We start from the raw sequence: 62464 nt of genomic DNA on the forward strand, positions 1-62464 counted from the left end.
AACGAAACAATAACTTAACTTGAAAGAAAAGATGAAAAACACAGAAGGGTCATCAGTAAATGGTAAATCTGGATAGAATATGATGGAATTATTTGATTCTGTTCTGCACCATAGAGAGTTATGTTGTTGAACAATGAAGGCCATCTTCAAAGCTCTGAGCATTCTACAGATCAGCATTATTAGTCTGTCCTGGGGTAAGACAGAGACATAAGTGAACAAAGTCGAAGAGACGCTGTGCTTTCAATAGTTGCAGCTGCTTTTGTAAATTCCCTTTTCAAGCAAGAATACCCTCTCTGAAGAACTGGAAGACAGCACATCTAATAAAATCTACCTACCAGAAGCTGTAGTATAAACAGTTCAAGCCTCAAATAGTTTAAAACAGTTCAAGTGCAAAAATATTCTTCAGTGTAACAAATGGCGCAAAGTATGTTTAAATTCTAGCAAAGCATGATAACCAATGAAATGTTTTTCTTTTACATAGCAGACCAGTAAAAACTACCTGCAGATCAGTTACTAGAACTGGACCAAACTTTGTACCTTTTACTTCCTTCCCCTTAAAAATCTAATTTATAAATTATTTTTTTTTATTTCATGATATAATTATATACAGTACCGATTCTGATCAGATGGTGCTCCTGGTCAAACAAATATTGTAAAATGTAAGTTGCATGTACCTGATAAATTCTTTGCTGAATTGTGGGCAAAATAACTGAAATAATTCAATTAGTGTGATTTGCTAATTTGCATACGGTGGAAAATTTAAAGTTGAATGGACGTATATGTTGCAGCAAATACATTACACTACACAAGTCCAGGGAACCTTATTAAGAAAATAGAGTTATAATGCCCTACACATGAGTGCACTCTATAGTTAATGTTCCAGATGTTAGAAAATGTATGGGGGAACCCGGTTACCCCCATAAAAATTCAAGGACTTTTACGGGCTATCACTCTGAAAAAAGGAAAAGACGCCAGCGTTTTTTGGACTTAGAAATTTTTTCCACTAAAAAATATGATGTAAGTAACAGAAGATTGAGGAAGATCTATGCACTCCATTGCACTTTGCCTGGTCTGAGCTGGCGAAGGCAAGTCTGGCAAAAGAGGTAACGTTCAGTAAAATCCGCATCTTAGTGAATTTGTGGAGTAACGTCTGGCGAAAATTCGCCTAGCGATAGAGTGTGAATCACTGCTATCTCATTCGCTGGCGAGTGACGCCTGCACCCGTTAGTAAATCGGCAAAGTCCCTGAAAACGGTAACGCTGGCGAATCTTTACCAGCAATAGTAACTTCGCCCTTTAGTAAATCTGCCCCTTAGTCCCATGTCCCAAATGCTTGCATCTGAATAGACAGCGTAGTGCCTCTTACTTCCTCATCTGTGGGTGCAACATGCACCAGATGACAAGATGCACTGACATATGCAAGTTTGCAGTCTGAAGGCACCAACTCTGATCTGCCCCCAAAGGTTCTATGCATGCCCAGAAGCCTGGTCAGTATTTTATCTTAAACGCATTGGGGTATATTTATCAAAGAGTGAAGTTAATAGTGAAGTTCCGCCACTGCAGTGAAATTCCACCACTCTCATTCATTTCTATGGGATTTTTATAGGCGTATTTATCAAAGGGTGAACTTTCACTTCACCCATTGATAAATACGCCTTTCAAAATCCCATAGAAATGAATTGAGAGCTGCGGAATTTCACTCTAGTGGCGGAACTTCGCTCTTTGATTAATTTACCCCATTGTATCCTGGAACCCTAAATGTGCACCATGTATGAAATTTCAGACTAGATACCATTGAACCCTAAAGCTGTCTTGACTCTGTTGTCACTTCAAATGCTCCTAAAAAAAAGCACTGCATCTTTCTTTGGATCAACACCAGTAAAGAGGGTAAACAAGTGATCCCCAACCAGTGGCTCATGAGCAACATGTTGCTCACCAACCTTTTGGCTCTTGCTCCCAGTGATCTGAAATCAGGTGCTTATTTTTTAATTCCAGGCTTGGAGGCAAGTTTTGGTTGCATAAAAAGAAGGTGTACTGTCAAACAGAGCCTCCTGTAGGCTGCCAGTCCACATAGGGGCTACCAAATAGCTTATTTTGCACCCCAGGAACTTTTATCACGCTTGTGTTGCTCAACCAGCTCTTTTACAGTTGAAAATGGCTTGCAGGTATAAAAGGTTGGGGACACCTGGGTAAGCCATTAAATGTATGGCATCACTCTTTTATTCAATACATGTCTTGTGAGGCTTAATCATGTTATCATTTGCATAAATGTTTCCACTTGTCTGAGGGTGTAAGGAGAGAAAAAACCTGTATGCTTAATATAGCCACTCTCCTCTTCAAAGTACCTTATGGTTCATTAAAATGAAGAATGCCTTGTAAACTGGTAATGATACGAAAACAGCACACCGTGTTTAACAAAATTAAACATTGCCCAAAATTGTAAGCTAAAACAACAGAATATCTTACTCAGTCATGGATGAATCAAGTGACAAGAATCATGAAACCAAGATAATTATATGCAGTTAGCATTTTTGCTTCACACTGATAGCTACCATATGTCTTCTATAAGTACACATACATATGAAGGGAGGGTCATTGAGATAGGAGTCCAGTGCTCATTTCTGGTACAGAGAGCACCCAGAGCCTATTTATTGCTAACGTGATGACATGTTAGAAACACTGTTTTGCTGTCTTTTGAAAAGGTTGTGGGTAAACAAATGAAATTTCAAAACAAAAATGCAATCGCAAAAGAAACATGTTAACACATACCAGCTGTTTCGCTTAGGGGGATAAAAAAAACACACACTCAAGTATATAATTCAGGCCAAGAGTAACGAAACAGCCTAAACAGTTCTTGGCCTGGAAGATGAAGTCAGGAGTTAAATAGGAATTCATTTTAAAATACAAGTTCCTCTTATTTGAAATATTAGATTGTTCCTTATAGTCTCTCTTTCTGAAAAGCTCACTTGCAATTGTGACTTTTCAAAACACATATAGAAAGTTTCCTCTACTGCCAACAAGGAGTGGCACTGGCACTGAAGTAGTGCCAATTTTAACACTTAACACACAAGGGATTGTATTGACTTACCTGAAACCCTGGGCCGGTGCTCCTATCAGCAGAAAACTGCACTGGCCCGGGGTAATACCAGCGAGCACCAGTGAGCGATCCTCTTCCGGCTTCTTCTTTCTTCAAATTTCTTAGTTTTAAGTTTCTTTTTAGTTAAAGGACCAGTAACATAAAAAAAATTAAAAAAATTAGTTAGTATAGAACGAAATAAAAACACCAAGACAAATTAAAATTTGAAATAACAAAGCCTTTATTAAGAAATACCTTACAGAAACTCCGCTTCATGTCCTGTCTGCTCGATTTTTTCTTAGCTTCAAGATGTCCAACAGCAGGAGTAGCGCCGGCAGCAAAGGAGGAGGTAGTGAATCTACATTGTGCCTGTGGCCTGTATAGTCGCAAGAGGCTCCCACAAACACTACACATGCCTTTCGTGTGCCTACAACGCTAACGGGAGCTGCACCGGTTCGGCCTCAGCTCCTCCCCCTGCAGTGACTTCACACAGCGTAACAGAGAAACAATGCCCTTTGCCCTCACTCCAGGCTAGTGGCCTCCTGACCTCTGTCCCTATTGCAATAGCCTCTGTCCAGAAGAGTGCTGCGACCCCAGTAACTTACCGCTGTCCACCCGGGCAAGCCTCTGTCCAGATCCCTTGTGTCACTCTCAGTGGTGTAAGTGTCGATAGGAGCTCACCATCAGGTCCAGAGGGAAGGAGGCCGAGCTTCACTTGACATCCTTCAGAGAGGGGACGGGAGCTCCATCCTTTCTAGACGGGGTGCTGCTGCAGTGTTCGGGTGCCCCCGGGTAGCGCTAGTAAGTAGTTCAGCCCAGTAGTTCAGGCTTGTCCCCTTGTGCAGGCACGACTTTTCGTTCTACTGCGCATGCATGCGCACGCATGAAGAAAGAGGAAGACAGAAGAGGATCGCTCTGTGGTGCTCACTGGTATAACCCCGGGCCGGTTCAGTTTTCTGCTGATAGAAGCACCGGCCCGGGGTTTTAGATAAGTCAATACAATCACTTGGGGTTCCTAACATTTGGCACCCCCAAGTGCACAAAGACTTTCCTTCTCCTTTAAACTTTAGTAGCACATATATGTGTGTTTGTGTTTAAAATATTATTAATAACAGGTATAGCCATATTTTATCACCATCATGCTTCTATCTATAAGCATATTATAAAGGTAAGTAATATGATGTTGTGGAACTGCACACACCTTTCTCCCCCCTTCCCCCTACTGGAGAAAGGAGCCTGGTGAAAAATGTTAGACTTTTTGTCTAACATATTGGCACCCCCAATAAATCTGGGTTTCCTTATCATTTAAGGACACAACAATCCCAAACTAAAAGCCACAAAATCAAATGAGCTGATATTAAAGATGATGTTCCTGTTGACAGACATTAAACATAGCAATCACAAAGAAACATGCCAAGAAAATCTTAAAATAAACATACATACTGTACATTGTCAAAATATAAGTTTAATATAGAATCTGATTTTATTTAAAACATGTTCCTAAATGTCTGAATATTCAAGTCATCCATCAAACATGACCTCAAATTATCTACTTTGTGCACCTAAAATGTTCCAGCTTGGTGAAAAGTGTACTCTGGTAAAATTCATTTTTATATTAATGTGTCACATTGCATTTTTGTTTGTTTGTCCCTTATTTCTTGCAGCACTAAGTTTGGTGTTTTTCAGTCAAATTCTCCGAAACTGCTGTACACATTGATTATCCTATTGACCAATGACCATGTTGACAGTTTGGTCAACATTAAACTGCGCTGCCTGAAGTAAAGCCCTGCCTTAGATTAATTCGGAAGTACTCTTCTTTTACCTATGAGCAACATTCAACACAAGCAATAAAAAAGTTCCTGGAGGGTGCCAAGTAAGTGCAGTGATTTGGCTATTTGGTACCTTCTATGTGAACCTGAGGCCCACAAGAGGCTCTTCTATGCAGTACACCTGGTTTTGTGCAAACCAAAACTTTCAAACCATGAATTAAAAAAAGCTTTGAGGCCACTGGAAGCAACATTAAAGGATAAGTAAACCTTTAAAATAAGTGAATGTACAATTGACGAGAGTGCAATATTAAGAACTTTTGCAATGTACATTCATTATTTATTTTTCCTTAATTCCAAGATATTAAGGGATACTTGTACTGTTAATATGAATGAATTGTGTTACAACAGCGCCACTTGCTGGTCCGTTTCCCACCAGTCTGACCACCAAGTAGTCAAGGAAGTTGTCAGGAGAAATAAAGAGACTGCTCTGATGTTCTTCTGCTTAGGAAAAAAATCAAAAACCTTTCTCAAATCTTTCCTAAGCAGAAGAACATCAGAGCAGCCTCTTTCTTTCTCCTGACAACTTCCTTGACTACTTGGTGGTCAGACTGGTGGGCAACTGACCAGCAGGTGGCGCTGTTGTAACTAAATTCATTCATATTTAACAGTATATGTATCCCTTAATTTCTTGGAATAAAAACAAAATAAATAATGGATGTACATTACAGAAGTGCTTGGAATAGCACCCTCGTCAATTTTACACTCACTAATTTTAAAGGTTTACTTATCCTTTAAAGGAAAACTATACCCCCCAAACAACGTAGGTCTCTATAAAAAGATATTGCATAAAACAGCTCATATGTAAAATACTGCTTCTTGTAAATAAACCATTTTCATAATAATAGACTTTTCTAATAGTATGTGCCATTGGGTAATTATAAATAGAAAATTGCCATTTTAAAAAATAAAGGCCGCCCCCTGGGATCATAGGATTCACTGTACTCACAAGCATACCAACAAACCATACATGTTAGGTCACATGAGCCAATTAACAGACAGAGTTGTGTCTTTTGCTTCCACACTTCTTCCTGTTCCTGTTAGAGTTGTAGTATTTCTGGTCAGGTGATCTCTGAGGCAGCACAGAGACCATCAAGAAATGGTGGCTCAAGGCAAGAGATGTAAAAGGGCAATATTTACTTAAATATATATTCCAGTTTGGTAAGATTCTTTAATATGCCACTTAATATGATATGAACTATCTGTTGCTTAAGTGTTCATTTTGGGGGTATAGTTTTCCTTTAAAGGGTTTGGTGAGCAACATGGTTTGGGATCACTGGGTTGGTTAATTGCAGATACATAAAATGCCAGACAAAGATGATTTTGCAAGTTGTGTTGTAGTACCAAATTAACAGGAATAAAACTGCTGACCCAGTTTTACCCCCATTAATTATCCCAGATTAATAACTACTGTGGCTTGCACCTCAGTTATCGGGAACTGTATAATGTAGCTATAGCAGTGAATCATTAAGCCTTATCTTTTGTGTTTTTATATCCATAGATCTGAATGCACCCAAGCCTTAAGGGCAGAGACACACGCTGCTATTTCGGGAGATTAGTCGCCCAGCAACAAATCACTTTTCCTCGGGCAACTAATCTCCCCGAACTGCCTTCCCACTGGCGAAACTTCAGGAGACTTCGGAAAATGAAGCGTTTCGAGTGCCATCCTGGCTACGATTTACATTATAGCTGGTGGGAAGGCAGTTCTGGGAGATCAGTTGCCCGAAGAAGAAGTGATTTGTCGCTGGGCGACTAATCTCCCAGAGTGAGTGTCTCTGTCCTAAATAAAAAGGCATCCAGTGTTGTCCTTGCTATGAAGATATTGGATCTCTAAGTGAATACACAGCAGTTTTTATGACACAAAATAAAAATAAATTAACTTGTGTATTCATCTAAAGCATGGAAGGCAGTTCGGGGAGATTAGTCGCCCGTAGAAGAAGCGATTTGTCACTGGGCGACTAATCTCCCAAAGTGAGTGTCCTAAATAAAAAGGCATCCAGTTTTGTCCTTGCTATGAAGATATTGGATCTCAAAGTGACTACACAGCAGTTTTTATGATATAAAACAAAAATAAATTAACTTATGTATTCATCTAAAGCATAGCCCAAGACAAGACGTTGGCTTCCTAAGCCTTGAAACAGTCCTGGTAAAAGGAAATTATGGGGGAAATTTTCTAAAGGGCGAAGTGGCTAACGCTGGCAAAAATTCGTCAGCATGACGTAATTTCAGCACTTCGACGATTTACTAACCGTCACTGGTGTAATTTCGCTTGCAAAGGAGATAGACTCTGGCGCAACTTCGCACTCTAACGCCAGGCAAATTTTCGCTCTGGTGAAAGAGTGTTACTACGCAAATTCACAGCGTTTTTGATTTTACTGACCGTTATGTCTATCGCCAGACTTGCCTTCGCCACCTCAGACCAGGCAAAGTGCAATGAAGTATATAGGACTTATTTGAAATTTTGTTGAAAATTTTTCAACCCAAAAAATGCTGGCGTCTTTTCATTTTTACATGATGATGGCCTGCAAAAGTGCATATATTTTTTTTAGGGTACCCGGCTTCCCTCCTACATTTCCTTCCATATGGCACATAAACTATACAGTGGGCTCATGTGTAGGGCATTGTAACAACTCTATTTTATTTTATTAAGGTTCGCTGGCCTTGTGTAGTGTAATGTATTTGCTGTATTTGCTGAAACATATACGTCCATTGTACTTTAACTGCACGCCATATTCAAATTAGCCAACGCTAGCGTAACTTCGAACTACTGATCGTATTATCGCTAGCGCAACTTTGCAAGCGTTTGGTACCCTGTGCACAACTTCGGATCTTTGTGAATTAGCGTTGTCCAGACGAATTTAAACCTGGCGAAGTGTTGCGATGTGCGCAAAGCCAGCGCTGGCGGATTTTCGGAGGTAAGTAAATTTGCCCCATTGTGTTTACCTTTTAACATTGCTCTAACTCATGTAAAATAGCTTAAGTTCTCTGTTTTGTCACCAGTTTTGACTACATTATTTTGTATCGGCTCAAATTCATATTCTTTTGATGGCTGGTTTTGTTCTAAACACAAACGACACAATGATTTGAATCTTATATTGCTTTCCATTGCAAATGGGAGAGTACAGAACAGATTTTTTGTTTCTTTGTTTAGGTTGTTTCATTTCATTCAGTAGGAAATAGATGTAGAGGATTAGTCTTGTGCTTAATTAGATAAGGCACTTTAAAATAACCAACAGACAGCAAAAACATTGAAAAATATTATTTTTGTATTATGTTACTTACTTTATACAGCACAATGCAAATTATCTAGACAAAAATACAACTTACTTTTTTTTTTTTTTTGCATTTCCCTTCAACATTGACATCAATCAAGATTGCCAATGCCAAAAGGTTGTCAAAACATCAACAATTAGCAGTGGGCTCCTTAGCTTTCAGCCTTTGATTAGACTCTTGTGCCGTCCTCCATTCATCAACGCAGAAGGATTAGATACTATTAGGGTTTTACAAAAGAATAAAAAAGATACTGTTTTCACCTGACTCAAATAGGATTTGGCTTCATTATGGCTTCTACTGAATATTCTGCTGTTTGATGCTTTGTTTGGCAAGTTTGCCGATCCTAATGGGGACTTTAATCTGATGTTTAACTATAGATTTTTTCTGTCCATCAATCCACAATGGCCTTGAATAAAAGTGGTCAGTGACCCATGATGATTTCCAGCTGCACTGGACTGACCAGCTTTTTAGCTAAGCTGCCTGTGAGTGCTGACAGTTCTGTTAAGTAATGAGTACTTTGGTTTATCAATGTCTATCTTAGAGCAGCGAGGTAAATGTCAAAATAAACAAACATAACACTGATAATGAGTATTAAGGAATGCTAATAAGTTCCGGTAGACTGAGGATACAGAAATAAATACTAAATGGGAAAATATATCCTCTTTACGAAAAGTGGTTCCTATATTCCTACGTATATCCATTCAAAGATACCACTTGCTAAACGTATGATTATTTGTCAAATTCAACAAAGATTATTGCAAATACAGTTCTTGGTGCCTGGTTGAACTAGAGTCAATATTTAGCACCTTGTATTCTTTTCCAACACTTGTAGCTCGAATTAGAATTGAGGGAAAAGTACTAACTTCCCTATACATATACGGTATCACACACACAAATGTTTTACCTACCCATCTGTTTTTGGACTGTAGGAAGAAGCTGATAACCCTTGCAGACGATAGCCAAAGAAAAAAATAGTCTAAGCTAAAGTTTGGTTATTGCCATTGAACCAAGTTCAATGCAATAACCAATATAATCAATTCATAAGCAATATAGTCTGTGAATGACTGTAACTAAATCTGATGCCAAACCTTGTTTAAGCAGGCAACATATATTGGCTAAGCCATTCCTACTGGGACTAAACCTTAATTACTTTATTTCCAAGGCCCAAAGCCGAGTTTATGCTATTGCTTTAGTTCTGATTCCAGGCAGGGTCGGACTGGCCTGGCAGGACACTGGGAAAAAACTTGGTGGGCCCCAGCCGGGCCAGACCCCCTCTCCCGATCTCCTGGCTCAATATGCTCGGCGTGCAGTATGGGCTCCGGAGGGGGGGCCTCCCAGTCCGACCCTGATTCCAGGGACGGGTCATGATGCACCTGCAATGATAAAAGGATGGCTATGGAGAAGGTGTGATCTTCTCTTCCAAAAATACTATTTGCACTGGGTTGTGCCATTTATTGCCCAGATGCACAGAACTTAAATAGAGAGATATGATTTATTTAGTTGCTACCAGTTCCAGCTGATTAGGGAGCTTGAACAGAGCATGATAAGAGTGGAATCACACAGGGCCGGCCTTAGGCCTATTGGACCAATTGGGCCCAATAGGGCCCCGCACCTCTGGGGGCCCCGCACCACAGGGCAGCACAGATAATATTTCCCTCAGCACATGATGCTGCCTGGCCTGCCCCCAACTTTGTTAGTCCAGCCCATCCCCAAATCCATAGGTCCAGCCCACCCCCAACTCTGATAAGCCAGCCTATCCCCCAACTCCATAGGTCTAGCCTGCCCCCAACTCTCATAGGCCCAGCTTTCCTCCAACCTTGATAGGCCCTGCCTGCCCCCAATCCAACCAAGCCTGCTCCCAAGCTGAATCGGCCCAGGCTGCCCCAAACTAATTGGCCCAGTCCACTCTCCTATTTCCTCCCTCTCTCTCTTACCCTGTGTGCCCCTATTTCATCCCTCTCACTCTCTTACCTTGTCTGCCCCTTTCCTTTCTATGTTGTGCCTGTATGCCCTTATTTTCCTAAATACTTGGTGTGTCAGTAGCCAGCAACACTTTGTCTAGGGGCCCCGCCAACATGGTCCCAATTGGGCCCCACATTTGATAGGATCAGCCCTGGAATCACACAAAGCAAAAGATCAGAGGTTACAGAGATCAACATAATCTTATTCTGGTTGAAGTTTGGGACAAATTGCAGAATCCAGGAATAAAGGCCCCATACACGGGCCAATAAAAGCTGCTGACAGACCGAGTCGGCAGCTCATTGGCCTGTGTGTGGGGCCATCTGACGGGCTTTCCCGATCAATATCATCTCAATCTACAGCATACGGCATTATAGCAGCTCTGAGTCATACTGTATGAATCAAATCAAAATGAATAGGATTTACTTTCAATGCCATATGCTGTAGATTTTATTTCTTATAAAAGGATAAAGAGAGCATAAAGCATGATCTCAAACAGGCAATATTTTAAATATTTCAATTTCTCCAATCTGTTCCAATCAGTCTTTTGCTTTCAGTGGCTTCCAACAAATGCCATGGGGCATGCGCCAGTTTCCAGCTCAGCTTTTACAACACCCCACTTTTCTATTACCTATTCCTTTAGGATTCATTATTATTGTTTCAAATGTAGCAACTTTGAGAGGTTATGTTTTTCATCCTAAATGACGTCTGAATAAATTTTTTTCGATGTGGCAGAAATCCTTATTTTCGTTTTACATGAGCTCACTTTTGCTTGCCTTTTATTCTGCTCATAAAATTCACTTGAGGTTTACTTGATTTCATGATTGTAAACATGAGCTTGTAATTGCATCATCCAACAGGGTTTGACACATGTTGTTAGAGAGCCGTTTTTCTGAAGTGACTCATCAAAAAGCAGCCTTTAAACTTTAAAAGGGCCCTGGGCAAAAGGCTCACCGAGACCCCCATCTTTCTTACAGCCTCCTTTGCAGTGTTTGTGTTGGACAAAAGCAACTGAACTGAAATGACACAAGCTCTAAATTCAAAAAATGTGACAGTTAGACCTGGGGTTTGCATGGTCAATAACAACTATGACAATTATTACTATGCCATATTTCAGTTGTTTCTTGTAACTGGACATAACCAGGCAATCTGTGTTAGAAGGCTCCAGCAGTTGGAAGGCAGAGACAGTAAGAAAGAAGAGATTAGTTATCACTGCATGGGATACCATGTGTCCAACAAACCATTTTTGCACTTTATTTCTATTGGACATATTTAAAGGGCACCTGTTGGGCAAAAATGTTATCCCCATCCAAATATTCAGACTAATAGAGCTGAGGGTAGGTTGGGGGTAACAGTAGTTTTCTTTTTTTATAAATGAACCATCAGCACCAAATGGCAGCTCCTACTGCGAGCGCCCATGTCAGTCAGATCGCATGCACAAGTGCGCTTCTGATGTCACACGCATATGCATAATGAGCAAGTCACAGCACTCGTTCATTATGTGCATGCGTGTGTTATACTGGGAGCTCCCTCCAGGTGTGGCTGGCCTAGCGCAGGAAGGGGGCATTTTTTTAAAACTACTGTTACCCCACCAGAGTGTGGGCTCTATTAGCCCACACCTTTGGTTGGAGATAACATTTTTGCAACAGGTGCCCTTTAAATTACTGTTTCACTGCACATGCAAAACATTAACAACTAGCAATATAAAATCTGTAGAAGTTGATGTTTTATAAAAAAAATTCAGGGATATAATGGAGTTGGTAAATCCTAATCCCATGCAATATGAAAATGTACATTTGCACTGATATGACATAACCCCTAATATGTTATATCATCCTGCGATACCTACTGAAGCAGCTGTAGAATATTCTGTCCAACTTATTCATGCAATCGGATAATTAACTTTAAATCCCCCCTATTAGTGGACTGCAACCATATAAAACCATGGACTCCTAAAAAAATCACAAAATATTGCCACTGTGTGTTGCTGCATTATATGATAGGCTGCCTAAAGAATACAGGTCAAACATTTAAAGGAGAACTAAAGCTTAACTAAAGAAGTAGGGTAGAAATGTTGTACATTATGTTTTGTGCTTCTGTACCAACCCAAGGCAACCACAGCCCTTTTGTCACCAAAGATGCCCCACTAGCTCCCGATCTTCTTTTCTGTGGATTCATTGCACATGCTCTGTGCTGATGTCACATATTGAGCTTAGGGACTGATGGACAATATACTTAATATATATAATATAACTGTCACAGTATAAGGGTGAGATTAGTAAATAATTATTGGTACGTTGCAGCTCCGAAGACTCAACTGATCAATTAAATCAAATCAAGCAAATCAAATTATTGGTACATGGCAAATCAGCACAATCAGCTTTTGAGTTTAATAACCAACATATATGACAGACAAACCTCATTTACTGTTTGATGATTTGCAACGACCCCTAAGCTTAGCTTCTCAACAGCTGCTCAGAGCCCATTGAGCATGAGCAATGTCACTGACACTCCTAACAAATCCAAGATGGGAAACTCCTGTGACAACTTTGAAGGCCTGAATCATTACTACTATACAGAGGCGGATCCTTTAGGTTGGTTCAACAAATTCAATATACAGTATAAAATATAGCATTTCTAGCAATATTAATTTTTAGGGTTTATTTGTCCTTTAAATAATGCGCTACCCTTAAAAAAAACTACAGGATGAAGTGACATTCTCAAACCCTGTTTGGTTAAATGAATAGAGACAGGACTTCTTTTTCATATTTCTAAAACAATGACTTAAGACAAAAGGGTTCATTTACGACCACAACTGCAGTTGGAGTCATGCAAAAACAGACCCATTTGTTGCTTCAAATGAAGCCATTCATGGGCCTTATTTAAGTTACTTGCATCCAAGGATGCTCCTTGCGCTTCCACCAGTGCATTAGTTCCAACTCCTGTTATAAATAACTTGCAGGTATAACTGGAACCTTGGAGCTACATCAATAGGCACTACAGACTTGTGCCTAAAGAATCAGCTGTCTACCTGGGAAAATAGAGTTTAGTATTCAGGTGGAAGTAACTGCCTGAGACGTGCACCCCAGCTGGGTGTTTGAAAATTTGTTAAACATTGATTCCTGGACTTTGACACTTCCTGAACTTGACCTTGCTACCTTTCTGCCTGCCTATTGACCTCTGCTTGGATTTGACTTCGCTATTGTTCCTGAACCCTTATCTGTACCGTGAACTTGGACTTTTCCCCTAAGCTTCCTCCTTGGTCCGGACTACTCCCACTGGGAGCAGATAGGCCCCCTGACAGCATGCACATAATGTCACTTGATATATGCAAACTAGAAGCAGTGTTGGACTGAGACACCAGGGGCCCACCAAAAAACCTTAGACCAGGAGCCCACCAAAAGTTTTTAAACAAGGGGCCCACCCTCAGTACTATTTTCTTCCTCTCCTCACTCAACCTCTATTCTCCTAGTCTATTTTCTTTATATACTATAATTTTTTTTTGCTCAAGAAGGTTTTTATTGAAAAGCAAGTAAACAGATACAATACACGGGTAAACATTCCATGTTCTTACATACATAGACACAGGTTATCACGTCAGGTGAATTACAACGAGGATAGAATTGTGATATACAAGAAAAGCTACACACTAGGTAGTAACTCCCTCCTGTGCCCTGATCCAGGAGCCCCAAATTATTTCATATTTAAAAGATTGCCATTTTTTCTACATATAATTTGTTCTGTATTATGTAAATCTTGAACAGATTTATACCATTGTTCAAATGTCGGAGGGTCAGAGCTTTTCCAACGGCAGGTAATACCCTTTCTGGCTAGGAATAAGACTCTTTGTAGGTATAGCTGCTTATCAGAAGGGATATCATGGGTAGACATTATCCCTAGAAGGCACACCTTAGGATCTTTGGGTACGGGGAGTCCAATCTGCTGGGACAGAGTGTTCAATATTGTGGACCAGTAGTGAACCAGGTGGGTACAGTCCCACATCGTATGCAAGAAAGTGCCTTGGTGTAGGTTGCAACGGTTGCAGAGAGGGGATATGGTCGGATTGATTATATGCAATCTAGTTTTAGTATAGTACGCCCTATGCAATATGTAGAGTTGTATTAACCTGTACTTGAGGGAGACTAGTGAGGGTACCTTTAGGGCCTGGGCCCATTGGGCGTCAGTAAGATAAACCAGGTCATGGTCCCATTTATCCTGTGCTTTGATTATATAATGTTCTGCCCTATGTTTTTGCGTAACCTTGTAGAGTTTGGACACTAGCCCTTTGTGGGTAGTAGCTGCTACAGCTTTGGCCAGTGGGGAACTGTCAACTTGGATAGGCTTGGTTTTATTATGCTTGGTCAGTGCTGAACAGATGGCTCTGTATGCCAGCCACTGTGAATTAGGAAGGAGGTGTTCGGCTTTCAAAGTCCTAAAAGGGACTGGGCTGCCCTCATCCCATATCTTGCCTATAGCAGTCAGACCCCCAGTTTCCCAAACCTTGTGGAGCACAACCTGGCGCATCGTTGGAAAAGACGGATTATTCGTAATTTTGGTGTGGGGATGCATGGAACAAAATTCAATCTGCCGATGTGCTATGGTCCAGACTTTCCTTTGCAGTGTGAGTAAGGGATGTATTTGTGAGTGTCCCCTTGGCGAACCACTGGCTAGTAAGCCCTGGAAGGGCGTCTCGTATTGTGGGGTAACAGTGGACCATAGATGCAGGAGGCTCTCATCTGCTATGTGGGGTTGCATTTGCCTGCAGTGGGCTAACTGGGCTGAGATATAATACTGGAACATGTCTGGAAGTGCTATTCCTCCTGCCTGTTGTGGGAGTCTTAAGATTTCAAAGGAGAGTCTGCTACGGCCGGTCCCCCATATAAAGTTTCTAAGAGTATTATTGAGAGCTGTAAAGAATCTTTTGTCAATCCAGATCGGGGAATGCCAGAAGGGATATTGAATTTTTGGGGTAACTAGCATTTTAATCAATTGTATGCGGCCCATTGGTCCTAGTTGGAGCTTGGCCCATAGATCAGTCTTGGTTTTTGCCCAGGTGAGCATAGGTTCCACATTGTGTAAGTAGTAGTGTTCCACCGGTAGGGCAACCTGTATCCCTAAGTAAGTAAACTTGTTCACCAACTGCAGTGGGCAGTGCGTAAGGTTTTCAGAGTCTGTCAGTGGGTCTAGTAGGAGTAGCACCGATTTTGTGGGGCTAACACATAGTCCTGACAGAGCACCAAATTGAGCCGTAAGATTGGTCAAGGTAGTAAGTGAGGGGCCCCTGTCCCCCAGGTATATCAGTGTATCATCTGCATACAGTTGGATTTTTTCCACCTTATGCCCCACTCTAAGGCCAACTATATCCGGGTGAGTTCCCACTGCCTGGGCGAATGGCTCAATTGCCAGGGCAAACAGCAGGGGGGACAGGGGACATCCCTGTCGAGTACCACGCCCCAGGTTGAAGGGGGCAGAGGAGCTTGCATTTACCCTAAGAAAAGCATTGGGTTGAGCATACAATAATTTAACATACATAGTAAACAGTGTACCAAAGCCCATTGTGGACATTACCTCCCAGAGGTATGTCCACTCCACAGTGTCGAAGGCCTTGGCGATATCCAGTGCAGCCACCGCCCTCGTTTTGCTGTTAGGATGTGACAGGGATAGATTAAGGTACAGTCTCCTGAGATTAATAACATACTATAATTAATTATTCAATCTATTTAGCGACTTTGTTCTCATAGAAATAGGGAATGGCCATGAAATAGGTCAAAAGTTTAGCAGCATGAGGGGCCACTGACACCTGGGCCCACCAGGAGTTTTCCTGGTATTCCGGTGACACTGACTAGAAGAACCAAGAATGAACAGTTGTGGGAATTTGGCACAAAGACTGTAGTTCAGATAAATCCCAGAATGTCCAGACAGTACTCAAATGTTGGAGGGTGCAGGAGTTGTATAGCAACACTAACTAACTGCCAGTTTGGAAAACTTCTTTTAAAGTGGACCTGTCACCCAGACACAAAAATCTGTATAATAAAAGTCCTTTTCAAATTAAACATGACATCCAATTTCTGTTTTTTAATAAAGCATTCATAGCTGTTGTAAACGCATTTAAAAATCTCAGCTGTCAATCAAATATTGTCTGCCCCTCCTCTATGCCATGGGCATAGAGGCGGGGCAGACAATTACTTTCACTTTCCATTCATCACTTCCTAGATGTCACTGCTCTCCACACATTCCCCCGTTCTCTTTACCATTTAATTGTGTAGCCAGGGCATGGGGATGGACATCGGGTTCAGCATTCTGGTGCACAAACAAGATTCTGAGATGATGCAAGACTTGCCTTTATAACAGTGTGCACAAAATGGCTGCTGCCTGTTTGCTATCATCTTGAATTCCCAGACTGAAGGAAACAAGATTCAAATAATTTATATAGTGTAATTTAAGTTCATTTTGCTTGACTAATGTGATAAAATAGGATTTTTAATAATTTTTTTGGGTGAGGCGTCCCCTTTAAATGTCCAACTTTTATAATCACTTCCATGAGCTTTTCAATCACACTTCTATAATAGCTGCTTCATTGCCTGCACCATCAAGGAATCACTTTGTGGAGCATTATTATGTTTTTGTGCAGGGTCCGGTGCAGTCGTCCCAAACTTGTACCGCCTAAAGACAGTTTGGTCTAAGCTGGCCTTTTAATTTAAAAGAAATTATGTATTTGTGATACAAAAGATAGATTTAGCCATGGTTTTAGATAAGCCAAAGGTGTCACCACGTGTAACTGAAGCAAACGTGCGACACTGTTACATTTCTCCAGCAGCTATTGCTGTTTCACACTAAAGACACTAGCTAAATGCATTGTGTAACCCCAAAAGGAAATTTGAGAAGAAAGTGTAATTTAATATTCCAGGTTGCAAAGCCTTTGGAAAAAAAAAATGACATTGTGGAGCTAATAAATAAACCATAAATGATCTAACAAAACATTTCATCATGTGACAAGGTAGTTTTTCTTGCAAACAGGTGCACTGCAATTGTAGGAATATGAAATCTTAAGAGGATTTCACTGTACAATAGATGGCAGCTTAACAGCACATTGATGGCTTTTGGCAGCTTTTCAAATGTAATGGTATTTTTTTTGTTAAACCTTCCATCACTGAGATGTGAGTCGCTGCCAAATAATAGGAACCAGTTCTGGATACAGAAAGGCTCACATTTAAACCGGGGCGGTCTGCCAAGCACTATAAGGCCAACGCTAGAGACAACCACATTGAGTCCATTAAAAGGAACGAATAATCATAATACTATAACTCTTTGCAAAGGCATAAAAACAATCAGCGTAATGCTTAATTAAATTCACAAATGTTGAAAATGATTTTGAGTCAGGTTTCTGGAAAAAGAATTCACTATTTGATCATAAAAACAGGGATGTCTGACGTGGGTCCCTCCAGCTGATGTTGAACTACAATTTCCATTAATAAGGGATACTGGGAGTTGTACATCAACATCAGCTAAACATAGTAACATACAGTAACATAGTAATTAAGGTTGGAAAAAGGCACACACCCAACAAGTTCAAGCTTTTTGTGGAAGTGAAGCCTTCCTAACTGCTCTAATTCAAAGGAAAGGGAAAAAATCTGTATAATGCCTCTCCAAATAAAAAAGTCAAAGCCTTGGACGTCTTTATGTTATATGTTGCAGCAAATACATTACATTTCCACTCTTAAAGGGCATGTAAAGGCAAAAAATAAAATCCCATTTTTACTTTCTTTAATGAAAAAGAAACCTATCTCCAATATACTTTAATTACAAAATGTGTACCCTTTTTATAAGAAACCTGACTGTATGCAGTGAAATTCTCCCTTCATTTACTGCTGTGGATAGGAATTGTCAGATGGTCCCTAACTGCTGAGCAGGGAAACAATCATACTTATGAACAGCAGGGGGAGCCCCCGCCTTACTTCCCAGCCATGCAAAACTCAAGCAGCTTTGTTTATGACGATCCCTAAGCAGCCCAGACCACACTGAGCATGTGCACAGTCTTAGTCTTGCAAAGATGTTTAACAAGATTGTGACCCCCAGTAGCCAACTTCGGAAGCATAAATCATTTGTTTGATTAGGCTTGTGGTGCAGTAAGTTCATGTTTATATTTAGTATACAAAATACAGCATTTCTAGCCTTATTCTATTTTAGACTTTACATGCCCTTTAATTACACATGTCCAGGGAACCTTAATAAAGACAATAGAGTTGTTATATTAACCTACACATGAGCCCACTGTATAGTTAATGTTCCATATGTTATAAACTGTATGGGTAAACCAGTTACCCAAAAAATTTTTAGGACTTTTGCAGCCTATCTCTGAAAAAAGGAAAAGCCACCAGTGTTTTTTGAACTTTGATGCTTTTTCCACTCATAGAAATGGGGCAAATTTACTAAGGGGCGAAGTGACAAAAAATTCGCCAGAGTGACGTAATTTCAGAATTTCGCCGATTTTCTAATGGTCGCTGGCGTAACTTCACTAGCGAAGGAGATAGACTCTATCAGTACTTCGCTCCATAATGATGTAACTACGCAAATTCACTAAGATGCGGATTTTACTGAACGTTACCTCATGCGCCAGACTTGCCTTCGCCACCTCAGACCAGGCGAAGTGCAATAGAGTAGATAGGACTTCCTAAAAAAATAGTTGAACATTTTTCTAAGTCCCAAAAAAACTCTAGTGTCTTTTACTGTTTTCAGGGTGATAGGTTGAAAAAGAGCGTACATTTTTTTTTGGGTAACCAGCTTCCCCCCTACATTTCCTAACATATGGCACATAAACTATACACTGGGCTCATGTGTAGGGCAATATAACAACTTTATTTTATTTTATTAAGGTTTCCCAGTCTTGTGTAGTGTAATGTATTTGCTGCAACAAATACGTCCATTGAACTTTAACTTCCCGCCATAGGCAACGCTAGCGCAACTTCACTTCGCTTGGCGCAGTAACACTAGCGCAACTTTGCCAGTGTTCCTAGCCCTGGACGCAACTTCAGATTTTAGTGAATCAGCATTTTCCTGGTGAATCGAGTGTTGCTCTGTGACCGAAGCCGTCGATGGCGAATTTTCTGAGGTTAGTGAATTTGACCCTATGATATAAGTAACAGAAGAATGAGGAATATCTATGCACTCCATACACTGGCTTGTATTTGGGATATCCTGTCTGTTGCTCAAATGTTGGATATACTGTAGATAACCAGTTTGGTTATCTATATGGATGGCAACATAACATGACATGGCACAGATCCACTTGTTAGGCCAATGACCTGAATGTAAGGATCTGAAAGTAGTGATGGACGTTTCTGCGTTTCGCCAGTGCAAAAAAATTTGGGCGCGTGATGGAAAAGTCACTCAGATCAAAACTGATGCCCATCAACTTTAACGCTGGCATAAAAATTGCTGCGATTGTCGGAATTAGCGCGGGCATCAAAATTTGCGTTTTGCTCGTTTTTTATAGCCATTTTGAAAATTTCTCTGGAATTTCGCAAAAATTTTGGCAAAGCAAACGGGACGAATTCACCCATCACTATCTGAAAGAAAAGAACATATGCAAACCCATAGGCTAGGCATGACAGTTCTCTCTGCTGAAAACTACCTGTGAATGTGAATGTACTTGTGTCTATTTTTTCACAAGTTCTCATTTGTTATAGTTTGGGCAACTCCCTGATTATTTAATGTTTACTAGAAGGTGGCCTCATTAGATCAGTACCATTTAAATAATTTGGGATAGTGCACAGAAGTGATTTATGATTTGATGATTTATGCCAGTTCCTTCTATCTTGAGGTGGACCTCTATGAACAATAACGGTACTTACTGGTTTTAACGTGTGGCATGTTCTGGACAAAAAGTAAAACAAACAGTTCTCAAATGGAAGTACAAGCTCTATTCCAAAACACATGCTTAGAACACCAAGTCGCAGCTGTTCCAATTCTTTCTGTACTTCTTGATCTAAGCAGGAGCATTCTCGGAGATAAGAGTAGGAGGTGTGGGATCTCAGTAATCTCAGTAATCCACTGATAAGATACATTTTTAAAGGATATCTAGTGCATAATAATTATGCATTATTGAAGGGGACAACGAACCGACTGCTACTGGAACCTTTGGTCATGGAACTCCTCGGTAACTTGTAGTGTCCTTATGTTTTGCAAGAGGGGGTACTTTATTCACTATATAATTTTATGCCCTTTATAAACTTACAGTGTTTATAATTTCTCAAAGTACAAAACCTAAGGCTAAACATATCTACCGTATCAGGATTCAAGATCCTGACTCTGAAATTCTTTATAAAAGTAGTTTCTAACATTATAATTTGTTTACTTCTATAGAACAACTGAGCATGTGGAAGATTTTGGCAATCGTTTTTCTTGCTACATGTTTATGATGATGATTTCAAATGAACACTCTTTATTGATAATTCAAAATCGGTGATAGATGGGAACCATTCTTATTTCACAGTTCCCTTCAATTACGGATATCTTTTCCATGTCTCTTTCCAAAACACTATATAGAAAAAGTTTGATGACACCTGTTTCTACAAGAACGACTATATCATGGAGATGCAAGTATACTAAGTTCATCACTTCTAAGAACTATAATTGGGACAATACCTTTGCAGATGCCTTTATTCAAACCATCTTTTCTAAACGGCACTGGAACATGGATAAAGAGACTTATGTTTACTAAACGCAATATTTCGAAATACATGGCATGGAATCTTTTGGGTGTTGGTTGAATTAGAAATGTACTACTTCATGATAATTCTTTTTAAATGAAGACGTTTGTATAGTTAGGCAAATAACAAGATTGAGATGGATTAGGAATTCTCCAGCATGTAGTTGTGTTAATTCTGCTGGTCAAGAATGAGTTCTTGGTTTTGAAGACAGGCCTAGCCCCTCTTCAGAGCATAGTAGTCTCAATACGGTTATTTGCATTTAGGTGAGTTTATAGTTTAGGTTAATTTTACTTATTGCTAATTATCAACTCCCTGTTTCTCTGTGTCATTCACTTATTCATCATCATACTGACACTGTTGCTGCATATCGCAAACACACTGATAAATTGTATGATACTGTTGTTAAAACTGTTGCTACCAAACATAGATTAATTTCTTTAGGTTCTCAGTTCAAGATGATTTACAACACCATTGGTATGATGTGTTTACTGGTTGGTCACCTACTGGTTCTGCTATCGTGCATTCTATTTTTTATCCCCTTGTTATTGTTACAGTCATTCTTGTTCTTCTTGTTATTTTCAATTTATATCTTTCCTGCTTTTTTAGGAAGCGTATCCGCTCTATGATACGTACTTCCGAAAATTCTCAGTTGAAGAAAATACATTCTCATATGTCTTTTTCACATTAGATGATCATGTTATGATCAAAGAGGGGGTTGAAGGGTTAACATGCCTACGTGCCGACCCTTGTAGGCCTCTGTACTTGTTTTTCTGTACGACCCTGTACTGTCTCTTCTTAGACAACCTTGCATAAGTATCATCATGTACTAAAAACAATATTATCAGCTTGCCTCAGACAAAATATCTTAGCTAACGCGCATGCACATATTTGTCTCTTTTCTATCTTGTTCATCCTGAAGGATATACCTATTACAGACATATACTATGCTAATAACTATGCTGATACGTCACTATATTGGGACGTCTTTACTTATAACCTATATAAGCCTATGTTTGTGTCAGGGAACCGGGAGTTCCCTCTGGGGAGTAGTCCGGATTTAGGAGGAAGCCCCACAGGAGGGATCAGGATCGTGGTATCCAGGGATTTAGCAGAAGGGGTAATAGAGTTCAGGCAACAGGTCAAAAGGCAGGCAGAATATAAGCAGAGTCCAAAGTCCAGGCAGGGGGTCAACAACAAGAGATCAATCAAGAATATACTCAGGGATAACAGGAACAGCAACAGGGAACCCAGGAATCTATTCAGGAACAAGATCCTATTTTCGGGCGCCATCTTGGCGCCTCAGGCGTCCTTTTAAAGGGGATTTTTGGCGCCCTTGCGTCGGCGTCAGCACGTCTGCGACCGACGCGCTGCGCCTGCGTCCGTCGCGTCGTTGTGACGTCTTCGCGCCTGCGCACTTGCGCGCAGGCGTCTCTGCGCCGGCGCCGCTACCCACGTGGCGGCCATGGGCGCCGCCATTTTGGGAGCGGCGTCGGAAGTGATAGCTGCGCCGCCCGGAGCTCCTGGTCCTGCTCCGGGCGGCGATCGTGACAGTACCCCCCCCTCACGGGGGGCCTCAGGACCACCGGGACAAGGTTTCTGGGGAAACTTGGCGTGAAAATCCCTCACCAGACGGGGAGCGTGAACATCACGGTGTCCTTCCCAGGAGCATTCTTCAGGACCAAAGCCCCTCCACTGAATGAGGTACTGAAGGGACCCTCTGGAGATCCTGGAGTCTAGGATTTTCTCCACCTCGTACTCGAGTTGACCCTCCACAGAGATGGCAGGAGGAGGAGATTGACCACCAGAAAACCGGTTGGTGATGGCGGGTTTCACCAGAGACACGTGGAACACGTTGGGGATTCTCATCTCTGGTGGAAGCTGAAGTCTGACAGCCACAGGGTTGATTATCTCCAAGATGGGAAATGGACCCACGAATTTTGGACCCAACTTGGGAGATGGTATCTTCAACCGGATATTCCTGGAAGAGAGCCAGACATTATCACCCACCTTGTAGGGAGGAGAAGATCTTCGACGACGATCCGCGAAAGTCTTATGAACCAAAGCGCTCTTCTCTAGGTTCAACTTGGTAGCAGCCCAAATAGCAGACATATGGGCTGCGGAATCGTCAGCAGCCGGGACGTCAGAAAGTACAAAGTCTTGGGGAAAAGCTTGAGGATGCTGCCCATACACCGACATGAACGGAGACCTTCCTGTAGAGGAATGACAAGCATTATTATGAGCGAATTCCGCCCATGGGAGGAGATCAGACCAGTCATCCTGGCAGAGGGATACGTGGTTCCTCAGGAACTGTTCCAGGGCTTGGTTGACACGTTCAGCTGCCCCATTCGTCTGTGGATGGTATGCAGAAGAAAACTGAAGAACAATTCCCAGGTTTTTGCATAGGGAACGCCAGAATTTAGCAGTAAACTGGGTGCCTCTATCAGAGACGATCTCCACCGGGAAACCATGCAGGCGGAAGATGTACTGGATAAATAGCTGGGACAGCTCCACCGCAGAGGGCAACTTCTTCAAAGGGATGAAATGGGCCATTTTGGAGAATCGATCAATGACAACCCAGATCACAGTGTTCCCACAAGAGGGAGGAAGTTCGACAATGAAGTCCATGGACAGGTGGGTCCAGGGACGGGAAGGAACCGGCAAAGGCTGTAGTAACCCACTGGGGCGGGAATGGCTTGACTTAGATGTGGCACAAACATTACAGGCAGCAACAAAGTCCTTCACATCTTTGCGGATATCAGGCCACCAGACCAGGCGTCGTAAGAGTTCAAGAGTCTTAGCTGGACCAGGGTGTCCGGCTTGCCGGGAGCAATGGGTCTGTTGCAGAATAGGCAGACGCAGCTCAGGAGGAACAAATGCCATTCCAATGGGAGTATCTGAAGGAGCAGAAGATTGACCAGCCAGGATTTGATCAGCAAACTGTGGATACAGGGAGGCAATAATCTTGACTGGAGGGATGATTGGCTCTTGTCTCTCAGGAGAGCGGTCCACCGGAGTGAAGCTACGAGACAAGGCGTCGGCCTTCTGATTCTTGGAACCTGGGCGAAAAGTCAAGATAAAATTAAACCGAGAGAAGAAGAGAGCCCACCTTGCTTGCCTGGGGTTTAGCCTCTTGAGGGACTGGATGAACTCGAGATTCTTATGATCGGTGTAAATCTGAACAGGAATCAGAGAACCCTCCAGGAGGTGACGCCACTCTTCAAGAGCAAGTTTAACAGCCAAGAGTTCTCGGTTCCCGACATCGTAGTTCTGCTCTGCGGACGAGAACTTCTTGGAGAAATAAGCACAGGGATGCAACTTCCCATCAGCGGGGTGTCTCTGAGACAGGATGGCTCCGGCTCCGACTTCAGAAGCATCTACTTCGATGCAAAAGGGTAGTTCAGGATTGGGGTGTCGGAGAACAGAAGCGGACATGAAGGCCTCTTTCAAAGACTGAAAAGCTTCAATGGCAGATGGGGGCCACAAGCTGGGTTTACCCCCTTTCCGGATGAGAGCCAGGATAGGTGCAATGCGGGAAGAGAACCCCCGGATGAACTGCCGATAGTAGTTAGCAAATCCGATAAATCTCTGGATTGCCTTGGTACTCAGCGGAATAGGCCACTCCTGGATGGCAGACACTTTCACGGGATCCATCTCAAATCCCTCAGGGGAGATAATGTATCCTAGGAAGGGGATCTTGGACACCTCGAAGACGCACTTCTCCAACTTGGCGAAGAGAGAGTTCTTCCTCAAACGAGAGAGTACCTCCTTCACCTGGGAGCGATGGCTTTCTAGGTCTTTAGAAAAGATCAGGATGTCGTCCAGGTATACGACTACGAACCTTCCTAGGAGATCCCGGAACACATCGTTAACAAACTCCTGGAAGACGGCAGGGGCATTGCAAAGGCCGAAGGGCATAACGAGATATTCATAGTGCCCATCACGAGTGTTGAAAGCCGTCTTCCATTCATCACCCTCACGGATGCGAATGAGATTGTACGCCCCTCGGAGATCCAACTTAGAGAATATCTTCGCCCCCTTCAGCTGGTCGAAGAGCTCTACGATCAAGGGCAGAGGGTACCTGTTTTTTACAGTGATTTTATTCAGGCCCCGGTAGTCTATGCATGGCCGAAGGCCTCCGTCCTTCTTCTCCACGAAGAAGAAGCCAGCCCCTGCAGGAGAGGTAGAAGGGCGGATAAACCCCCGCTGGAGATTTTCTTGGATGTATTCCTTCATTGCAGTAGTCTCAGCAGGAGAGAGAGGGTAAGTGCGGCCTCTGGGGGGCATGGCTCCAGGCAGGAGTTCGACAGGACAGTCATAAGAGCGATGTGGAGGAAGGAATTCCGCAGACTTCTTACAGAACACATCGGAGAATTCCTTATAACAGGAGGGAAGAGACTTTAACTCGGTTGAGGAAATAGTTACCTTCTTGAGGGGTTTAGCAGGAAGGCAATGCTGTAGGCAGAATGGGCTCCAACGAGAGACCTGCCCTGTGGACCAGTCTATGGTGGGATTGTGCAGGCGCAGCCAGGGGAGACCCAAAACAACAGGAACATCGGGACAAGAGATGATAAGAAACGAAAGTCTCTCTTTATGCAGGGTCCCAACCTGCACAAATAGTTCACCAGTGGTCATCGTGAGTACAGACTCCAGGGGTTTATCATCTATGGCGACAATCCTCATGGGAGAAGGCAAAGGAAATAGGGGGATTCCCATGTTCTTAGCAAAGAGAGCGTCCATGAAGTTACCCCCGGCTCCGGAATCGAGGAAAGCATTCCCGAAGATGGTCTTATCGGTCAGACGAATCTGGAAGGGAAGGAGAAACCTGTGTGAGTTTTCTTGAGTCTTCCCCAGAGACCTATCTCGAGACTTTTGAGTAGTGCCCCCTACATGAGTTACCATAGACATACCTCGGGGTACAAAACTCTTAGCCTTTGCAGGACAGGCATTAGCGAAGTGGGAATGTCCGCCACAATACAGACACAGGCCTGACATCCGTCTGCGGAGTCTTTCTTGTTCAGTGAGGCGGGTTCTTCCCACTTGCATGGGTTCTTCCTGAAGAGAAATGGATGCTTGGGCAGGAGAGGTGACAGAAGCCTGCAGGAGAGGCCACTCGAAGCGAGGTGCCAACATGGGTTGAAATTTCCTGACACGAACTCTCAGGGTTTGATGCTCTCTCAGAAGAGTGTCCACCTTGACAGCCAAGGCGATGAGGTCTTCAACTTGCGTGGGTAATTCACGAGAGACCAGGTCATCTTTGATGCGAAGGGAGAGACCATTATAAAATGCAGTATGGTATGCGTCGTTGTTCCAACGAGTCTCAGCAGCAAGTGTACGGAATTCAATAGCATACTCCGCTACACTGCGACTCCCTTGGCGGATTTGGAACAGACGGGACGCAGCGGAAGTCACCCGGCCGGGAGCATCGAAGACGATCTTAAATTCTTTGAGAAATGCTTCTGCGTCATCCATCAGTGGGGACTGCTTCTCCCAGTGTGGAGATGCCCACTCGAGAGCTTTCCCTGCCAGACGAGTAATCACGAACCCCACCTTAGCACGTTCAGAGTCAAATTCAGTGGGGTGTAGGGCAAATCGAATCTGGCACTGATTCACGAATCCTCGACAGGCTTGAGGATCGCCATCGTAGAGAGGCGGAGCAGGAATATGAGGACCAGAAGTGGAGGGCTGGGTAGCCATGGCAGCAGCCGCTTGCGGAGGAGGTGCCGCCCGGGGGGTCGCTGGTGTCAACAAGGAGAGCTTTTCCAAGATCGCCTCCAGCGTGAGTCCCACGTAATTCTGCCGGGCTTCATACGCCTCCATGCGGGAATGCAGGCCCCGAAAGGCCCTGCCGAAATCTGGCTGAGCTTCTGGCTGAGCTTCCTCAGTGGAATCCATGGCCCGAAAATAATGTCAGGGAACCGGGAGTTCCCTCTGGGGAGTAGTCCGGATTTAGGAGGAAGCCCCACAGGAGGGATCAGGATCGTGGTATCCAGGGATTTAGCAGAAGGGGTAATAGAGTTCAGGCAACAGGTCAAAAGGCAGGCAGAATATAAGCAGAGTCCAAAGTCCAGGCAGGGGGTCAACAACAAGAGATCAATCAAGAATATACTCAGGGATAACAGGAACAGCAACAGGGAACCCAGGAATCTATTCAGGAACAAGATCCTATTTTCGGGCGCCATCTTGGCGCCTCAGGCGTCCTTTTAAAGGGGATTTTTGGCGCCCTTGCGTCGGCGTCAGCACGTCTGCGACCGACGCGCTGCGCCTGCGTCCGTCGCGTCGTTGTGACGTCTTCGCGCCTGCGCACTTGCGCGCAGGCGTCTCTGCGCCGGCGCCGCTACCCACGTGGCGGCCATGGGCGCCGCCATTTTGGGAGCGGCGTCGGAAGTGATAGCTGCGCCGCCCGGAGCTCCTGGTCCTGCTCCGGGCGGCGATCGTGACAGTTTGACCTTCAATAAACGGAACTTGTTATTCTGATCCACTCGTTGGTGTTTCTTTGTGCAAGTTCCCCGGATCCGGAATACTAGGCATTGTTGGTCAGACGAAATCCAAAGGTTCCAGTAGCAGTCGGTTCGTTGTCCCCTTCAGTCATGAGTATTAATACTTCTGTACATCATCAATGCCCCATGACTCCAAACATATAAGAGCACGTTTACAAAACCAAATATGGCATGCAAATGAAATTTCAGACGCAGTTTGGCCTGTTTTTACCCAGAATGCAGAGTTAGCATTATCAGGGATGTTGTAGCTTCAGGGTTCCTCTGTGGAAATAGGTGCACTTACATGTGATTCAGAACAGGAGGTAAATCAGACACACTGGTTCCAAGAGACACTCTAGGGAAGTGCTAGGAGCATTTTGGAGCATTTAAAGAATGGTATCAAAGTGCACAATTACTGTGTCCTTTGTTTCACAACTGCATATTCGGTTGTGGTTGTTAAATGAGCCTTATAACCTCTTGATTAGAGGAGATTTAATAAAGAAATATTATCAACACATACTTTGTAGGTTTGCAGTGGCAGTTTACAGGGTGGCACTTAGGCAGGTGTTAGCTGCAGAAACCTAAAATGTCATTTTATGATAGAAGTAGGACTTAATACTCCTCGCATACTTTATATACTTTGTGCTGTTATCCCAGATTAAATAAAGTCCTTAACTTTCCATGTTGCAATACTGGCACCTTGTGGCAAATTTCATGCAGTTGTGCCATTACAGAATATGATGGAAAAGAAAAAGAAATGTGTTAAATACAGGGTTCCTGGTGTGGAGAACTGGCTATTTAATTCAAACCCAAAAGAATAAGGCATGTGCTAGCCCAGATCAAATAGAAAAATCAGGGACACTTCTGTTAAATGCTATTGGCAGGGCTGCTCTGATTGCATTTAAATTATTTACAATCTCTTTGGCCCTTATAGAGGAGTTTTCTATCCATGTTATTTTACATGATCTGAACAGTTTATCCTAGAAGCACAATGTATTACATTTGAAGGATAACTCTATGCCACCTTTCATGCCAGCAGCACAACAGTTGATGGAGTAACAACATAGTTGATGAAGAGAGACAATTTGCAAGTTCAGTCTTATTTCGTGATATACTGTACAAAGACATCAGCTCTAACATGAACAGTTCTCGGGACTGGAGAGTAGAGCAATGCTACCACACTGTGGCCAGAAGTGCAAACACACTACAAAAAAGACTGGCCTTTTTACAGTACCTTGTAAAAAAAAAAGTCCAACTGTTATTAAAGTATCAAAATGGTTTTAGGGTGAATAGTTAAGGGTGTAATTACTAAAAGTCACCACCATAGTAAGCTGTAGAATAGAGACCTCCTTGGAAAAATTATTAAAGGGGAACTCCACAGAAATATAACATAATTTCAAGCAACTTTGCAACGTACATACATTAAAAAATATGCAAACTTTTCATTTTAATGGCTTGGAAGAGTCCCCTAAGCCTAGCCAACCTGCTCTGCTGCTGATCTCTCTGACTACTTTGCTGAGCTGGCTGACTACTGTTACTTTGTATCAGCAGCCATCTGTCCTCATCCTGCATCCTCCAAACCTCACAATTCTCTGCACACGTGATTTCAATAAGGAAAGGAACATCACAGTAGGTTATGTAGGGTTATGTAGGGTTATGTAGTTCCTTCATGCTGTCTGTAAGCTGTGGAGACAGGGCCAGATTTACATAGTGGGCGCCCCTAGGCCCGCTGCCATTCATCGCCCCTGTCCCCTCCCTTTTATTCTCTGAAATTTTCATTATCAGGGCCAGAACAATGGGGATTGGTGCACAGGAAATTAAAAAAACTATTTTATCTCTTGTGCATACCCAGTGTTTCTGAACTAATGTGGGTGTGGTTGGGCAGCATGCTGCCCCCTAAAATTCTAGTCCCGGGCCTTGGTGGCCTATCCACAAATCCGGGCCTGTGTGGAGAAGTTGTTACAATTTGTAAGATCAGTGTTTAGTCCCTCCTTCCCTGCCAGGATTTCAAATGGTGCAGAAAGAGAAGAACTGTTAAACAGCTGGATTTCAGCATATAAAATGGCATTTATTCATACTTTTTGAAGAAACAGGTAACTGTGATGGGTATATTAGGGGTTTCTGTGTTATGTGGGCCTCTTTATCAAATTTTGGTTTGGAAGCCGGAGTTTCCCTTTCACAAATGATTCTGTTAATATAGAAAGAGGCGCAAGGAAGTTCATTAAAAAAATGTCCAGTGCTGAATTGTGCTTTATAAAGGCAAAACATTTAGTAAAATATGGATTTTTTTTTTTAAATTACGTTAGAATGTGTTCAATGCAAGTCCTATTTATTGTGGTCATTTTTAGCAAAGGGGTGTGCGTATACTGCTTTACAAAATCGACCTATCAGCCAACCATATCGGTAATTTTTGTAGATCCATATGAATAAGATTTATTAATTATGCTATCATTATCCCACATAGAGAACTAGGGACCGGTATTATGAAATGTGTGCTTTGATTGGTATCTTAGGACTACCCTTGTTATGTGAACCTTCTAGCAATGAGATGAGCATAGACTCTGCTAATATAAATCTAATACATGTATTGAAAATGATGATCATTGAAGCAGTTGGCCATTATTCAAGTTACATGTCTGCGTAATAGCTGAATATGTATAGGCAGAGTTCACCATTACATCTGGAAGTGTGAACTGTTGTGGTTCCAGCTGCTAACTGAATTATTTTATAGTTCTCTCTTTTGACTGTCAGTATCTCATAATACTATCAAATGCATTATAGCACAAGAGTATAAAACAATGTGCCATAGTATCCAACACTGATACAATATACATAGAGTGTTTGCATACCAGTATGATGCATAATTCAGTACTTCTGTGCATAATTATAGTCTTGTACTATAGTATATAACACACCACTAAGAATCCCATGTGACCAATAATGCCTTTTAATACATGTATATGTATTCTGTTTGCTTCAGAGAACAAATACTGGCCTGATCACCATACCCATTGAAGTAAATGGAAAATATGTACATGCTAGTGGTTAAAAAAAACATTATTTTTTTTTTTTTTCATTTGCTGGAAGATCACTGTTTTAGTACACAGAATTTTCAGGCAGTTGCTGTTTTTTACACTAGAATTTTAGGCTGAAACTTTTTTAGGATATCATTTTTTACACAGTTTGATAAATACTCCTTTTTTTTTTTTACAGGTGATGCCTGGTGACCACATCACTATTTGTTCACTGATAAATAGGCCCCATAATGTTTTTTTTTATCAAAATTGTTATGCATATGTCACTAGATGGTGCTAAATTTCAACTTTTAAACAGCATATGCATACTATACCCATAATATGATTGTTTACCCAGATATGCACTTTAATGTAAATGCTTCTGGTTTAGATAATAAAACAGATATACCTTTATACTGTATATACACATTTATATGTATTTACGGAGTTGCAGTTACACCTGTATGTATGTGTATATGTATGTAGAGAAAGACCATGTAGTGTTTAGCACCACATTTAAATGTACTGTACCTTTATATAAAAGTCCGGTGGGTGTTTTTGCCTTCTGGTTCATAACCATACTTTGAGAAAGAGTGTTCCCTAAAGTGCAATTGTTCCTGACTACAAATTCACAGATTGATGCCAGAATGGTATTGAATTTAGATATTTGTAAATGATTTGTTTAATAAGTGGTATGGGATGGGATCCCTTATCTAGAAACCCGCCTGCTGGGCACAAAGCACGTAAAAGTTTTTATTACAATTTGGTGGCTTTTTAGGATTCCTTGAGTGCCTATCACCCATTGTTTAGCCTTTCTTCACAGTTTTTCTGCATCCAGAACTATACAAACCATTGGTTCCCGTGTCTGTTTTTTTTCTGCCAATGAGTCAGTTCCTCCAGCTGTGATATATTTTAAACTACCTACAATTTACCAAAATTGTCTGAAATTGAGGAAAGTCACCGGAAAACGCAAGAATGCTTAAGAGTGATGGGAGCCCAAAATCTGGTGACTCCCGACTTCTACACAAGTCAGTCCCGTTGCATGCTGGGTATTGTAGTCTTACATGAAATTTTGCAGTTAGCAAACTTGTTAAACAAAAACGACATTACCCAACATGCATTGGGAGACGCAGGCTTGGCACATTAGGGCAAGAAAAAACGTTGGCTGATTTCCAAATTACAAACCAGCCAAAGGCCCAAAAAGTCTGTACCTTGACTAGTTTGTACTTTCAAAACACGCCTGGGCTTTAAATTAGTAAATAACAAAAGCAAAAAAACAATGTGGGCACTACCTAAAGAGAGTTATAGTGGAGCAAAACATTGATAAAGAGGGAGGATATACTCACAGTTCACCCAAGTCCACAGGTGCATATCCATAGAAAAACAACAATAGTTGTGAGTTCCTCCAAAAATCAGTCAAAGGTAGTAAAAAATACAAAAAGCTTTATTAGGATATAGTAAACAATGGCCTAACACATTTCATACTCATAGGTTGTAAGTGCCCCAATAGGCACAAAACATGTTAGGCCATTGTTTACTATGTCCTAACAAACTTTTTGTATTTTTTTACTACCTTTGACTGATTTTTGGAGGGAATCACAACTATTGTTGTTTTTCTTTAAAATAGTAGCCCATTTTGACTGGAAACCCGCCCAACCTGACCCTGCGCTAAACAGGGGACCTGTCCCTAGGGTTGGCACATGGCTGGTATTTTACCGGCCTGGCTGGTAAAAATTATGGTTGATCCCAATGTTATTAATAGGGAAAAAAAGATGAATATATAGGAAGGCCGGTATTTTTTTCCAGAAAAGGTGGCAACCTTTCCTGTCCCCCATTGGGAAGTGCCATTGAAAATACACAGCACTTGAGTATGTACTGTTTGTACAATTTACTAAAATGTATACTTTATTTCCATATTAAAATATAATTTATTGCACAGGAAGTAGTGTGAACCTAGCACTTTAAAGGGGTAGTTCCCCTTCAAACAACTAGTTGTTTTCAGATAGATCACCAGAAATAACAACCTTTTCCAATGACTTTCTAAATGTGTGACCATTTTTCTGATATTGAAGTGTAAAGTGTCATTTTTCACCTTCTGAAGCAGCCCTGGGGGGGGGTCGCCGACCCTATAAATTGATACATTTAGTTGATACTTTTCTTATATTTAACCCTGCTGAGCAGAATCCCTGAGTTTCATTACAGGCAGCTGTTAGAATTGATACAATAGTTGCTAATACTCCAGAGATGCTGCTGAGAAATGGATCAACTCAATGTAGCAAATTGTAACAGTTCAGAATCCGCACCTGAATTACTGAGCTGCCAGACTCAAACACTGGAGGCACGAACCTTAAACTTTAAACTTAGTTTTTGGAAAAACAGGAAAAAATAAATAATGGAAAGCAATTGATAAAAAGACTTTATTTCTGGGGAACAATCTAAAAACAACTGAATTTAAAAAAAGTGTTTGGAAGGTGAACGACCCCTTTCAAAATGAATCAGTTAATTGTGCTTCTCCAGCAGAATTCTGGAGAACTGATTTTTTTATATTCAATTTTGAAATCTGACATGGGGCTAGACATATTCTCAATTTCCCAGCTGCCCCAAGTCATGTGACTTGTGCTCTGATAAACTTCAATCACTCTTTACTGCTGTACTGCAAGTTGGAGTGATATCACCCCCCCCCCCCCAGCAGCCAAACAAAAGAACAATGGGAAGGTAACCAGATAACAGCTCCCTAACACAAGATAACAGCTGCCTGGTAGATCTAAGAACAACACTCAATAGTAAAAACCCATGTCTCACTGAGACACATTCAGTTACATTGAGAAGGAAAAACAGCAGCCTGCCAGAAAGCATTTCTCTCCTAAAGTGCAGGCACAAGTCACATGACTGGGGGCAGCTGGGAAATTGACAAAATATCTAGCCCCATGTCACATTTCAAAATTGATTATAAAAAAATCTGTTTGCTCTTTAGAGAAATGGATTTCAGTGCAGAATTCTGCTGGAGTAGCACTATTAACTGATTCATTTGGAAAAAAAAACATGTTTTCTGATGACAGGATCCCTTTAAGTACTTCATGGCCTTACGCCATTTTCTGAGAAACCATAAAACTTTAAGTCCAAAGTATTCTGTGAGAAATAAAATTAAAATAGAGGATACATTATAACTATACAACGTATACGCGGTGCTCCGGGTATTTTCTATCTGAATTCGTGTGCAATGGTTTAGAAGCACCGAAAACTGACAGATAAATGAACAAAAGAAGCCGAATAAAAGTGAGACTATTGTGAAATAATGAAGCCTGAGCGCCTCAGAGCGACTGGTAGAGCGGGGTCACGTGACTTTTGCTTGGGTACCACACACGTGACGGAGAGCGCGCGCGACCCAAACAGGAGACTCCCGCGCGCGATGAATGGAGCGCGTGCGTAGGAAACTACTGCTGCTGACAGGGACCTTTCTATTACGTGCCCCGCCGCTCCGGTGTAGGTGAGATTTATGTGTCACTGCTGCAGAGACGGACCTGTCCTTCTGTCGGTAACGGCATGAACCGCTCAGTATATCAGTCACCGCTCAGTCCGGAAATAAATGGCGAGAGTGATTGGGAGCCTGGCGGCTATTACGGCGAAGTAGAAGATGAAGAGGAGGAGGAGGACGGGGAGTCGGAGGATATAGACCGAGCTTGGAGCGGAGAGGACCAGGTTCTGCCTCGCCATCCGCAGCATTTGCCGCCTCGCATTTGCCGGCACTGTAAATCCACGTCTCCGCCAGGTAAGAAACACCTGGAACTGGAGCTGCGCCTCAATAACTTCGCTGCAGAGTCAGGCTTGGCCGGCGGCTCCCCCTCAGAAGGCGAAGATGTGGACTTGCCCATTGAGTCTGTGCGGCTGCCTGAGAGGAGACGGACCAGGTCCAGCAGTTCAAGGCCCCGCGCTGAGGTGGTGACCGAGCTGAGCCCGGAGGAGGTGCGCTGGTTCTACAAGGAGGACAAGAAGACATGGAAAGCCTTCATTGGTTACGACTCCCTGCGCATCGAGTTGGCCCATCGCAAGTTATGGGAAGACACCGGGGCCCGAGCCAAGGACCAGAGCGGAGAGGACGAGGAACTGGATGTGGTGACAATTGGCGACTTTGTGAAGGTCGAGCCCGTGTGTGTCAGGAGCGGCCTCTATGAAGTGGATGTGAATGAGGGAGAGTGTCACCCAGTCTACTGGAACCGTAAGTGTCTGTATAGCAGGAGCCCAGTAAGTGTTTGCATAGATGTCCCAGTAAGCAGGTCCGGACTGGCAATCTGTGGGTTCTGGCAAATGCCAGAGGGGCTGCTATAAGGTGCCATAGAAAGTCACTATTTAGTGGACTGATTGGGCCTCTGTGTTGGCTGAGTGGGCCTCTGCGTACCTGAAATGCCAGGGCCTATTTTAATTCTCAGTCCAGACTTGCCTGTAAGTGTCTGCATAGGTGCCCGTAAGTGTCTGCATAGGTGCCCGTAAGTATATGCAGGACCGCCATCAGAAATCACAGGGCCCCATACTACAAAATTTCCTGGGCCCCCTGGTCTGCGCCCACCGCAAGCCCCACCCCACAGGTCCGCCCCCCCACCCCACAGTAAAAAAAAAACAAAAAAAAATATTGGTGGCTAGGGTTCCCACATGTTAATAAAAAATAAAAAGATATTGGTGGTCAGGGCCCCCCATAAAAAAAAAAAACATTTGTGGCCAGGGCCATCGTCCCATTAAAAAATATTGGTGGCTAGGACCCCACATGAGAAAAAAAATGGTGGCCAGGCCCCCCCCACATTATAAGAAAATTGGTGATCAGGGCCACTTAAAGTCCATGCCTTCCCGAAGTCAGCAGCTCTCAGAAAGATGGGGGGCCCGGCTAATGAAGTAAGTGTGGTATGGCTGGCCCCCCTTCCCCTCAGGGCCCCCTACAACTCTCCCCCCTGTCCCCCCCTGATGGCTGCCCTGAGTATATGTATAGGTGCAAGCAGCCTGTTCCGGCCATAGACCCTCCCTCCATCTCTTGGGCCTCTCTCTGACTCTTATCTTTGTGACTAGAGAGCTCCAATTAGAGCAAGTACTTATTCCTTATTCCAGTGATCTCCAACCAGTGGCTCATAAGCACATGCTCAGTGTGGTCTGGGCTGCTTAGGGATCAATATAAACTATCCAAACAGCACAAGTCAAATAATATCTGCCAGAAGCCGAAACAGCAAGACTGATTAATAATGAGAATATACAGACTGTACTGGGTCCTGTGTTGTCATGTCATCTAATCTAAGGGCAAATAGTGAAAAAAAATGAAAAAAACTAGATAATGAAGACCAATTGAAAAGTTGCTTAGAATTGGCCAGTCTACAACATACTAAAAGTTAACTTGAAGGTGAACCATCCCATTAAAGGAAATCAAACCATAAGCCATGAAAGTCATACAGACCAACAGATCATCAGGCTTATATCTTAGCCTGACTAAATCTGCTCAAGAGACGGACTGAGCAGGACAAGCTTTATCCTTTAAGCCACGGGTTATTTAAAGGGCAACTATATTTTTATGATTCACACAGCGCTACAGTGCAGGTTAGAAAGTGTTTTTTAGTGGGAACTTGACTAGAGCTCAGTCCCTGTTGGATGACCATTAACTAGCATTCCTTATGTAAAGCCAGCTGCACGTTTTTAGCACCATTCTTTGCTGTTTTTTTTTTTTATTGAACGACACAAATAGTAAACTAGCAGTTAGGCAGGTTAAAATAGATTATAAGGTTGAACTTGATAGACGTGTGTCTTTTTTTTTTCAACCTAACTTACTATGTTACCGTGTAAAGAAGTAAATACATATAAATAAAATAATTTTCAGTCGTTATAGACTGTATATTTAGAGCAGAAATCCAAAGGTTTATAATGCCGTGCCCTTTTAGCCGAGATTCCCCAACTAAAGAATTCCACTGTAAGCAAAAATCCTTGGAATTTTCATTGCAAATGAATTCAGAAATGTTGTTTACTCTGTTCTCTGTTTTGCCACTTAGATATGTAATCATCTAATATAATATTTTAATATGTTTGCACAATTGGCACAGATGACTTGTTATAGACACATTTTCCTTCAGAAAAGTATGAAAACTTCAGGAATTGAGACATAGGATTTTTTTTTTTTTTTTTTTAAACCTATTCTTGTGTAGACAATACTGTTGGTTTTCCTTTGGGCTATATTATTATCTTCAAAAATAACCTCTTTGTTGGATCTCCTTATAGATTTGCTACGGTCCCTGTCCAGGTTTCAAATGAGTGGTGGGCTGGTTATAACTATCCCTGCCAGAAGCACAGTGGGAGGTAGATAACCAATCACAGCCTTGCAGTCATACAAGCAAAGACAGGCTTCAGTTCCCTATCATGTCAGCCTAGCTTCTGGATGGTTCCTATCCTGCAGTACGGTGTACTGCACAGCCGGGGAAAGGAGGCAGCAGGAAATGGAACAGATAGGCGGGACTAGTTAAGAAATGACCAGAGATAAGAAATGTATCAACTAAATGTATCAATTTAGAACTGTTTAGAGAGTCGGCGACCCCTTTCCCAGAGCTGCTTTAGAAGGTGAAAAATTTGACTTTACACTTCAATATTAGAAGAATGGTCAGACATAGAAAATAGAAAGTAATTGGAAAATGTCTTTATTTCTGAACAATCTGAAACCAACTGAACTGAAAAAGGTGTTGGAAGGTGAACATCCCCTTTAAGCCATTCCATTCTATATTTAGAGTATAATACACTTTTTTTATAATGCACTTTTCTTTTTTTATTCACACAATATGTCTCCTTTAAACCTCGGCTATTCCAGGCCATTTATTATTGCTGATTCTCCTTGTAAGAGTTAAGTGATAACTCGGTTCTTTACATGGGCATAGGGCTTACTGAATGTAAATATCTGTAAAATTTACAAAATGCATTTAGTAAATTACCATTTGTAGGCCATGTTTCATATTAATCAGCATACTGCACTTTATAACATGTTTGCTCTAAATTCTTAACATTTTTCTTCTAGAAACAGATAAAATCCCTGTGATGCGAGGTCAGTGGTTCATCGATGGCACATGGCAACCACTAGATGAAGAAGAAAGCAATTTGATCGAGCAAGATCACCTTACTTGTTTTAGGGGTCAACAGATGCAGGAAAACTTAGATACAGAAATCACCAGACCTATAGACGACAAGGATGGTGAGATTCATTCATCGTAAAATGCGTAAAATGTTTAAGTTAAAGTGACACGATCACCTTATTATTCAAGCTGGCTTATACAGAAACACAGTGGCTACATTGTACAACTTATATTGTTATAATGTTAATTGTTATAGTAGCACCACAGTTATGCAGCACTTTACATCAGTCCCTGCACCAGCGGAGCTTGCCTTTTAAAGTTCCTATTGCATTAAAGGAGAACTAAAGCCTAACTAAAGAAGTAGCTAGAAATGTTGAGCATGATGTTTTGTGCTTCAGTACCAGCCCAAGGCAACCACAGCCCTTTTACAAGATCTGTCTCTCCAAAGATGCCCCAGTAGCTGATTCTGCTGATTCACTGCACATGCTCTGTGCTGCTGTCACTTGCTGAGCTTAGAGAATTAAATTGTCACAATATAAGGCTGATTAGTAATTAATACAGATAATTACTACATGACAGCACAGAAACCAGTGGAAATGGCATCAGAATTTAATAATCTGCCTTGTAGCATCAGCTTATAATACATCCAACCTCATTTTCTGCTTGATAATTAGTGACGACCCCTAAGCTTAGCTTCTCAACAGCTGCTCAGAGCCCACTGATGGTGACCCCCTGTGACCGGTTTGACGTCCTGTATCATTGCTGCTATTGACAAGCTGAAACTTTAGGCTGGCTCAATATAAATGTGTATATATATAGAGAGAGAGAGAGAGAGTCTTTGTTTATTCAAAGTTTCGGCTCCGGCTCGTGTACGTGAGCCGAAACGTTGAATAAACACTTCACAAGACCTACTGAGTGTGGGCTAAATTTGTTGTTTACTATTATGGGATTTGTTTGTTCCAGCACCTAGGCATTAACAGGTGAGGCCCAGGTTGTGTGTGTGTGTGTGTATATATATATATATATATATATATATATATATATATATATATATATATATATATATATATATATATATATATATATATATATATATATATATATATATATATATATATATAAAATATGGCATTTTTAGCCACATTAATTTTAATTTTTAATTATTAATTTTTAGGGTTTAGTTATCCTTTAAAATAACTACTGGGAAGAAGAGATTTGGTTATGTGAATGGACATTTTCAACTTTTTCAGCCCTAACCCTTATCAAAACCATTGTGTCTTGTGAAAAATTTAAAGAATACTTTTTCTTTTTCAGCTAATCATAGTCTAAAGTTAAGCCGTAGCCATGTTGATTGGCATAGCGTGGATGAAGTATATCTTTATAGTGATGCAACAACTTCCAAAATAGCAAGGACTGTTACACAGAAGCTTGGGTTTTCAAAAGGTAGGGTTTTTTGTTATCTTTTATATGGTATTTCTTTTCTATATCTTATAAATGTGCATGAAAACATTAATGTGATTCTATATAGAGTATCAAGGTTGAGTAAATATTCTATTCCCAAGCATTCTTCTTTGCAATGATACAGTAGGTAGCATTGTATAACTATCAACAGGACTTTAAAACCATGACATTTAAAATAATAAAATATTGTAATGGACTGCTTTTGGTACAGGAAGAACATATATCATCAAAACATTAAAACATAGTGCAACATTTAAAATACTGTTTTTGCTGCATACACTATAAGCCTTAGTGAATTTACTGAGGATCTAACTAGAGGATTCCCACAAGGAAAAAACATTTTCAGGTAGCATTTTCTAATTGTGTGCAATTTTTATGTCAATGTTTATAGTTTTAATAAAATACACTTTGGCATCTGTATACATATGGATGCCTTTATGCCAAGAGGTTTACAATATGGCAGCGATTTGTGAGGAATTCACAGAACTAAAGAACTGAATGCTATAGAAGTGAGCATTGTATTTTGCTTGTCACTTCTTTTGTGCACTAAATGCCAATTATTTCCTAAGAATTTTTTTGTGGCATCCAGAGTCAGGTGATATATGGCTTTTTGTGTGACTCTTTCCTATGTGCCATTCTCTGTAAATTTTGCCCGTTATGTGTCATCAATAGATAATTTATTTTTTACCCAAGATATTTGATGCCCAATTTTTTTTTCTTTTTTTTTTCTTTTGACAGCTGTTTTTTATAAATTTTTTCCTTAGTTGTCATCTGTTGTGCCACTGCTCTTCTCCCTTTTAGTTGGTTTAGTGTGACATCGACTTATTTAATTCTCAAACCATAGCCATACATATTTAGTTCAAGGTAACTGGATGGATTATCATCACAGTAAAGGAGATTCAAAAAGGCATTTATGACTCAAGTTCAAACTGTTTACTGCAAAGTAACCTGTTTGTCTGCTATAAACTGAAGCTTGGTCTTATGAAGTGAACAAAAATGTGCGGGTTTCCAGCACTGTTATTGCTGCATACACATCACCCTCTGTACCCAATTTCGAAGCACGTTTCCTATCCATTTACAAAAACTTTACTAAGACCAACAGACCTTAGTTTAGAAAGCAGTCGTTTGTGGGGCTCTATCAAACGCTTTGGCAAAATCCAAATAGATCACATGTACTGCACCCCACTGTCCAACCTCCTACTAACCTTATTATAAAAAGCAATCACTGACTAGAGTGAGCTAGACCATCAGTGCCCTTGTCAGGTGGGTCTTGAAACTCTTGACTTCTCAATAGTATACACTGAAGAAAAGAACTGATTAAGCACATTTGCCTTTTCTTTCACACTCTGCTCTTGTATGTGTTTACTATTAATATACTTAAGGAAAAACTTTTGGGGGTTAGACTTAGCCTCTGCTGCAATCTGCTTTTTATTTTCTATCTTTACCATCTGAATTGCTGTTTTACAGCATTTGCTATGGTGTTTATATTAATTAAATGCAACTTCTGTCCCCTCTAATTTGTAGATTTTAAATGCCTTCCTTTTCTTTCCTGTATTTTACTTCTGAATTGCAGTCCCCCTTTTTTTTCTGCAATTTAGATTCCAAGAGGAGAACCCACTTGCATTTGTCACACAGCGCTGCACATAATGTGGGCACTCTAAAAATACATGATATGAGATATTAAGAGGATCTCAACCCAAAAAAATGTATTGATGTAAGGTTACTCACATGGTTTTTTGAGATATTAGCGTTTTACTGCTATCAGGTTTAATGCTCAACAGCATTCATTGTCTATGCACTTGTATAGTCTGTAAAGCCAAGGGGTGGTGGCTGTCTATCTTGCTGAGGCACTCCCGAAGAAATATACCTCCATTCATTTCATAATAAAATCTGGGCAAAATATCTTCAACTATTTGCATATAGTGGAAATAGCTCTCCTGCGCAAATAACTGCATGTTATTATCTGGATCTAATCCGAGACATGCCAACTCACATTAATGTGCACAATGTGAAAAAACTGTTCCTTTTTTTTTTTTGTTCAAATATAAAAATATAATGGGTATTTATTTTACTCTGTGTATTCCTTGAAGCTTCAAGTAGTGGGACAAGGCTTCATAGAGGTTACGTTGAAGAAGCTAGCTATGAAGACAAACCTGTGGATATTACTCATATTGTCTTTGTTGTCCATGGAATTGGACAGAAAATGGACCAAGGGAGAATTATTAAAAATACAGCTACGTGAGTATATATATATTTATATATCATTTTTTTATCTTTTTAATACAGTATATATATTAGATAAAGAGTAGGGACCTGCCCTCCAATGAGCCTTATTGACTTAATCATTGGTGCTGTGGAGGTCACACTATTACAGAAACTCAAACATGTTTATGAGTTTAATAGACTCTTAGCTTTCCATTAAATCCAAACACGACTAGTAGTGATGTTTCCCGACCCGCACCTGCCACCCACACCCACCCAAGACCGACTTCTGTGTTCCCTTTATAGACCCGCGCCCCCCCGGCGATGACGTCGCAAAAGGGGTGGGACGATGCACACGTCTGCAAAAGTTCAACCCGAAGTCGGAAGCCGGCATTTGGAAGGTCGAGATCAGCCCGAACCCGTCTGAACTGTGGGTTCCGTGGATATCGGGCTGGCCTGCATATCACAAATGCCTAGGTTTGGCACTCACAAATTTTGAATTTATGTGAGTTTTTTTTTTAACTCGAATAAATTCGAATATACTCTAAATTCGATTGGGGTTATTTGATAAAAGAATCAAATATCTAAAACTCACACAAATTTAACCAACTCCAATCGAATTCGACTAAACTCGTTTTTTTTTCTCCAAAAAACTTGTATGTCATGAAGTCTAGTAACATGTCCAAATTGTTTCCTGGTCCTCTCCCTTTGACTTATCCATGAACTCAGCAGATTTTTGGTGGCGAATAGTTGAATTCAAATTGAATGGCCAGAGTTTGATAAATCTTGGCATTCAAATTAAATTTTAATCTGTGTTTACTCAGGGTCTCTACATTTGTCTAGTCTCAGCATTACCCGACTCTTAGCGCCAGTGTCCACATTTTGTAGAGCATTTTTTATGTAGTGAAAATGCCATTTAACTTGTGCACTTAGGATTTTTTTCTCGTTAGAGATTTATGTATATGTTTGTGTTAAAGGATGAGAGACACTGCAAGGAGAATTGAAGAAAAGCACTTTTCCAGCCTTGTAACAGATCACATAGAATTCCTTCCTGTTGAGTGGCGGTCAAAACTTGCACTTGATGGAGGTAATGTGTGACTTACATAATGTTTATACTGCACAGGCCTCACTTGTGTTTAAATAAAAGTAAGAATTTCATCTCCTAATATATAGGAATATATAGTTAGAATAGCAAAAGAGCTGTGTATTATAGTTTACATGTTTGCTATATCTTCCAGAAACCCTGCATGACATCACAGAACTTTTTTTAATTATTATTTTTGTATAGCTAAGCCAGTCAGATATGGACAAATAAGAGTTTTGTTGCAACAGATCTGTAGAGAATGGAGGAGTAGATGCCATAACTTAAGCTTTTTGAAAAGTAAACATAATTTCAAGCAACTTTGAAATAAACATCAATTAAAAAATATGCAGACTTTTCATGATTTTTAATGGTTTCTGACAGTTCCCTAAGCCTAGCCCCCTGCTCTCCTGCTGATCTGTCTGACTACTTTGCTGAGCTGGCTGACAACTGTGTATCAACACCCATCTGTCCTCAGCTGCATCCTCCAAACCCCACAATTCCCTGCACTCATGATTTCAATAAGGAAAGGAATATCACAGTACAATGCATTGTGGGTTATGTAGTTCCTGCATGCTGTCTGTAGGCTGTAGAGAAGTTGTTACAATTTGTAACATCATTGTTTTTAGTCCCTCCTTCCCTGCCAGGATTTCAAATGATGCAGAAAGATAAGAACTGTTAAACAGCTGGATTTCAGCATAGAAAATGGCATTTATTCATACTTTTTAAAGAAACAGGTAACTGTGATGGATATATTAGGGGTTTCTGTGTTATGTGGACCTCTTTATCAAATTTTGGTTTGGCATCCGGAGTTCCCCTTTAATATTCTACTAATTTTTTTTTTTCCATTCAGATACTGTAGATTCAATTACACCAGATAAAGTACGTGGCATAAGGGACATGCTGAACAGCAGTGCAATGGATATAATGTACTATACAAGTCCTCTGTACAGAGATGAGGTAAGGTAATTTGTTTATTTGTGAATGAAAATAAATGTACTTTTGTCTTTTTTTTTATATTGCTGTAGGAAAGGATTTAAAGGTAAGTCCATTCTTCCCATAGGGAAATATAAGCTTGATCTCCCTTTCAGATCTACCTAGCTTCTTCATTGCCATGGAATATGTTGGCACTAAAATAAATATGTCAGAAAGAATTGGAAGGTATGGATGGTACTTATATGGATTTTGGGAACATTTTCAGTAAAGTAACACACGGCAACTTTTAGTCCATTGCCTCTATTTTTTTAAAGGTGTACAATACAATTGCAAAGGCTTAGCAGAATATGTCCAATTTAAGTACATTATTCTTACCTGCGTGTCAGTTTACCTCACTTTTCTCTTGGATTATTTGTGTATTGCAAACCGTGTAGTGCTAAAAATATTCATGGCATTCATTAATAATTGTTTGTCCTTGAAGTTTGGTAAATTTGGGGTAAAGTTTGGTAAATTTTGGGATATCTAATGCAAAGCATAGATTTATCAGATGTCCCCCCAAACAGTTATAATATAGTATGTGGAATATAGTAACCACATCAATTTAGGTACACACACTGGGGGTTATTTATAAACACTAGAGATGCACCGAATCCAGGATTTGGTTAGGGATTCAGCCAGTATTCAGCCTTTTTCAGCAGGATTCGGATTTGCCCGAATCTTTCTGCCCGGCCGATCTAAATCCTAATTTGCATATGCAAATTATCAGTGAGGAGGGAAATCGCATGACTTTTTGTCACAAAACAAAGAAGTAAAAATGTTTTCCCCTTCCAATCCCTATTTTGCATATGCAAATTACGATTCGTATTTGGTTCAGTATTCGGCCGAATCTTTCGCGAAGGGGGTTCGGAAAAATCCAAAACAGTGGATTTGGTGCATCCCTAATAAACACTGGGCAAATTTGCACCTGGGCAGTAACACATCGCAACCAATCAGTAATTAGCTTTTTCAGTCAACTGCAGATTAAACACTGAAAACAATCATCTGATTGGTTGCCATGGGTTACTGGGCAGCAGCAAATTTGCCCAGTGTTTATAAACGAGCCCCACAGAGTTTGATATCTAAGGGCTTATTTACCAATGCAGCGCTATGATCAAAGTACAAAATCCCAATGCAAATTGCAATGTTTTTCTTACTCACAATGCCGTGTTTTTCTCCCCACAATTTCAGCATTATTGCGGTTGCATGCTAGTGTGATGCAACTGGCATAAAATGCCTCACTGGAGACAAAAAGTTAATGTCTTCTTTGATAAAACATGCTGAGGTTGTGGCTCATATTTTCATACTGCATTTTATGTATGAATAGTGGCTCTTCTGGCATATGATGTCAATAATAGCATTAACGTGTGATTGATTCGATATCTGACAGTTGCTTGTGTCATTGCAACTGGCTATGGTAACCCTGAAATAACCATCCTGCAGTCCATTACTCTCAATACCTTTCACATATGCATAATTCATCAGAGCAGGATGAAAAGGTGCATTAATGCTATATTCAAGCTATAAGACGTGTCTATGGAAGTATTTGTATGAAAGCACACAAGTAATCTGAAAGAATCTGTTCGTGGAGAATATCAGACATCTGTAAGGTGAATACTGCAGCCTTTTACCCTTTTCTTTATATCCAATGCTGCTTCTTTTGTTTCAAAATACATACTGTTTTTGTTTGAAATGTTAACAAACAAATAAACAACGTGTTTGTAGTTTAGTAACAGACTGTGGTTTGTAACATTTTGTTAAATCACTGTTGCCCAAGGATTCATACTTTTGCCTTTATGAATTGCTAAATGACGTATTATGTGTGGGTTAAATATGCTATTTACATGTACTTTGTTCATATTTTATAAAAGAAACTGCATTAGACTTTCTTTAGCAATTGTAAAACCTCCACATGTATTAATATAACTGACCACTTTAAAGCGGACCTGTCACCCAAAAAAATGTTTCCAAATCCTATTTTATCACTTTAGTCAAGCAAAATGGACTTTAATTACACTATATAAATTATTTGAATTATTTGTTTCCTTTAGTCTGGGGATTCAAAATTATAGCAAGCAGGCAGGAGCCATTTTGTTATTAAGACAAGCCTTTCATCATCTCAGAATCTTGTTTGTGCACCAGAATGGGGGACCCAATGTCCATCCCCATGCCCTGGCTACACAATTAAATGGTGAAGAGAACGGGGGAATGTGGGGAGAGCAGTGACATCTAGGAAGTGCTGAATGGAAAGTGAAAGTAATTGTTTGCCCCACCTCTATGCCTAAAGGTGGCCATAGATGCAAAGATCCGCTCGTTTGGCGATGTTGCAAACGAGCGGATCTTTCCCCGATATGCCATTAACAGGCATGGCTATATCGGGGGTAATCTGATTGTTCGGCCGTATGGCCGAACGATCAGATTACGATGTGCCATGGGCTCCGGCGGGATCGGTCGGGTCAAAATCAAACCTGACCGATCGACCAAACGACCGATCTCCGCCGGAGGAAAGATGTCGGCACACGCCACACACGATCCGAAAATCTTACGAATCCTCGATTCGTACGATCGGATCTGTGTGTCTATGGCCACCTTAAGGCATAAAGGAGGGGCAGACAATATTTGACTGACAGCTGAGATTTTTATATGAGTTTTCAACAGCTATGAATGCTTTAATAAAAAATAGAAATTGGATTTCATGTTTAATTTGAAAAGGACTTTTATTATACAGATTTGTGTGTCTGGGTGACGGGTCCACTTTAATTAATTGTCAGGGTATCTCTTTTTGAGATGTTTGATTGAGCAGCTGTACTTAGTAAAGCACACTCCCAATTTCTTAAATATGGATTGAGTTGGGACTGACATTTTGGGGCATGCAAAATATGTTGCACTGATATTTGAATTTATCTATAAGTATATAATTTATACAAGAGATAAAAATGTTCCCACCCTTTTTAATATTCCTCAGTTAGTGAAAGGTCTTCAGCAGGAGCTAAATCGCCTCTACACCCTGTTTTGCTCCCGAAATCCTGAATTTGAAGAGAAAGGAGGAAAAGTCTCAATTGTTTCTCATTCTTTGGGATGTGTTATAACTTACGATATCATGACTGGGTGGGACCCTGGACAGCTTTATGAACAACAGGAAGAAGATGATGCCGATGATCAAGGGATTAGTTATGAAGAGCAACATCTCCTTAGAGAGCTTTATGTGACCAAACAACGGTATGTCAAATAGGTTGCTCTAGACTTTAAAGGGGAGCTATCTCAAAAATGAATAAAAGCTTCATCACATTGAAATAAGATGTTTTCTTAATATAATCAATAAACAATTCTGTACCGTTTCTGAAATAATCAAGTTTATCTTCACTATTTCTCTCTCAGCATCTGTTTCTCTTCATTCTCTCTTCATGCAGCAGTTGGGTGTCAGATGTCCATTGACAGTTAGATCCAATATATCTTATAGAGGGGCTCCTTTTGCCTAGAAGATGTATTAGAGCTCACCAGAAATCCTGTGTCTCTACATGCAGAATTTGTGCAAAAGGCAGTTATTTTGTTAGATGTTGTTTGTACTGGAACCAGTTATTTGAGTGAGCTCTAATTTATCTGCTAGGAAAGGAAGCCCCCCTGTAAGATATATTGGACTAACTGTCAATGACTATCTGACACCCAACTGCTGCATGAAGACAGAATAAAGGGAAACAGATGCTGAGAGAGAGATAGTGAAGATAAACTTGATTATTTCAGAAACAATGCAGAATATTAAATTGATTGTATTTAGAAAGTTTCTAATATAAGTATGATGACGCTTATATTAAATTTTCATGTTCGCGATATTTCCCCTTTAAATAATCGTGCTTGGTAGTAAGCAGGGTTTGCTGATGTTCCCTTCTGTCCTCCAATTTTACATAGTCTCCTCCCTGTTAAATGCACTTTACTTTTTTCCCAAAGTCATCATTTATGTTCCTTCTTTACTTTTTCCCCTCACCATTTCCTTTTATTTTATTACATTTCAACAGTCCCCTCTTCTCACATCCCTACAACTACAGCTTGTAATAAACAGATTAAAGGACCAGTAACACCAGGAAATGCAAAAGTGAAAATTAGTCCTTGACTTCAGATGACATTTGTTTTACTGTAAATATATTTTCCTTGATAACAGTATGCCTTTTTATTTCTCCAGTTTCTTTGTTTAATGAAATTATTAAAGGAAGAAAATAAATATAGTTTGAAGGAACAGTAACACAAAGAAATTAAAGTCTTTTAATTTAGTGACAATGTAATATACCATTGGCTTCACTGAAAAAACGTGGGTGTTTGCTTCAGCAACTCTACTATAGTTTCTTTAAACACGCTGCTGTGTAACCATGGTGGCAGCCATTCAAAGCTGAGAAAGGAGAAAAGACAGAATGCACAGCAGATACAGATAAGCTCTGTAGTATACAGTGGGATTCTTCAGACTTTATCTGTTATCTACTGTGTATCCTGTGCTTGAATGGCTGCCCCCATGGCTACACAGCAGCTTGTTTATTTAAACTATAGTTGTGTTGCAGAAGCAAACACACTTGTTTTACCAGTGCAGGGCAACACTACATTATATTGTCATTTGTTTGTAACACTTTGGTGTTAGTCTTCACATGCACTTCACGTAGGGGGTAGCATCCGGATAAATATAATCAGCGGTGGAGCCAAAAAAATGAATTAAAAGTTCAACTTTATTCAATCCTTCTAAAACAGTATATACAAGCGGGCAGGGAGAGTGTAGCTTGACGCGTTTCGTGACCAATACGTCACTTCATCAGAAGCTTTAGAAGGATTGAATAAAGTTGAACTTTTAATTCATTTTTTTGGCTCCACCGCTGATTATATTTATCCGGATGCTACCCCCTACGTGAAGTGCATGTGAAGACTGTCTTAACGCCGGACCGACATAGTGGGTTGTATCGGCAACCGGAAGCTACTTCCTCCCCTTTGCTAGCGGCGGCTCCTGCTTTGTATTGAACACTTTGGTGTTACTGTTCCTTTAATCTTATTATTTTCCCCAAGCTTTTGCAGAAGTCACATGGTTCCGCTTGCAGTTCTAGCCTTCCCTTTAGCAGCCACTGTTTCTGGTAGGCTAGTTGCAGCACACTACTTCTCCCCGACCATAGGGCTCACATACATTATAGCCTGTATAAGGCAAAACTGTGTCTCTTAAAGGAGAACTAAACCCTAAAAATGAATAGGGCTAAAAATGCCATGTTATATATACTGCACTTTTTGAACCAGCCTAAAGTTTCAGCTTGCCAATAGCAGCAATGATCCAGGACTTCAAACTTGTCACAGGGGGTCACCATCTTGGAAAGTTTCTGTGATACTCACACGCTCATTGGGCTCTGAGCAGCTGCTGAGAAGCTTAGGGGTCATCACTAATTATCCAGCAGAAAATGAGGTTTGTCTGTAATATAAGCTGATGCTACAGGGCTGATTATTAAATTCTGATGCTAATTGCACTGGTTTCTGTGCTGCCATGTAGTAATTATCTGTATTAATTACTAATCAGCCTTATATTGTGACATTTCTATTCTGTGTGTACTGTATATTGTGAGTAGGTCCCTAAGCTCAGTAAGTGACAGCAGCACAGAGCATGTGCAGTGAATCAGCAGAAAAGAAGATGGGGAGCTACTGGGGCATCTTTGAGTCACAGATCTTTACTGCTAAAGGGCTGTGGTTGCCTTGGGCTGGTACAGAAGCTAAAAACATAATGTACAACATTTCTAGCTACTTCCTTAGTTTAACTTTCCTTGTCCTATAGCAAATGGCTTGTTTAACATTGTCTCTTCCTTGTGTACATAGTTTTGTGTATACAAGGACTACATGAATAAAGATATACATACATATACAATGTATCCTTTATATATATCTGCCGTCTTATGCTGGACTTTATAAAAAAAAATATCTATCATTTGCATTAGTCTGTGGCTCAGTGGGCCTTGCAGTCTAAAGCCCCTATCACATTCACACAACATACACATAGTCGTATATACATAGTAGTCCGTTTAGTAACAAGTGAATTAACCTGCCTATTTATTTTGAATTGTGAGAAGAAACCAGAGTACATGGCTGAAACCCTTGCAGCAGGGAGAACATAGAAAGTTCTTGCAGGAGGATCTTTAGTCCAAGGAGGGTAGTCAGAAAAAAAGAGGTTGTAATGACAATAATGTTATAAGACATTAGGCAAATAATTTTATATCTGAAAATAAAATTTTGAATATTTTCATTTACTCACTAGTTTAAGAGAACTGGAATTTAGATTACATGAAGTTCGAGCAACATCATTGTCTGATGTACCTGCCTTAAAATTTAAGGTGAGTTAATTTTGTATTACATATTGGTGTCATATGTCATGACACATAGCAAAATGTAAAAAATACTTTGTTAAAGGCACACAAAAACATATTCTATGCTTCAATGGGTTATAAGTCACAAATTGCAAACTAAATTTGTTCTTCTGAGCAGTGGGTGTGCTGCAGAAATCTTTATGCGCTACCTCTGATAATATTATTGGTTGCTTACCTTGGGAGATATGTATTGTTCTCGCAGTGCCCTCAAAGCAGGTTCTTACTTTTGAATTCCAGGTGAGGAGGAAAGTTTTGGTTGCATAAAAAAAAGGAGTACTGTCAAATAGCCTTCTGTTGGCTGCCAGTCCTCAGAGGGGCTACCAATAGTCAATCACAGCCCATAAATGGCACCCACAGGGACTTTTTTCATGCTTGTGTTCCGCTCCAACTTTTTTTTTTAAATATAAATTGATAAAAAGGGTTGGGCATCCCTGCAGTAGAACATATGTTAGATCTGATGAAGATCTGATTAAGTGTCTGCTGATAAGCCACTGATAATAATGAGCTGCTCAAAGAAGGGAGAGGTTTGTTGGTTTAAACTAAAAAGCTCTAAACAAAGTTCCTTTTTTATAAAACAGGGGTCCCTAACCTTTTTTTTACCCATGAGCCATACTCAAATATAAAAACTATTGGGGAGCCACACAAGCAAGAAGGGGTTGTAATAGACTCATTTGCTGTCCTATGTTTACTGCTACCCTGTGGGAGGTGGTGTTGGAGTAAAAGTCTGTCTTTTATGCCTCCAAATGTTGGCTATGTCAGGAATTTCAAAATGGGCACTTACTGGGTTCAGGCAAACAGAGGGGTTGCAAATGTAGTCCTTTTATGTAAGCGTTTGAGCGTACACTCAAAATTATTATGGGCATGACAAAAAAAATCTTGTGCTTCAGTTGGACTGTCTGTGTTCTCATGGTTGTTTTGATAAAGCTGGCAGTGCAGATAGATGTTGCCTTGTTTCACTTATCCCATTTTTATGTATGTCTATAGGTTGAGAATTTTTTTTGTATGGGATCACCGTTAGCAGTGTTTTTGGCTTTGCGTGGTATCCGACCAGGAAATCGTGGCACTCAAGATCATATTTTGCCTAAAGCTATTTGTAATCGTTTGTTCAATATTTTCCACCCTGCAGATCCAGTGGTAAGTGTTATTCATTTAGACTTGCTTTGGTTGTAAGATCTGAAGCATCTGTTGAAAACCACAACTGTCAGACTCGATATTTTATTCTATACTGAATTTCAAGCTTATTGCTATATTACTTATCCTTCCAAACTAGGGATGCACCGAATCCACTATTTTGGATTCGGCTGAACCCCCGAATCCTTTGCGAAAGATTCGGCCGAATACCAAAATGTTTGCTTCCTTGTTTTCGGGATTTCCCTCCCGTCCGAATCCTGCTGCCAAATCCAGAAACGAATCCTGGATTTGATGCATCCCTATTACAAATACTGTAGATTGTAGCGCTAATGTCACATTGATATGGCGTTTATGCAGACATGGGCAGAAATCAGACAGTTTGTGTAAAAAATTGCATTGATCGGTCACTGTTGGGCAGATCACATGGGCAAATTGCCTTTCATGTCGCTGACTTGCAGCTACAGTGTGCTCTGGTAGTTTTACTTTTTTTTCCTGCCAACAGAGACAACGCAAATTATTTTTTTTGTGCACTGAGCATTACTTGCTTGATGCATACTTCAAAGTTTTTGGTAAAATAGCACTAACCATTTCTGTACTGGTGTAACTCTCTAGGGCAGTGGGGGCCTGAAGAGTCACAGGGTCTATTGTGTACTATTTGGTTCCACTTGCTCCCCAACCCCTTGCTATAAGCTTGCACCAATGGTGGCCTGGAAATTTTTTATGTAGTGTTTATGTTGAATATTCAAACTGACCTCAGCAGAAACAAACTGTTTCTAATGCAAAGAAGATACATTTTGTGTCCTTTTTTATTCCCAGAGGCACCTCCTGTTGTATTGCATAGCTCATGTAAGAACAATATTAAAGGGGAAACTCCAGCTTTAAAACCAAAATTTGAAAAAGAGTCCCACATAACACAGAAACCCCTAATATATCCATCGCCGTTATCGGTTTCTTCAAAAAGTAAGAATAAATATCATCTGAAATGCTGAAATCCAGCTGTTTAACAGTTCTTTTCTTTCTGGATCATTTGAAATCCTGGCAGGGAAGGAGGGACTAAACACTGATGTTACAAATTGTAACAACTTCTCCACAGCTTACAGACAGTATGCAGGAACTACATAACCCACAATGCACTGTGATGTTCCTTTCCTTATTGAAATCATCTGTGCAGGGAATTGTGGGGTTTGGAGGAGGCAGGCTGAGGACAGATGGCTGTTGATACAAAGTAACAGTAGTCAGTCAGCTCAGCAAAGTAGTCAGAGAGATCAGCAGGAGAGCAGGGGGCTAGGCTTAGGGAACTGTTCCAAACCATTACAAATTATGAAAAGTCGGCATATTTTTTAATTGATGTATTGCAAAGTTGCTTGAAATTGTGTTTACTTTTCAAAAAGCGTAAGTTATGTTTTTATGGAGTTCCTCTTTAATAATCAAAAGCAGTCTACTAAGTTAGTACTGTTATACTTTTTGCAACATTACTGCATTATTATAGCAGCGATGTTAGTTTATGAGAAGAGTTCCCTTTTCAGGTACAAAAATGTGTATTTGTGAGATGCATAATAGCTCAAGGGTGATATTGAGAAAATAGAGAAATCAACCAAAATAAACACTCTCATGTGCAAGCCCAAGCTTTTACAAGGAGTTCCTGAGAATTAGAAGTAAGGTGGTGGCAGTCCCTCCTTAGAAAGATCACTGAACCGGTACATTTTTGTGTGGAAAAACTTAGTAATTAAATACACTGGGGACACCTAAAATGTTGGCATCCTCTCCTTGTCCTGTAATGCGTAAACAAGCTTCTAACAGACTGTGTGAGGAAAAATAATTTTCTGTAGAACTGTTAATCACAAGTCTGAATCTGCAATTCAGGAAGTTATAGATTGTCATGAGTTATTTGTAGATGTGTGTGTTTTGTTCTGTTTGCAGGCAGCTGAATGCAAGACTGTTACAGTGATCACAAGGTTATGTTATTGTCACATGCCTACATTATATGTAAAGTAAACAATTAGATATTGCAAAATTTACTCTTACTCTGCTATTTTGGTGAAGGGGGCTACTCTAAAAGGGGAACTATCGCGAAAATGAAAAATTTAATATACTGAAATAAGAAACTTTCTAAATACAATCAATTAAAATATTCTGCATTGTTTCTGAAATAATCAAGTTTATGTTCTCAATCCCCCTCTCAGCATCTCTTTTCTCTTCATTCTGTCTTCATGCAGGTGTTGGGTGTCAGATAATGATTGACAGTTAGATCCAATATATCTTATAGGGAGGCTTCCTTTCCTAGCTGATGTATTAGAGCTCACTCAAATAACTGATTCCAGTACAAACAAAATCTAACAAAATAACTGCCTTTTGCACAAATCCTGCATGTAGAGAGACATTATGTCTGGTGATTTTAATAGAGTGAGCTCTAATACATCTTCTGGGCAAAAGGAGTCCCCCTACAGGATATGTTATTTCCAGTATTTTTGTGTTAATGTATACCCATTGTTTGTATTTTTCAGGCCTATAGACTTGAACCCCTAATACTAAAGCACTACAACAATGTTTCACCCGTTCAGATCCACTTTTCCAACACAACAAATCCTTTACCTTACAAGCAAATAAAACCATGTTTTATAAATCCATCCAAGGACACTACCTCAATGTCTGATACTGAAAGCATACCGAGTCCATGTACTTCACCAGTCCTGCCTCGTCGACATTATGGGGAATCCATAACAAATATAGGAAAAGCAAGCATATTAGGTAAGGCAGAACCCTTGATAGTAGGAATGCATTGATTGCATCATTCAGCTTGAAAAAGGACCAGTTAGGTCTGAAACGTTGCTGTGCCATATGTGAAAATAAAGGTGGTTTTATATTATTACTGGGAGTGCTGCAAATTCCTTTGAGCCACAGAATGCTAAACATGTGAAGGTGAACACGTGATGATGCGTGCACCCCTTTAAAAGGAAAAGGTAATCACTGAGGAGCTTGGCTAATAAGAATGCATCATTTTTGTATCAGACACATACTGTACCACATTTTCTTTTGAATACCAAACCATATCCTAATCCAATGAAAACAGCAGCACTCCAGTATTGTTGAAAAAGTGAAGAACCTTACTTAAAGGGGAAGGAAACCTAGTCGCCGCAAACCCCCCACCCCCCCTCCCGTTTGTTGTCCACCCACCCTCCTCCCCCCTGGCCTACCCGTCCCGCTGGGCAAATGCCCCTAACTTGTTACTTACCCTTCTGCGCAGGTCCAGTCCAGGGAGTTCACAGACAACATCTTCTTCCACGCGATCTTCTTCCTGCTTTGAACGGCGCATGCGCAGTATGATCATTTCACCGGTACCATCTACTGCGCATGCGCGTGACTTTTGGCGCATGCGCAGTAGATCCGTACCGGCGAAATGCTCCTACTGCGCATGCGCCAAAACGCCGTTCACAGCAGGAAGAAGATCGCGTGGAAGAAGATGTCGTCGGTGAGCTCCCTGGACTGGACCTGCGCAGAAGGGTAAGTAACAAGTTAGGGGCATTTGCCCAGCTGGACGGGTAGGCCAGGGGGGAGGAGGGAGGGTGGGCAACAAACGGGAGGGGGGGTGGGGGGTTTGCGCCGACTAGGTTTCCTTCCCCTTTAAAGTACCAATGGCTTGACAAAGGGCCTGTGTAGCCCGAAACGTTGCCTTAAGTAAAGTCCTTAAATTTTTCAACAATCCCGGAGTGCTGCTGTTTTCATTGGATTGATGTAAGTTTGCCCTGGCAGGAGGTACAGCTTTGCACCCAGGGCTGCAAAGAGCGTGTTCCTCTTTTGAAAGCACACATGAACTAAATTTACCAAACCATATCCTAACTCCAATTTGCATATAACAATTTACCAACAAAATTGTGCTCTCGGTTGTCCAGTTTTTTTTTTATTTGTTATGGCTGTAAACAGGATTTCATGGAATTTCGTTAAATTCTCGTTTGGATTCTATAAGTTATTTGTTAATGTAAGTATTGAAAGTAGTATGTGGCTGTTTAAATTCTCTGCTTTCCTGGTCCTGACTTCCCAAACTACTTAGTAAAAGTATAACAAACAAGGGAAAGTTGTGCTCACCACTATTTTTTAAAACCATTAGGCGGGGGTGCAATGAGGCTGTGACCACAAAATACATATAGACAAATACAAGAGTCCTCTGCACTCAACCCATTATCAATATATTTAAGACAGAGACATTTTGTGCATACTGCTACTGAAAAATGCCTTACCCTTTAAACAAAACAGGGATTGTTTGTCCATATATTGCAATATATTTAAGCTGGCCAACTACGTCAAAGTCATCCCATATCTGGCCAGTCCTACGCTCAATTTTATCTGATTCATTAAGAATTCTATTGCTTCATTATACATTTTACAAAGGGACTAAGTTTTACCTGCAACTTACTAGCTGCTTTCAAAGTAAAACTCCCAAACTTGGCTGCCCTTTTATTAGACACCAGTGGGATCACCTGACTATAGCTGGGAGGGGTGGGAGCTACAACATGGAACTGGTCACTGCTCCTGTATAACTATAACAAACAAGGGAAAGTTGTGCTCACCACTATTTTTTAAAACCATTAGGCGGGGGTGCAATGAGGGTGTGACCACAAAATACATATAGACAAATACAAGAGTCCTCTGCACTCAACCCATTATCAATATATTTAAGACAGAGACATTTTGTGCATACTGCTACTAAAAAATGCCTTACCCTTTAAACAACACAGGGATTGTTTGTCCATATATTGCAATATATTTAAGCTGGCCAACTACGTCAAAGTCATCCCATATCTGGCCAGTCCTACGCTTAATTTTCATCTGATTCATTAAGAATTCAATAGCTTAATTATACATTTTACAAAGGGACTAAGTTTTACCTGCAACTTACTAGCTGCTTTCAAAGTACTTAGTAAAAGCCTGTTGGCAAGGATCAAACATAGCTTAGTTTCTATTTTATGCTACCTGCCACCGCCCTCTCTAATGCAGTCACCTCTACTGGGGATTGGACAGGAGCGGTTTAAAGGAGAATTGAACAGCAAAGTAAAAAGACCCCGACCCCCCCCTCCCCCTCCGACCCCCAGCCTAGCTGCTACCCTTGGAAAATGCTCCTAACTCTTTACTTATCCCTCGGTGCCAGCGGAGTTCACGGCAGCCATCTTCTTCGCTTCGGTAATCTGCGGAAAGTAAGTGCCATATCAGCACATGCACAGTTGGAGCAATATTCTGTTTCGCAACAACTGTGCATGCATCAAAAGTCGCGGAAATTGCAGAAGCGCCGATCTCATTCCGAAGATTACCAAAGAGCCGGAAGATGGCTGCCATGAACTCCGCTGGATAGAATCTGCACCAAAGGATAAGTAAGTTAGGGGCATTTACCAGGGGTAGCCGCTAGGCTTGGGGGGAGGAGGGAGGGGCTCTATGTAGGGTAGGGGGGTTAGGGGTTTTTTTACGTTACGGTTGAATTCTCCTTTAAATCTCCTACCCAGAGAAGATATGACCAGCAGGCAGCACACGCCTCAAAATTGTTGCCAAACTAGGCTCAGGCCTTTTTGGTCTGCACACTGAAGAACTTCAAAAATACATAAATTAATGCATATTTCTGTCCTTTGTCAATAAAATTATACATTAAATGGTGGTGGTAATTCTGCTCAAACAGTTATTGCCAGAGGATGGCAGACCAAAGACTAATGTTATTTTTCCTTGTACTTTAGGAGCTGCTAGCATTGGAAAGGGTCTAGGAGGAATGCTGTTTTCAAGATTTGCACGTTCTAGTGCAACTGGCACTCCAGGCTGTGATGCTAAAGATTCAGCAGAAGGGGATGAGAAAAAATCAGTTTTAAGCCAGAGTTCTATGGGCTCCCAGGCTCTTCCTCACAGCCTGTCTGGCTTACTGGACTCCACATGTCAGTGTATTATTGCTAATGATTTAATTACAACTTTTGTATATTTCAGTACAGACGTATACCTAGGTTACTGTCTTGATTTAAAGGAGGAATTTCAGTACACATTCTATAAATGCAGTGTCTTTTTCCTTTTGCAAGTTTTATTTTTTTTTTTAATTGTAGCTATAAAACACATAATGTGATTTGAGAGTAACAACTAAGTAGCTATATGTAGATGGTTTGGGTTGTCCCCTTGCTGCATTTTGAACTGTTCTACCTATGTGTCCACAATGAGCATGTTTAGAAGCACTGGCCAAACCATTTTTTTTAATACAGATACATATATGCTTTAAGTAACAGCTGCAGTAGTGTTCAAGTAGGCACACATAGCACCAGTTCATTTTTTGTATTTTTTCGTGTAACAGGAAATGATCTGATGATTGGACTTAAACCAATATCATATGTCAACACATATAAGAAAGGATTATTGAAGTAGAAGGTTTTTAAATTAAACTATTTCCGGTTGTCATTGATTATAAACCTTTTTCAATAAAATGGTGGCTGTACACCAGGGAATCTGTTACTGGCTTTTAGGTGACATGACGCCGTGAAGCAGGGATTTTTAAGCTATGGTCTGTAGCTATTTGTAATGAGCAATCAATGCCAGTCAATAGCATAAAGAACCAGCAAGATATTGTCCTGTATTATAATGTGTATAGATTCAAAGGAGGAGAGGGTCTTTCTTTACAAAGCACTTGTAAGGCCCCTTGTTGCATATATAGTGCAAATATGGTCTCCAATGCTTAAAGCAATTGTTCAGTATAAAAATAATAACTGGGTAAATAGACAGGCTGTGCAAAATAAAAAAATGTTTCTAATCTAGTTAGTTTGTAAAGACTTATTGCACCAGCCTAAAGTGTCAATAGCAGCAATGATCCAGGACTTCAAACTTGTCACAGGGGGTCACCATCTTGGAAAGTGTCTGTGACACTCACATGCTCAGTGGGCTCTGATTGGCTGTTGAGAAGCTAAGCTTAGGGGTTGTCACTAATTATCCAGCAGAAAATGCGGTTGGTCTGTAATATAATCTGATGCTACAGGACTGATTATTAAATTCTGATGCTAATTGCACTGGTTCTGTGCTGCCATGTAGTAATTATCTGTATTAATTACTAATCAGCCTTATATTGTGACATTTCTATTCTATGTGTACTGTATATTGTGAGTGGGTCCCTAAGCTCAGTAAGTAACAGCAGCACAGAGCATGTGCAGTGAATCAGCAGAAAATAAGATGGGGAGCTACTGGGGCATCTATGGAGACACAGATATTTACTGCTATAAGGCTGGGGTTGCCTTGGGCTGGTACAGAAGCTCAAAACATAATGTACAACATTTCTAGCTACTTCTTTTGTTTAACTTTCCTTGTTCTTGAAATCGGGTTGAAAAAAGAAAACGTCCATCAAGTTCAACCCCTCCAAATGAAAACCCAGCATCCATACACACACCCTCCATACGGAGTGGCTGAATGTCCAACATAATAGCCAGAACACTACTTCCTGCTTTTCTGCTCTATTGGTTTACACTGACTGGTTACCCTGGTTACCAGGCAGTAACCAATCAGTGACTTGAGGGGGGACCACATGGGTCATAACTGTTGCTTTTGAATCTGAGCTGAATGCTGAGGATCAATTGCAAACTCACTGAACAGATATGTACCATGTGGCCCCCCCTTATAGTCACTGACTAACTCAGTGTTACAGAGCTAAAAGGAAGGAAGTTCTATTCTGTTATGTTAATCACTCCAGCCTTTATACATTCATTTTTTGGCTAACTATATTAGAAACATTTTTTATTTTGCACAGCCTATTTACCTAGTTTTTATTTTTACACCGAACTGTTCCTTTTAGAGGTGAAAAAAAAGAGCTAAATTGACAAATGGAATAGAAGGTCTCTGATATGAGGAAAGTTTGGCCAAGTTGAGGTTGTTTACATTGAAGAAGAAGTTCTAAGTAGGGAAATTATTACATTTAAAAGGGGAACATGCAATTAACTCTCTTGCTTTATAGAACAGTAGATCCTTCCAGCGAGCATAAAAGCATCCATTTAGATTAGAAGAATCCATTATTTTTTTTTCACTGAGAGCCGTGAAGTTGTCTTGCGGTGGTTGTTGCGTTGTTGACCAAAACATTCGTTTCAAGAATGGGTGCCAAAGATGTTTCAGGGACAGGTCCAATTGCCCTCTTGGGAGACGGAAAATTATTTTTCCCTCTAAGACAAATTACAGAGACTTAAATTTGTTTTTTGTTTCTCCTTCTGAATCAACTAGCAGTTAGGCAGATTTCACTAAAAGGTTAAACTTGATCAATGCGTGTGTTTTTAAATTTCTGCTATTGACAGAACCACCTGATCTCACTTGTGCAGTGTGGTGTAATGAGTAATGTTGCTTGTATAACGTGACTAATTGGGGCAGATTCACTAATCTCCGAAAATTCTCCAGCGACGGCTTCGCTCACAGCGCAACACTTCGCCAGGCGTAGATTCGCCAGGACAACGCTAATTCACTAAAATCCAAAGTTGTGTTCAAGGTGCCGAATGCTGGCGAAGTTGCGCTAGCGTTACTGCGCCAAGTGAAGCAAAGTTGCACTATCGTTGCCTAATTTGCATACGGCGGGAAGTTAAAGTTGAATAGGCGTATATGTTGCAGCAAATACATTACACAAGCCCGGGAAACCTTAATAAAATAAAGTTGTTATATTGCCCTACACATGAGCCCAGTGTATAGTTTATGTGCCATATGTTAGGAAATGTAGGGGGGAAACCGGTTCCCCCAAAAAAATGTTATGCTCTTTTGCAGCCTATCACCCTGAGAAAAGGAAGTCACCAGCGTTTTTTGGGACTTAGAAAAATTTTCAACTATTTTTTGAGGAAGTCCTATCTACTCTATTGCACTTCGCCTGGTCTGAGGTTGCGAAGGCAAGTCTGGCGCAAGAGGTAACGTTTAGTAATATCCGCATCTTAGTGAATTTGCGTAGTTACGTCCATTCCCCAGAGCGAAAATTCACCTGGCGTTAGAGTGCGAATGATCTCTAGCGTGTCTCATTCGCTAGCGAAGTTACGCCTGCACCCATTAATAAATCAGCGAAGTACCAAAATGACGTCACGCTGTCAAATTTACGCCAGCATTAATCACTTCGCCCCTTTAGTAAATTTGCTCCATTGACTGAAAGAAATAATGCACACTGTATTCCAGAATATAAAGATGCACAATGTAGCTGCATAAAATCCGTTCGAGATTCCTAATATCTTTGGATTGGCAAATCTGATATTTTCCTGTTGAATGTATAAAAAATGTCTTTTCCTCTTTTTTTTTAGCAGTGGAGTTAGAACATCGGATGGATTTTGAGCTCAGAGAAGGTCTGGTAGAAAGCAGGTACTGGTCGGCCATGACGTCCCACACTGCTTACTGGTCATCCATGGATGTGGCATTTTTCCTTCTGACATTTTTATACAAAGAAGGTCAAGTAATAGATGAAGAAACGCAAGGCGTTGATGCACTTTACCCGTAAGAGTTTTAGCAAATGCAGACTGTCTGACCAGTTTGTAACTGCAGGACAGCACTAATTATTAAATTAACTTTTAAATTCCACAGACCCAGCTGTGATTATTTCACTAACCATTCCCTGAAACTCTAATACCAAGGTAGGAATCTAAGAAAGCAAGGGAGTAGAATTGTTGCATTTCAGTACATATAAGTGTATGTAGAAATGTATATGAATGTGCCTAGTTTGATAGCCTCTAATTTATTTTTAAAAAGCTGCAAAGAAATCACAGTATTCTCGTTACTTTAAAGGGATACTATTACCATGGTTTATTTGTTAATGCATTTAAACTGTATAGTTCTTGTTTTTTGTTTTCTTATAACTTTTCACTTTCCATTTTTTTCCTGTGGATTTGTCCAGGCTAAATATTTGTAGCAGAGTATATATTTTACTTCTACATTACTTCCTAAAGCATCTGTACAATAGCCTAGGCATTACTTGTCATTTAAAGGAGAAGAAAACTCCCAAATGAATGTAAACCCCTACCCTCCATAGCCCCCCTCCGTGCCCCCCCCCACACACATAGGTGTTAATACCTGTAAATGCTCCTAAGTCTTTATTTACCCCTCGATGCAGAGTCAGCGGAGCTCACAGGGGTCATCTTCACCGCTTCAGGAGTCTTCAGTAAGTAAGCGGCGTATCGGTGCATGCGCAGTTGTAGCAATTTGCCAGTCCCGAACAACTGTGCATGCACCTAAAGCCACAGAAATTAACCGAAGGGACTCGAAGATTATGGAAGCGCGGGAAGATGGCACCCGTGAGCTCCGCTGCACTGACTCTGCATCGAAGGCGTGATTAAAGACTACGTATTACAGGTATTAAAGGAGAACTAAACTCTAAAAATGGCATATTTTATATACTGAAGTTGCACCAGCCTAAAGTTTCAGTTTGTCAATAGCAGCAATGATCCAGGACTTCAAACTTGTCACAGGGGGTCACCATCTTGGAAAGTGTCTGTGACACTCACATGCTCAGTGGGCTCTGATTGGCTGTTGAGAAGCTAAGCTTAGGGCTCGTCACTAATTATCCAGCAGAAAATGAGGTTGGTCTGTAATAAAAGCTGATGCTACAGGGCTGATTATTAGATTCTGTTGCTAATTGCACTGGTTTCTGTGCTGCCATGTAGTAATTATCTGTATTAATTACTAATCAGCCTTATATTGTGACATTTCTATTCTATGTGTACTGTTTATTGTGAGTGGGTCCCTAAGCTCAGTAAGTGACAGCAGCACAGAGCATGTGCAGTGGATCAGCAGAAAAAAAGGTGGGGAGCTACTGGGGCATCTTTGGAGACACAGATCTTTACTGCTAAAGGGCTGTGGTTGCTTTGGGCTGATACAGAAGCACAAAACATAATGTACAACATTTCTAGCTACTTCTTTAGTTAGGCTTTAGTTCTCTTTTAAGTCTTGCCAAAGCAGTCATTGTTTTTCTAGGAAGCCAGCTGCATGTTTCCTAATCACGAGTCATAATAGGTGTGTAACGGTCAAATTAGGCAGTTATAGGCATTGTCTATCAATCCTGTAATGTGACATGACTTTATTGGGAATGCCTCCAGCTTATAAAGCTAATAAATTGTTTAATAGCACTCTATATAACAGAGACTACTTCCTAGTGGCCATAGCCTGTTCAGGGAGATACTGTAAATCTATAACAGCATAGGTATTGCCCTGTAAGTTAGTAAAGGTATAGGATCTATTATCCAGAATGTTTAGGACCTGTGGTTTTCAGCAAAAAGCATATTTCAATAATTTGAATCTACTTTGTCTGCTAAAAAACAATTAAATAATGAACCCAATAGGATTGTTTTGCCGCCAATAAAGATTCATGTAACTTAGTTCCCATCAATTACTAAGTACTATTTTATTAAAACAGAGAAAAATAAAATAATTTTTTAAAATTAGAACTATTTGCTTAAAATGGATTGTATGATATATGGCCTTCCCATCATTTGGAGATTTCTAGATAACGGGCTTTTCATACATGTATCGTGCTGCTATATAGGGTATAGTGGCCTTTTAAGTGGGCAATTCCTGCGTCAGATTGCCATGCTTTTTTATTTTGTCCTTCCCTCTTAATTAAAGTCTAGGGACATCAGGGTTGCCAGGTCTAATTTTCCAAACCAGCCAAAGTCAGCTACAAAACCAGCCCAAAACTAGCCAAGAGGCACTTTAAAAGTAGCCCAACAATAGCACAATATGTGCAGTGAAAAAAGAAAGTCTAAAAAAATAAGATTTGCCCATCACCAGGGGTGTAACTAGAGAGGGGGGCCCAGGAGGTATAGGGGCCCCATAAGGCTCTAATACATATACAATTTCAATAAATATTGGTAAAACTGG

At 40.7% G+C, this 62464-nt stretch overlaps 1 protein-coding gene across 2 annotated transcripts; it reads left to right on the forward strand.

The window, feature by feature from the left end:
• The first annotated feature begins 33672 nt into the window (after nucleotides 1-33672).
• ddhd1.S (DDHD domain containing 1 S homeolog) lies at nucleotides 33673-60170 on the forward strand. Of its 2 annotated transcripts, none has more exons than XM_018232358.2 (12): nucleotides 33673-34548; nucleotides 37363-37536; nucleotides 38732-38860; nucleotides 40969-41116; nucleotides 42058-42167; nucleotides 43015-43121; nucleotides 46099-46352; nucleotides 49399-49474; nucleotides 50492-50641; nucleotides 53143-53386; nucleotides 56356-56547; nucleotides 59902-60170. In XM_018232358.2, the coding sequence occupies exons 1-12, from the start codon at nucleotides 33876-33878 to the stop codon at nucleotides 60090-60092; spliced, it is 2448 nt and encodes an 815-aa protein (XP_018087847.1). In that variant the 5' UTR covers nucleotides 33673-33875; the 3' UTR covers nucleotides 60093-60170. The 2 variants fall into 2 exon arrangements, with proteins under 2 accessions (XP_018087847.1, XP_018087846.1); XM_018232357.2 differs by having other exon boundaries at nucleotides 33674-34548; nucleotides 59899-60170.
• Nucleotides 60171-62464: the final 2294 nt, after the last annotated feature.

The sequence above is a fragment of the Xenopus laevis genome, chromosome 8S (genome assembly GCF_017654675.1).
Source record: "Xenopus laevis strain J_2021 chromosome 8S, Xenopus_laevis_v10.1, whole genome shotgun sequence".
NCBI classification, from domain to species: Eukaryota; Metazoa; Chordata; class Amphibia; order Anura; family Pipidae; genus Xenopus; species Xenopus laevis.

Coding starts and splice junctions, on each gene's coding strand:
- ddhd1.S (XM_018232357.2), top strand. CDS start 33,876: ATGAACCGCTCAGTATATCAGTCACCGCTCAGTCCGGAAATAAATGGC. Junction 38,861..40,968: donor GAAGCTTGGGTTTTCAAAAG/GTAGGGTTTTTT, acceptor TATTCCTTGAAG/CTTCAAGTAGTGGGACAAGG. Junction 56,548..59,898: donor TGGCTTACTGGACTCCACAT/GTCAGTGTATTA, acceptor CTTTTTTTTTAG/CAGTGGAGTTAGAACATCGG.